Source organism: Staurois parvus, unplaced genomic scaffold, assembly GCF_062004578.1.
Source record: "Staurois parvus isolate SC_StPar_1 unplaced genomic scaffold, SC_StPar_1.0 ptg000226l, whole genome shotgun sequence".
NCBI lineage: Eukaryota > Metazoa > Chordata > Amphibia > Anura > Ranidae > Staurois > Staurois parvus.
Genome location: NW_028318022.1, coordinates 4,654,060 through 4,726,148, shown reverse-complemented (window position 1 = coordinate 4,726,148; position 72,089 = coordinate 4,654,060). Strand labels below are relative to the sequence as shown.

Here is a 72,089-nt window from a genome sequence, read left to right as displayed (position 1 = left end):
TTTTAATTGAGCCTGTTTGAGAGGCCTTTGGCCCTCCTCCTTTTATCACTTTATTTTTCATATTGTTTTTTTCTTTTCCTTCCTTCCTGTCCTCTTTCTTTTTCCGGCACTGGGAGGGATTATAAATTTAAAGTTCCATCTCTCTAGATAAGTGTCCTTTTAAATGTCCTTTTAAATCTTGTTTTCTTTTCCCCCTCTCACCTATCTCTTTCTTTTCCCCATCTCACTCTTTCAGGGTTCAATGTTGGGCCTTATTTTTCTTAAAAGTCCTCCTTCCACTTCTTCTATTGATAAGACCCCCTGAAAGTAGCCCCCTGAGTACCCCTGAGTACCTTCCTCCCCTCAGTTTTATTACACAGTTTAATCCCATCCAGTACTCATGCTGCTCTCACTCCCCCTTTTTGCTCCTTCTTCCTCTGCTCTGGTGAGTCAGCTTCCAATGTCCTCTCCTAGGGGGGGTAGCTGGCTTCAGTGTTCCTCCAGATAACAGCAACCTTCGGGAGGGGGCTCCAAATTACTCCGTAGTGAACCGCAGCAGTCCAGCTCATGAGAGTGGAGAATCAGCTGTTTCCTCAGCTCCTGAACACCAGCTGGCTTCTCTCACCTTCCAGTGATCCTTTGCAACAGGTTACATGACCTTTGTCATCCACTGAGCTCCTTTCCGGCTGTCAGGACACTCTGCTCTCCTCCTGTACCTCATCTCCGTCACCCTCGCCGCTCAGACCACCATGCCTGGGTCCACGGGATACTCGCCCTGCCAAAAGGTAGGTCCCAACGGTAGCTTCTTGGACATTCCCCTCCTTCACTCCTTCTTAGCGGGGCTATGGGTACGCCTGGTGTCAGGAGATCTCACATTGATCTCCCACTCAGCGCCAAGATCAGGCTCCTCCCCCAGACCCATATTTTTTTATATATATATATATATATATATATATATATATTTTTTTTTTTATTTTAAGAAAATTTGCCTGTGCAGGTCACTGAGCAAAATGGAGAGTTTACATGTAGGCAACACTTCCCTGACAGCAAAACTAGTAATTTCATAGCAAAATTGCTTTTACCAAAAACTGCTCTGCACACCCTATATTGTAATTGCACTGGTGATCCCAATACATTTTTTTGCCCACGAACTGTGAGCAAAAGATTTTGACTGCCAAAAAATGTATGTGGGGGGGCGTGTCCAAGATGGCGACCGGACAAGTCGCATGACCTGGAGCTCCGGCGGCTCGATATATGCTCCACTGGCATCCAGGTCGTATGAGAGGGTAGGGTTGAGCGGGTTACTCACCCGTCCCTGCTACGTTGCGGCCGGGCAGCCGGAGGCGCTTTTGGAGCCGTTCTGGGGTGGCGACCTGGTGCGGCCTGTTGCGGCCGAGTGGAGCCGCGGAGCCCTCTGGCGCATGACGGGCCGGTCAGCGGTGGTGTGACGGTGGGTGCAGGATCGGGAAGGGGGAGGACTGATGACCCCCACCTCCCGCTCGTTCTGTGGTCTGCTGCCTGTCATCCCTCCGAGCCATTCTGGGGTGGCGATCTGGTGCGGCCTGTTGCGGCCGAGTGGAGCCGCGGAGCCCTCTGGCGCACGACGGGCCGGTCAGCGGTGGTGTGAAGGTGGGTGCAGGATCAGGAAGGGGGAGGACTGATAACCCCCCCTCCCGCTCGTTCTGTGGTCTGCTGCCTGTCATCCCTCCGTGCCTGTCAGGACGTCCTGGAGGAGCATCCTGATCACCTTCCCTCCCCCCCATATGGGATACAGGGGTGGCGAGGATTAATGCGGCCTAGTGGGCCCAGGACCTTTCCCACCCTACACAGGCTGGCTGCAATCACACCCAAAGGAGGATCACTTGCCTAGCATGCATACCTCATCCCTCAGACAACTACCAGCATTCCAGAGTCCATCGAGACATCCCCCACACAAACCCAGGGAACACCGGCTTATTGCGGAGACCTTGCTACAGCCCATAAAAAAAAAGGAAGCTGTGCTGAGATTAGGCTTACGGTCGTTACATCACCCACAGATTCATATACAGGGAAGGCAGCGATAGTCACTGCATTTCCACAGCAAAATAAGTGTCTTCCTTGTCTCGCCTTTAATCTCAAGCACGCGGAGACGTACAGTACAACCTAGGGCTTGTTTTCCACTATCTATCCCTATTTTCACTTTCTAGTTTTGGGGGACACAGTCTGACCCCAGAGAAAATGGTAATATAATTCCTTGAGCCTTGACACACGTAGGTGGGGCTACGCAATCAGAATCAAGAGTCGCTGCCGACATGGGGAAAGCAGATAAGAAGGCTGTCACTCCTCGCTCCAGATCCCCTCGCCGTACAGGTGGTCCGGCTAATCGCAGCATTCCGGAATTATTTCGATCTCACACTCCGGATCACGTGGATTCATCCGCCCTTGCATCCCCATTGTATTCGCCTGCAAAGGAGTTCTCTTCTCAGCCTTTGAGCATGGCGGCGGCTGCCGCAGCGGGTCGTTCTGAACCTGCTCACCTCACCATAGGAGACTTGAAAGCGGTTGCGTCGGATATCAAAGAGTCTCTTTCCTCGGCAATAGCTGAGCTACACATTGACTTACAGGCAGTAGCCTATAGGCTGGACATGGTAGAAGATAAAGTTAATATGCAAGGCCTTGCTATCCATGATATGCGTAAGCAGGTTGACACACACACCATGCACCTAAGAGAACTCGATCGTCACATCGAAGATTTGGATAATAGGGGAAGAAGACACAATTTAAGGGTGCGCGGTGTACCAGAAGCAATTGAGCCTAGCCACCTTGCCCAAACTCTTCTCTCCATCTTTAATGATCTTTTAGAAAGACCACATGAATCTCCAATTGAGTTTGAACGCCTCCACAGGGCTTTGCGTCCTAAAGGCAGAGATTCTGACCCACCGAGAGATATAGTTTGCTGTCTAGTCGACTTCCGACTTAAAGAGGACATATTACGCAGAGCTCGAGATAAACAACGCTTGTTATACCAGGATTCCGAAATTAAACTATTCCAAGATCTTTCCCATCTTACCCTACAACGCAGGAAAGACCTACGCCCTTTACTAGATCTACTTCGCTCTAAAGGTATCGCCTACCGTTGGAAGTTCCCGTTTGGTCTCTCTGCAACACATTTGGGGAGATCAGCTCTCATGAGGTTTCCGGAGGATCTTGCACCATTCTGTGAAATCTTGAGTATCCCATTACCTGACATTCCAAATTGGTCCACTGAACCTTTTCTACAATCGCAGCCAGATGAAGGCCCTATGGAAGCACAATCTACTGGCCCCTCGAGCGGAGACAGACGACGCAAGTTAACACATCAAGCCTCAACTTCCCCGGTTCGTAGGAGGCTTATTACTGGAGACAGTCTACCAGCATCACCTGCACACCGCAAGGCGCGCCATGAATAACTTCTCCCCGTTACCACCTACTAAGGCGAAGGGGTATAAGCAACCCCGCACTTCGAGACTACTCCTCTAGTGGATCGAGTACCATTCTGTGAAATCTTGAGTATCCCATTACCTGACATTCCAAATTGGTCCACTGAACCTTTTCTACAATCGCAGCCAGATGAAGGCCCTATGGAAGCACAATCTACTGGCCCCTCGAGCGGAGACAGACGACGCAAGTTAACACATCAAGCCTCAACTTCCCCGGTTCGTAGGAGGCTTATTACTGGAGACAGTCTACCAGCATCACCTGCACACCGCAAGGCGCGCCATGAATAACTTCTCCCCGTTACCACCTACTAAGGCGAAGGGGTATAAGCAACCCCGCACTTCGAGACTACTCCTCTAGTGGATCGAGTATGCGCTTCTCTTTGTATTCTAGGTTCCGTTATATGTCATATCTCACTTCTCTGGTATACCTGAAGTCTGGACTTAAGGGTATGTGTATCGTATCACGTTGTTAAAACTTTTACGTATATTATTTCTCAGTGATATATATTTGTCTTGCTGGCATATAATTGTTGTTGTACCCTCGGTTGTGGTATTGATGAGCTAGGTCAGGACAACCCTACTGATATTCTTGTGAATATCCTTACCAGTGCTACAATTTACTAGCGTGGTAAGTAAAGGCCCAACATAATACATGATGAACCCTGTCGGATATAGGAGCGAAAACGCGGTTGGGATCCAGAGATGCGGGCTAAGCCCTTGTTTGGGCTGCGGCCTGCCTCTCTGGATCCCACTATATTGAGAACGTGTTACAGGTGGTTGGGGAGTCTTTATGATCCTACTATTTGAATCTTAATATTATGGTCTTTGAAAGTTATATGTCATGTCTATCTCTCTATAAACTCTGATTCGCCCTGGGCCTAGCCTCTACACATATAGTTACTGTATTGACAAAGGATAGCAGCCCATATGGCTTATTATTGCACGGAGAGGCGTATTTCGCTCCTACTGTATACTAAGACATGATGCTGTAATCTGGATTCCTGGGACTCCGGACCACCTTCATGTACCGTTATACATAAATATCTCTGACCCTTATCTTTTGGTTTGATCATTGTAAACAATATTTTAATAGTATTCTCGCACGTCCCCATCGCTCTCCTTAAATGGTTTGCGTACTACATAGCAATGGGAAATGCCTCAATATGCAATTTGGGCCCTGGCTTATTACATACCTTCTACTTAGATATGATTAGGGTGCTATCTCAGCGATGGGAGTTGGGACCGTCATATTTGATATTTACGTTAACAGTCTATTCCGTGGTCGGGTCTAGTTTGGCCCCAAAAATTTAGCTGCTCTGATCAGTAACGGGATCATTTTGGGCCACGGATTTTTGGACACATCCCCCCCACCATCCTGTATCTGTTCGGTAAGCAACGGGGTGTTCAGCGATATATTACATCCCCGCGTTGGGTCTCATATTTCTATTGTCTCTAGAATACGGTTTAAGTAGAGGTTTGATCTGAGGCCTACACGCCAGTTTACTCATAAGTGATATTGTTGCTACTGTCATGTAATGTTTCATGTGAAGTAGATATCTTTATTCGCAATTGAGATGGCATATGGAAATCTCTCGTTAGTTGACTTGGTTGTTTATTTAGCTTGGTTTACAACATCTTTACGGAAAAGACAGATTATAGATTGCATTATGTTTTACCTGTGATAACAAAACATATTTACAGTTAATTTAAGCTATGCGCAAGTGACTTGCACTTTCTCAGTATCTGTCCAAATTCACATGTAATACTCTCATAACTTATGGGGTTTTTTTTTTTTTTTTTTTTTTTCTCTGGTACACATTCAATTCCACTCATATAGTTACACTTCACTGTTCTTGAGCTTTGATACGGTCCACGTGGATACATACACCATTTTGCTCTATATGCTTTGGCATATAATACTCTAGCCTTTATCCACCCCCTGCTACACGTTATTTATCTCTCGTCTTCAATGAGCCATTTCCCACCTACGTTTATGTGTCAAGGACACCTCATGTTAGATTACTTCCCCTCTACACCTTTTACTCAGGAGAGTTAGGCCTCTTTCAGATTATTCTGTATTTTATCAAATCGGCCGTCTCTGGGTTTGAATACCCTCCGACTCTAATTTCAGACTCCCAGATAACATTTTGCAAATAACCAATTCTTGGGAGCTGTACTATGAGATAGAGTAGCTGGTCTATTCTACCTCTGGAATATAATCTTTATAGGAAGTGGAAGGGAAATAGCCTCATACATACATTTGGGTTTATGGGGCATACACCTAACACTTCCTTTCTTCTTCTTCAAATTTCTTGAATCTTTCCTTTATGATTCCGTCTCTATTTTAACTTTTCTGTTAATTCATACTAGTCTCTTTACAGTCTTTATACTATTCTTTACTCCCCTTTTCATCACCCCTGCCCCCCTCTACCCCTCCCCCCCCCCCTTTTTTTTTTTTTTTTTTTTTTTCCCTACCCGCGTGATACTTTTCTGGTACATATATTGCCCTTAAGCAACCCTTTTGGGTAGATTACACAATGACGAACAACCACACATCGAATCGGTCAATTCGCACACTTTCCGTGGCCTCTCTTAACGCGAGGGGCCTAAACGTACCTGAAAAACGTTCGCAACTTCTTACCTACATGAAAAGCCTTCGTGCAGATGTGCTCTTTATCCAAGAAACTCATTTCCGAGCAGACCAAGTCCCTAGATTCTCCAATGTTCATTATCCCACGGCATACCATTCGGTTAATACGGAGGTGAAAGCCAAGGGGGTATCCATTTTACTTTCCAAAACTCTTCCGTTTGAACTTTCTGAATCGCTCGAGGATCCTGAGGGAAGATTCCTTTTTCTTAAAGGCACCCTCTTTAATAAACCACTTACCTTAGTCAACATTTATAGTCCCAATACAGCACAAGTAGGATTTTTTCGTAACATAGCTAAGTTACTTGCTACATTTCAATCGGGTATTGTGATTCTAGGCGGCGACTTTAATGTAGCATTGAACCCATTGGAAGATACATCTTCGGGGGTCTCATCCATCCCGTTTCAAGCACTTAAGCAAATTAAAATTGAATTGAAAGACCTTCTCCTACATGATGCATGGCGTACTTTGCACCCTTCGGACAAAGATTACACCTTTTACTCTGCGCCTCACAAACGCCATTCAAGAATTGATTATTTCTTTCTTTCGCAACAAGATTTATACGCCTTGAAGTCAGCCTCGATCGAACCGAAGATCCTTTCAGACCATCACCCGATTATGATCACTTTGCAATTCCTGGATACACCAAGTACTTCCAAAATATGGTGACTGGACCCATTTCTCCTAACGGACGCATCAGTTATTCTTCAGATCCGTAGTTCTTTGACGAACTACTTTCAAGAAAATGCATCCTCGGAAACATCCCCTCTCGTACGGTGGGAAGCGCACAAATGTGTGATACGTGGAATTCTAATATCTATCTCGTCTAAACGGAAACGTATGGCGCAAGCATCATTCAACGCATTATTGCACAAAGTCCGCACACTTGAGTGCTCCCATAAACGATCTATGGCATTAAGATCTTTTACTGAACTGGAGCAAGCACGTAAACAACTCAGCGAGGTAGTGGAAAAGAAATCTAAACGTAATTTTATTCTTCAACAAAAACTTTTCTACGAACATGGAAATAAGAGTGGCAAATTTCTTGCTCGGGCTTTACAATCCAAAAAGGCTGCTCGGCACGTATATCAGCTCCATTCCAAAAATGGACGCACACTGAAAACACCGTCGGATATTGCAGCGGAATTTGAGGAGTATTACTTTAATTTATATAATTTATCCCTACCGTCCAAATCGGCAGCTGATACTAGGCCACGTGAGGTCATTATACAGTCATTCCTCACACAATATCTTCCTAAACAGATCTCTAGATCGCAAGCAAAAGATTTAGAGAGTGCTCTGACGTTAGCGGAACTACAACAAGCTATTACGCAGTTGAAACCTGGTAAAAGTCCAGGACCTGACGGTTTTACTAATTCTTATTACAAATCTTTTCTTGACGTATTAGCACTCCCATTTCTCCAGGCTTTCAATTCATTAAACACTCCGGGGCAGTCCATGCGCAATCTTTCCGAGGCTCACATTACGGTTATACCCAAAGAGAATAAGGATCACACGTCCCCAGCGAACTACCGACCAATTTCCCTATTGAATGTTGATCTGAAGATCTTTGCCAAGATTCTGGCTAATCGTCTACTACATGTTATAGAATCCATCATATCTCCGGATCAGGTGGGTTTTGTTCCGGGAAGAGAAGCCAGAGATAACACAATAAGGGCCATAAATATACATCATTGGTTAACCCAAAATCAACAGTCCGGATTCTTTCTCTCTTTAGATGCCGAGAAGGCGTTTGACAGACTAGCTTGGGATTACCTAGAGGCAGTTTTGATTGGCATTGGACTGCCTTTGCGCTTTTTGACCTATATTATGTCTCTATATAAAGCCCCCACAGCGCGAGTGCGAGTGAACGGACACCTATCAGACTCTTTTCTGATCAGCAACGGGACCAGACAGGGATGCCCTCTGTCACCTCTCCTATTCATTCTTACACTGGAACCCTTATTGAATTGCATCAAAGATAATGCCAACATTAAAGGGATTTTGATCAATGGCAAAACGCATAAAGTGGCAGCCTTTGCTGACGACATACTGCTTTTCCTGACAGATCCTCATATCACGATACCTAATTTGTTACAGGATTTCAAATTATTTCAGTATTTGGCTAACTTCAAAATTAACTTTTCTAAATCCCAAGCGCTTAATGTATCATTAAAACCGGAGGTGGTTAAACAAGCGACATCAAATTTTCCCTTTACCTGGCAACGAGAAACTATCACTTATTTAGGTATCCAACTACCATCCCATCTTACCGAACTATATGCAACAAATTTTCTACCCCTCTTATGTAACATTTCCAAAGACCTTCAGATGTGGAATAAACCTTGGTTCTCTTGGTTTGGTAGAGCAGCCATACTTAAGATGAACGTGCTCCCCAGAATATTATATTTACTGCAAACAATACCAATTCAATTACCAAATTCATTCTTTCAATCATATAAAACGCTCTGCTCCTCTTTTCTTTGGTATAATAAACGCCCAAGAATCAGCTTCACCCAACTCACTATGTCCAAGAAGAATGGAGGTATTGGATTACCGGATATTTCTCGTTACTACAGGTCTTGCCACCTAGCCAGATTAGTAGACTGGACCACGACTCACATTCATAAGATCTGGGTCGGTTTGGAGGCTGATTTTTCGAAGATACCACTTTCCACCTCCCCATGGCTGAAAACCGCCCATGTCCCTTCTGAATTTCGCATGCACCCACTTATAGGTCCCACTTTACGATGTAGCACGCAAGTGTTTCAGGAAAAAGTACTTTCTTCCTCTCCGAGCCCTTTCACTCCGATCAAATTGAACCCGGACTTTATTCCAGGGATGTCTACGACCTTTCTCGCTGGGTATAGACGGGAAGATAACCTAACAGTACGTCAATTTCTCAAAGATTCTAAGCTCCGATCTAGAGAAGACATTACAAAGGCGTGGCCAGCCCTTACCTTAACGCCTTGGATGTATAGACAAATCCACCATTTTCTACGTAACTCCCCACATCTAAAGGATTATTCAAGACCGCTTACTGCTTTCGAAAAACTCTGCTTTACAGATCTCCCACAGAGGCATGTAATATCCAAATTATATTCCCTATTGGAAAGTTCCAATACATCTCAGTCACTGAAGGCCTGTGCAGCCTGGCAGCATGATCTAGAAATTTCAATCTCACCTGAGGAATGGAACCACATTTACGATCACATGCATAAAGGTTCCATATGTGTTTCTACACAAGAAAGCAACTACAAAGTTTTTTCCAGATGGTATAGAGTTCCATCTGTGATTCATAAATTTGATCCTAAAGTGCCAGATTTATGCTGGCGATGCTCCCAGGCAAATGGTACTCTTCTCCATATATGGTGGGAATGCCCGCTGTTGCAGCCCTTCTGGAGACAAATTTTGGACATCATTAGACAAGTAACCACTTACACCCTAGACTTTACACCAGCACAATGTCTACTCCATCACTCCTCCCTTCCGGTGAGGATTTACCGTAAGTCCCTTGCATTACACATGTTAAATGCGGCAAAGCAGTGTATCCCTGTTCATTGGCGATCAGCCTATATTCCCACCGTACGAGAGTGGATTCTTAGGATCCAGAGGATTGCTGAAATGGAGGAACTGATCTCAGTGGCAAAAGATCACCCCGAGCGATTCAGGAAGACTTGGGCTTGTTGGACCCACTTCCAAACTACTGATACTTACCTTGGCTTGCTGAGGGATTGAACGAGAAAGATTTGGAGACACCGAAGGCCTCTAGAACTTTCACCTCGGCAATAACTCCATTAACGGTCATTCACTGAATTATATCGCTAATTAAAAAGATGAATTAGATACAGCCAGGCTGTTACGAATAGATGTAACTGGTTTGGTTATGCTTATTTAAATATGAACCTCATCATCCAACCACTTCCCCCCCCCCTCTCCTTTTTTTTTTTTTTTTTCTCTCCATCTCTCTCTCCCCATTCCCCCCTTCTATTTGTCATGTGCGTCTCCTCCCACCTCATTTTGATATCTCATCTCATATTCTTCCTCCATCCCCACGCTCCTCTCTTTCTTTTCTTTTCTTTCTCTCATTTACACCCTCTTTTCTCATAGTCTAATTAGCTATTATTCTCATTCGGTACGGAACACCCATAGCTATACAGATGTAACAATATTCTACAACAGTAACCCACATTTTTTTTGAGATGGAAATATATGTCATAGATGCCTTGAGAGGATACTTTTGGCGACCACTTCAGAATCCGCTTATGTATACTTTCCTTACATAGAGCCTAGTGTATACCATAATTATCTAAAGTACATGCTACTGTCAGTATTGCTATGGTTACGTCTATCACTTTTGCCTTACTGTGGAACTCCGTCCTCTGATGTTCTACAAATTAATATATTGTCTTGATCCCGTCTGCGTTACGGGAGAACGTACTAGAAACTTTGCACGGACTGCGATCCGTATCTGTCTATCATTTGTTTACCTTTCATACTTCAATAAAACGTTTTTTTGGAAAAAAAAAAAAAAAAATGTATGTGTTAATTATAAAAAGTCACTTTAATAAGACACATTTAGGCAGTGTAATGAAATCTTGACAGCTGAATAGATTGTCCTTTTTGTCCTGTACGTTTATTCTCACTGGACACTTTTCTCTCTTTTGATCCTCTTCCCTTGTTCCACATCTAAGATCACTGTAACTGAGTTCCTATGTTCTTACTGTTACCTTGGTACAATTACATGATAATCCTTTCTTATGCAACATTTAAAAGTTCTTTTGTAGAAATATACACTTCAAATAATGGCTTTATCATATCTAAATATGCCTAAACTGTATAAATATGTCAGGGTTTGTGTTTACATATTAAAATGTGTGGGAATAGCTTTAACTGGGGGGAGGAAAGTTGTTTCTTGATCATAGACATGATTATGGTAATGACCTCTAGATGGTGGGGTAAGTTATTTGTGAGTATGCTGGTAGCTGAATTTTAACAGATGTTGAAGATATTAACCCATAATATCATGGTTGGCAGTCACGTACTGGTTACTTACAATGGCTATTAGTAGTACTTGTGTATTCAAAGAAGCTACTCCAGGAGGGGACTCTAGAAAAACCAATGAATGTGATTATGAATTCCTTTGGAGTCTAGGAACATATCTAATATAAGCTAATCATTTTGTATGGCAGTCATAATGTGTATAGGGTATTGGCAACCTAGGATGAATAACACTGAGGAATGTCTATTACATTCAGTCAAGCTCAATATTTTCTTATAATATAGAGTATATTGTCTCATCTGTGCAGAGATAGGAATAATGCTGCATGACATATACGTATTCATATAATGAGCCTAATTTATTAAAGTGCGATTAAAGACGAATAACAGTCAAGTGCACCTGTGTTTATGGCAAACAAGCAAAAATGTGTGTTCGAAGTATACTTATTCCCCCATGAATGGATTTCATAGGGAACACACCACCTTTATTTTACTCTGCAATTTAAAATAGCAAGAACTTTTGTAACTGGGCCCAATGTGAACAACATACACATGTAGATGAAATTAGAAGTATAACTAAAGGAATTTTTTTTTAGATTTGGATAGAGGTATTAGCACTACTGTCGGTTTCCATTGCCATCTGTGTGCCCGTTAGGGAGATTCACTCTCTCTATCTACCCTGATCACTATTATCACCAGGAAAAGAGTAATGGTAAATCCAAATGTTTGCATTGTCACCAGAACAGGAATAGAGGGGATGTATTCTGATAGAGAGACTTGTTCCTGTGACAACTGTCTAAAAGAGGATTTCTCTGACATTGGAAAGATACAAGATGCAAAGGAAAATCTTTCTAATGAGATACAGATGGCAAAAAAAAGGGCAATGGTTTTAACCCTTCTCTAGCCAAATAAAAATAACAGGTTTTGGCTTTAGAGGTCATTTAAACCTAAGCCATGCTTAACATTCTAAAAGTCACATTTCCTGAGTACCTGGAAACACCTAAGGGATAATAAGTTCCTTAGGCTTCTCTTCCTGAGCAGCTTGGTGAGTGGTCCTCTACTGTCAGAACTATCATGTGGGCAGCTGGGCAGGAACCTAATAGCATCTTCCCTGGAAGCTACTGTAGGGAGCCCCTCCACAATTGCTCCTCTAATTCCAGTGGAGTTACACTCCTTAATGACTAACATTAAGTAGTTATGAATCTCTGAAATTAAAAATGAATAAAGCATATCTTTCTTTAGTGTGTACGTGCTTTAATCCAAAGCGCCTTGTGTGATTTCTATCTGCTCTATCATTCCTCTGCTATCTGCACGAGTCACATCTGACAGTCTATGCAGACACCAAGCAATGCTGGGAGACAGCCTCCCCTACCCCAGCACACATCAGGTAATTGACAACCTCTGCTGCACGTTTCCCTATAAAACTGTGTAGAGCGGTAGGGGCATTCTCCTTAGTCAAGTCTCAGGTTACAATCAGCTCTGTGTTGTGCAGTGTGTGACATCAGATCTCCACCCCTCCTCCTGTAAACTCATAAATAGCTATGATATGTGAATAGCTGTAGAGGAAATAATGCTACAGATAGACAGGTACAACTTATTTAGGAGGATTTGTTTCATCTCTGTGTATCACTTGAGACTAGTCACTTTGGTGGGTATATGTAAGGGTGTACAATCACTTTAAAGTGATTCTAAAGGTTCATTCTTTTTTTTTAAATAACAAACATGTCTATACTTACCTGCTGTGTGCAGTGGTTTTGCATAGAGCAGCCTGGATCCTCCTCTTCTCAGGTCCCCCACAGGCTCTCCTGGTTCCTCCTGTCTGTCAGGTGCCCCTAAAGCAAGCAGCTTGCTATGGGAGCACTTTACATTGTCCATTCACACATGGGATGGTGGCTTGGCCCCACCCCCTTTCTCTCCTCATTGGCTGACTGGCTGTGATTGACATTAGCTCCCACCTGCTGTCTCAGCCAATGAGGAGGCAGAGACCCGGGACAGCCGAGGCTGTCGTGCACGTCACTGGATCTCGATGGGGCTCAGGTAAGTATTGAGGGGGCTAGGGGCACTGCTGCACACAGGTTTATTACCTTAATGCATTCTATGTATGAAGGTAAAAACCTTCCACTAAAATGCAATATTTCAAGACCTATTATGATCCTTCTTCAGGCTTTATACGATTGATGCAAGCTTTCAGGACCCGTTAAATTCCTATTTCAAGCATTTTATAATTGCCTGAAGAAAGAATCTAACAGGTCTTGCATCTTTAATAATTTAGGTTAGCCATGCTGTCTGCATTAATCGTTGACTAACGGGGTACAGGACTTTTCTACTGCTAAATTACAGTTGCAAGAAAAAGTATGTGAACCCCTTGGGATTACGTGGAGTTTTGCATGAATTGGGCATAAAATGTGCTCTGAACGTCATCTAAGTCACAACAATAGAAGAACACAGTCTGCTGAACATAATACTACACAAACATTAGATGTTGCCATGTTGTCCAATATCATCACACTGATTGGAGTCAAGGTTGGCTCACTCCTGGCTCCAATTAGCTCTGGGAGAAGTCATTAAGCTAGGGCCTCAGATACTTTTTCCTCCCTGCACTGTGAATGTTTACATGTTATGTGCAATTAAACCATGGCAACATCTAATGTTTGTGTAGTATTATGTTCAGCAGACTGTGTTCTTCTATTGTTGTGACTTAGATGATGTTCAGAGCACATTTTATGCCCAATTCATGCAAAACTCCATGTAATCCCAAGGGGTTCACATACCTTTTCTTGCAACTGTATATACTGCAATCTGTGTTCTGTGTCAGGACTCCATGGCTTTGGAGCACAGCCTCCACTCATACATATTATATTTGAATTTGGGCACAAACCCTTTTACTGCTTCAGAAAAAAAGACAATACATTCTTTTAACAGTCATACATTTTCACTGTACTCATTTGAATATTAATTTTTTTTAATATTGTACAATTTATTTATTTATTTTACTCATCAAGAGAAAAAATCAACCCAAAAGAAAAAATGTAAATGTGCAGTTTTTTGTATTTCCATATGGTATTAAACGATACAAAATACAAAAATGAAGACCACAATTCCAATGAAATAACACGTAATAATTTGATTTTCAGGGCCATTAGATGTCACTCTTGTTCTGTTCTCTCATAAGTTATTATTTCTTAATGTTCACAACAATAACCAAATAAATTCCTCTCTATAACTTTTGCTTTCATATCTATTGAGATGCCCATGTGTTGATCTGCTGAGATTTTAATATGCTTAAATTATGTATTTCCATTCTAGACTTTTACATCAGTTGGGAATTACCTACCAAACCACAGTAAACAGGAGCAGTAGGTGACATGCCGGATATCATTAAAGCTTGCACAACAATCAGCCTTTGTCAGTAATAGCAGTTACAAATGATTTCTACCTTACTTTTAAGGCTCATTATTTTTCAAAGCAGTTCTGTAAGCAGAAACAATGGCTGTCAAGAGTGGTCTAGGTTTACTAAGTTTTTCTCTTTATTCCCTTACTCCTAACCTTGATTTTTTCTTTTCCTCCTATGTTTCATTCTTCTTTGTAAAGCAGAAATATAATTGCACCATAAATTCAATATATTTTAATAAGTACATAAAACCGAGGTCTAGATACTTACTGCCTGTTAGTCTATTAAGGCTTTGGTGGCAGTTTATTTGTTAAGGAACCTGCAAAAAAGTAAATAGGTACAGCATATAAAATGTGGCTAAAGCAACACCAAGGTTTATGGAATGGCTACACTGTAGAAAACAAAATTGCCTAGGGAGTAAATATTGAACTCTAGTCCTAGAATAGACAAAAGCAGATGATTGACTTGGCACAGCAATCAATGTCAACCATATTATCAATTAAAATATACTGTGGTATAAATCTCTTAGTGTACTGCATTCTGGGTTACTATATTACAGAGCCTAACAAATCATATCTGGTCTTTGTTTGGCTATGCAATCTGGTGGCTCAGGACTCCTGGTGGGAAGGTGGCAAGAGGAGGGGGTGGCCCTTCCCACTGTTTGTAATAGCAATCGAGTGGCTAGTTAGCCACTTATTGCTATAAAAAGAGAGCTGACCTCGGCTCGAAAAAATGGTACCATAATGATGCCTGCAGCTGCAGACATCATCCTGGTACAACCCATTGAAGTCCCGTGATGTACCAGGTACGTGAGTGGTAGCAAGTGGTTAATATAAGGATGTGGAAAGAATAAATAAATACATACAATAATAAAGTAGTACTAAAGTCAAAATGTTTTTTTCACCTTAATGCATTCTCTGCATTAAGGTAAACAAAAATGTACCATTAACTGTCCTACAACCCCCTGTTCCTAACCACTTACCAGATTCTGTGACACCTCTCCAGTGCTATCCCCAGCTCCAGTGTTGCTCCCCTTGCTTACTATTTCACATGAGAAACTGAAGGCAGAAGAGCCATGGACTCCTTCTGCTGTCATTCAAATTCCTTTGGCTTAATTCCACTGTGTGTGTGTCTATGGATGCACACAGCTCAGCACAGGACCTAAAAGAAGCATGCATGCACAGGTGCCTCCATAGCTCCTGGCTTGCTAGAAAAGGCACCCAAAGGAGAGAAGAAGCCTGCAGCACCAACAGGGGTTGTGAGAAGAGGATGAAAATGACATTTCTGTGCATTATCATTGCACATCGCAGTGTTACCTCTTTTTTAATTAAAAAATAAATATTGAATTTAATGTAACTTCAAGGTTGAATGAAGGTAATACCTTAGCACTATGAGGATGTTACACAAGTCATGTAAGGATAGCATTCCTGTCACATTTGGTTCTGGTAAGGTAAGCAATAGGATTTAATTGTTGGAGGATGGGGTAAGGAGTTAATTGTTAGAAGAAAGGTTATGAATTCTGCAAGGGCGATAAGTAACCATCTTCCATTTTGGCAGTTGCATATTGCAACTCTCAGACCTTGCTTGGTCCCAATGCACTGTGTTGTAGGTAATATTTCAATGGATAAGAAACAAGTCAGTATAAGTCTTGCAGGAGGGTCTGGGGAAATGGCAAGTTACAAAATAAGGGTAACAGCACCTTTGGAGCAGTTATACATTAAGTGTTAAGTCTTTGGCCATAGGAAATGTGAGGAAGGTGTTTTAGTGTAAGGACGCATTTCTATTAATGAGAAAGATCAATGCCTCACTATTTTCAGTAATTTTCAGTGCCAAAACAAACAGCACTGGGCTGATGATGCGGAACACAAATGTACAACCTCTTAGGCCAGCTGCAGCAAGCATCCACCACATTACGCAAGCTGGATTCAGAGGCGGATGAGGACAGTTGTGGCCACCAATGGGATGTTTAACATTATGAAAGGCTTTAGTTCCTTAATGATTAATAAGTTTTTATGGTATCAGAGGGTGGATTTAACTGAAAAAGAGACAGTGGTAATTAACTGTGTTCATTTCTGTGGTTTCTTGTAAATGATGCTGTCATCAGGTATTTATATTATAATTGTTACGAGCAGATGTCAGTGTCTAGACATGTGCAAAATGAAAAAAAATTGTTTAGTTTTGGCTTGATTCGTAAAGTTAATATTTACATTTTGTTGCATTCATAACAAGGTTAGTTTAGTTTAGTTGTGTTTCATTTATTTGTTTTTGACCAGTTTAAAATTCTCCAGTGGATTAAAAATATTCAAATTGAATTTGAATCGATAATATTGAATCGCTCCAAATTCATTGTGAAGAATAGCTGGTTCTATTTTATTCAAAATTAACATTTCAGAAGATGGTTATATTCTTTCTATTTTATTCTATTCTATTTTACTGTTCTATTCTTTTTTTTATTCTAAGCTATTTTATTCCTTTATTTTATATTCTAGTTATTCTACTCTTTAATTTTCTGTTCTATTTTATTCTCTTCTAATCTATTTTTTTTTCTATTCTATTCTTAACTTTTGATTCTCTTCTCTTCTATTGTATTCCTTTTTTCTACTCTACTCAATTCTTTAATTTTCTATTCTCTTCCATTCTGTTCTGTTTTATTTTATTTTGTTCTTTTCTATTCCATTCCTTTATTGTCTATTCTTTATTCTATTCTGTTCTTTTCTAAATTAGATTTTTGGAAGATGGCTATGTTCTTTAAGTTTTATTCTATTCTATTCAAATATGTTCTATTTATTCTGTTCTATTCTTTTCTATTCCTTTCTTATCTATTCTCATCTTTTATTTGATATTAGATTCTTTTATATTCTATTCTGTTGTTCTATTCTATACTAATTCAGAAATTTGGATACATGATTCGAAACGAGCTGTACATGTCTAATTGTGTCAGAGTAATGAAAAGTTTGTGTAAAACTCAACCTAGATTATGCTCAGACTGATCTACTGCATTTGATACAAACCCAGGTGTACTTTTCAGTGGGAAAATCTGTTTATTAAATATTATCAGATGCATCAATAGAGTAAGCAATGAAAACCAGTGCAATCATATTTTAAGATAGATGTTACATCAACAGCCAATACTGTTTGGTTACTGAAAATGTACAGTGGTTTCCTTTAACGTGGTTGTAAACCCTTACATATACCCAGCAAATTGACTGGCTTCAGGTGATACACAGAGATGAAACAAATCCTCCTACATAAGTTGTACCTGTTTATATAACCTAATTTCCACAAGGTTAAAACAAAAATTTTATTGCTCCAAGAAACTCACTTTAGATCTAGTGCTATTCATACCCTAACAGATTCTTCCCAACACTGTATCATTGCCCCAACCCCCATGCAAAATCTAAAGGGGTAAATATTGCCTTCCAGAGATTGTTCAACTTAGACCTGCATTTTTATTGTCACTAGTGTTTACTCTCCCAACCAGGGACAAGGTTTATTTCTATATTTGCTTGTCTCCGTCCTTGCTGGTTTTAGAGCACACATATCTTTTGGAGCAACTCATGTCTTCATTACAAAAGTTGCCATCTACCTAATTGGATCAAAAATATCCCCAAGAGACAATTTTGCCGATTACGGCAAAACTGTACCAATAAAGATTACATCTCACAAAGTTTGATCCTTAAATAAAAATTCAGAGATAAAGGCTATCCATCCAAACTAGTTGAACAAGCTTTCCATCTCTATCTTAGAGAGACATTGGTCAACAATCACAAACAAGAAATAGATCACTCCACCAAATTTATCATCAGTTACCATAACCACTACAAAAGTATGGAGAAAATATTAGCAAAACATTGGAGCATCCTCCAAGCAGATCTACATCTAAAAACCATTATTCCCCAAAAACAATGAGTCATATATAAAAAGGCCCCCAGTTTAAAGAATAAAATAGCCCCCATCAGGTTACCAACTAATCGCGCTCACAGCTTACCCACCTGTTTTTTTCAGCAAGTAGGGATGTACCAATGCCGGAAGCCTTTGTTCAAAACCTGTATTTTCATCACACATGGACAAAAGCAGTTCATTGCCAAATGAAAAACTTTTACATTTGATACAATTTACAACTGTTCCTCAGACGTGATTTATTGCCTGACGTGCCCATGCAAAACACTTGGACGATCAATAAGGCCACTAAAGAAAAGATTTGGAGAACACAGAAGGCTCATTGAAGAAGGCAAGAACAAACACAGTGTCCCACGCCACTTCGCTGACTACCACCAAAAATCTACCACTGGACTGAATGTGTTTGGGTAATAGGACAGATCCCCAAATCATTTCAGAGGCAGAAAGGTTTCATAAATTATGTGCCAGAGAGATGTTCTGGATATACACTCTGGACACATTAGCCCCGAAGGGTTAAACGAAGAATTAGAAATAGCCACCATTATGCAAACCAATGTTTTTGTGTATTCTTTAGTTTAGTCATTAATCTCCCCCTTTTTTTCTCCCTGTTTCTAGGTTTTTATAGGGAATAATTTTTTGGATACAATAAAGGTCGTTCGGGGAGGCTGGTACACATCAAGGGGGTCCTCTGTTCCTGCATGTCCTTTTACATCATTTACCAGTGAGTATAACACGGAATCATAAATTTGATTTTTATTTTACCTGTGAAATTAGGAATACCCCTATCACCAATTTTTGTAGCCTTTACTGTAAATGTTATATTAATCCATTGTGAATTGCGCAATAATACCCATCATCTGATGGTTATTACCCGCTCTATCATTATGTTTTTTAATTAACTATCATCACTACGCCCTCTATAAATTTCTAATAAGATTCATGAACTTGTTTTTATGACTGTATATTCAAAAATGATCCCCCTTCTTAAGTGATTAATTTATAGATCTTTTATTATGTTATATTCATGTGTTTACTTGTATTTAAGAATGTTTAATAAGACCATAACGTTTATTTTATTTGATATTTATTCACAAAATTTCCTTGATCAGTGATTTTTAGTCCAAATGAGTCATAGGGCCCTTTAAATGATAACCACCACTAATTGACTACATGTTATATAGACAAAACCATCTCAACTTTATCAGCTTGACAAAGGAGCATGCTAGGACTGCCATCTCACAGCGCATGCTCAGAAAACGCGTCACTACGAGGCCCTGTGACATCATCGCACACACGCTGCACTCCACGGTGCATTCCAAGCCTCTGTGCCAGACCTCCTTCATTATGCTGGCCACTCATGCCTGACACTGAGAGATGACAGATCATTATCCTAGATTGCACACAATGTCGTCAACTGTGGCTAAAACCCCATTGATGGATATTGAAGTGCCTTTTTTATCTACCCTCCTGTAAATTGCTGTCTTTCATGTGCAATAAATCAAGTTTTTACAGTTCTCCTCTCTTTTCTTACATATATCGTTTTGGAGCACACAACCTAATCATTGGAGGTGATCTCAATGCACACTAGACATATCATCAGGTAAGTTCTCAGTTTGTCTTTCCACCTTAGCTTCCTTTAGATCCACAATACAGCCCAGTTAGTGGATATGTGGTGCATTCTGTACCCCTCTGAGAGGGATTCCAGTTTCTATTCCAGCTAGAATCAGTCTTATAGTCATATTGACTATTTTTTACTCTCCCAAAAAGTATTTGACTTTACACCGACAGCATCTATTGGTCACATCTTCTGGTCTGACCATGCACTAGTACATCTATCTATAGGTTTCTAGACCAGGTTATTCTTGGAGACTAACTGATAACCTTCTTACTGATGTTCCCTGTATGGTGGCCATATCCTAAGCAATTTATTTAATTTCTTGCCATATTTCTGATCAGATGTACATGTTAACTAAGTGGGAGGCACTTAAGTGTGTCCTCTGTGGGGTTTTCATCCAGCATGGGTCTTGCCTCAAAAAAGCCTGAGCATCTGAAATACACCATCTTTTAAATGAGATTTCATATCTGGAGTCCTCCCACATACACTCTTTGGACCCAACCTCATACGTGGACCTATCATCTAACACTAGACTCCTCAATCTTTTAGATGCTTAGCCTTGATTGGGAGAGACATGAGGAAAAAGACCCATTACTCCCCAGGAAATAAATGTGGTCAGCATTTGGTCCAGGGTTCTCCATCCTAGACCCCCCAAACAATCTGTTCTCTATGTCACCACTGCCTAGGGCATTAACACCTATAAAAACTTTAAAATAACCTCTGAATTCTGTAATTATTACTCATCTCTATATAACCTCTTTCCTACTACTTCAAATACCCCTAGCTCAGGTTCATCGAATGATATGTCCTCTTATATCCACGTATTGATCTTGAAACATCTGCCACGTTAGATGATCCTTTTATGGAGATGGAATGCTTCAGGTCCTTAATAGCTTAAAGCCTGGTAAACACCCAGAACTGGATGGTTTTATGATCCACTTCTATACATTTTTTTCACATCACTTATTATGAAAGGCTTTGCTTCCTTTGGTGACCAATCTATTCTCTTGACTAAGCTATCCAAGGCCCACATTGTTGTCATCCCTAATCCTGGCACCATCTCTATGCAATAGTTACCGTCCTGTTTCTTTCCTTAACATTGACTTGAAGGGTGACCCTTGTCTCCATTACTATATGTTATTGTCATAGAACACCTTGCTGAAGCCCATAGATCTAACCAAAAAATCTCAGGCATTCAAACTTCTGCCCATCATTTCCCTGTTTTTAGATGTTTTACTGTATGTGTAACAACCCCATATCTCGGTTCCTTCGATTCTGCAGGAATTCCAAATGTTTGGTGTGTTTAGCAACTTTAAATGAACCATTTCTAAAATTGAGGTCCTGAACATATCGCTCCCCCAGTCCTCCTTTTCCTAACTCGTGCAAAACTTTCCATTTCAATGGCAATCTAGAGGGATCTCTTATTTCAGGACCATTATTCCTTCGAACTTAGCTGACCTATATTTCCTGAGTTATAGTCTCTTATCATCTAATATCTAGAAGGAATTAGATTGCTGGTCCTTGTTATCTTGGTTTGCCAGAATCAACACCCTTACAATGGACATACTTTCCAAGCTACTAAAACTATAACTATTTTATCTCCCTTGTTCATATACTCTGCTCCCTAGCCATTCATTTTGTTTGGAATTGCAAATACTTGCATTTATGATTCTAGTCCCTCTGTCGCTCCAAAATGAATCGGGGAGTAGGCTTACCGAACTTTGAGCTCTACCACTCTTCAGTCTCTTGTGTTTTTGAATGGCTCCTATGTCCTTTTTTTAAAGCCTCAGTCAAGATGGAGCAGGATTTATCACCCTTGGACCACAGAGCTTTTCCTGAAAATCTGGGTCTGAAATCCAAATTTTCTCTAATACAAGAGTCATACCCCCTGACCATGCCATCCTCCTTATACTCTCCTAAGTATCAATGTGCCTTAAAGTGCAGATGATTGTCCTTTTTTTATCATCCTGGCCAATTGCCTGCTTTTGTCCTCTCTCAGACTTGGTTTGCCTAGTTTCCCCTTTTCCTTGGACTCAGGTCCCACTGATTGTCTCATGGGCCTGCACTTACAGGCTTTTTGTAAATGGTTGCATACTTTGAAATTATCCCATCGCTGAGGCTAATTTACATACTCTGTCCACTGTAAACTTGCTTTTAAATTTTTCAGAGAACAGTTCTTTGCCTATCTACACAAGGCTCTGGGCTCGGAACTCTGGCCATGACATTCCCCCCCAAGGTTTGTCGTACGTAATTTTTATTTACTCACAAATCTTCCATTTCCTGCTTTGCTCAGGTAAAAAAAAAATATTTGGCCCTGTACCCTTTGGAACCTGCAAGGTGTTGTAGATGCGAGCATAATAAGGGAACCTACCTGCATATCTGGTGAGAATGCCCCTGGATTCAACCGTTCTGGGACCCAGTATTTGCAATATATAACAGGATCTATAATGACTCCCCCACCCTCCTGAAATTCTGAAATTGCCTTGTTGTCCATTCTACTGGTGTCTGTGAGATCATAGAAGCGAAGCATATCGAGATATTTTCTCTCTGCTGTCCCACCCACTTTAAATTCCACCACTCCCCCAATGGGTATCTATGGTAAATTATATCATGAGAATGGAGGAGATGTTAGCCCTAGATGCTGACACTTTTGACAGATTTAAAATGCTTTGTTATATATATATATATATATATATATATATATATATATATACATATACACATTTTGCTTCTTCAGACACCCTGAAGATCATGATTTCTGCTTATGCTTGTAAGATGTCTTTCCACTGATTTTGTCTCTCTGGGATTGAAAGACGAACACATGAAGGATTTGGATTGCTGAGTAGCTCTTGGCCTTCTGCAATTATTTTTTGTCTATTTCTTGCTTTACCCCCAAGACAACATACAGTCCTTTGGAATTTTACTGGTATACAGTATATGACCAGGTCTTGTGGTTGTTACCCTTGCTTTTTGTCTTATTTTAACCCCTTTTCCCTCCCTCTATTCTTTTCTTTTTCTTTCTCCTCTACTGTCCCTATAGGACCCCAGGAATTTTTCATTCCTTTTAATTATTCACATAGAAAGTGACTAACTAAATAGATGTGGTGTCATGCTAGCATTGTTTATGATAAGCAACCAAATGTTTTATAATTGTGTTTCTAGCATATTCTGCCTGCCTTATGTTTATGACGTACCCATAAAGGTACATTGTTATTGTGCTGTTTTTTCTCAATTTTTCATTGTGGCTTTGCTACTCTGTAACATTACACTGTGACTCATGTTTCCTGACCTCCTTGTATTACTTGGTACCTGACTACCATTGGTTTATACTGTTTCTTCTGAAAATGAATAAATGCAAATTTGCCTATGATAAAAAACCTAAATATTATCTTTTAATTTGACCGTATTACATAGATAATAACGCTGGCACTTTTTTTTGGACTAAAAATCCATGACCCCCCCATACTGAAAACTCCATGCTGTAAGAACTAATAATGATTAAAGGAGGGGAAAACATCTATCTCACTTGACAAACAGGGTGAACCATTTTATCTACTGTATTAAAAAAACAAAGACAACAAAACAACAAAGGCAGAAAGCATTAAAGCAATCATTAGGTAATTTTCTTATATTTATAACTGAAAATAATATCTCTGCATGTTCACTGTCTGGAAAAAATAGTCCCAGCCATTAAATTACAGTATAAATGCAGTTTCACTTAGCAGCTCTCTTAAATCTGCCACAGGGCTCAAAGAAACTCCAATGATGCACAAATCAATTAAAATTTAGAAACAAATGACTAACCTTTCAGCAGATTGTGTTGTACTCTAATTTTGCAGGGACTGCTTGTGTGAAATCAGTGGTTGTGCTACATTTTCTTTCTGTTGTAAGGCAAGTTTAGTTTTTTTTTTTTAGATTGTAATTTTTTCAATATTTTTAGGCATGCCTGAATCTCTTGAGGCTGTTGCTAAAATACAGGATTCCAATACTGAATTTTTTTACACATTAAAAGTAGATATAATTGGTCATATTTTTGGATGATTTTTCTCATTTGGGTATTGAATTCATTTGAAAAACAAAACCACTATTATTGTTAATTTTATACATATTTCTGTTTTGGTTATGAAATATTTGTTTGACTATGTATTTTATATTCACATTTGACATTAAATTATAGGTATCTGCATAATAAACAAATACCATTTTTAATGGGTGTGTTTACCTTTTTTGCCACTTTTATGTCTTAGGGGGGATTTACTAAAACTGGGGAGTGTAAAATCTGGTGCATCTGTACATAGAAACCAAGCAGCTTTCAGGTTTTATTTCCAAAGCTTAATTGAACAACGTGAAGTTAGAAGCTGATTGGCTAACATGCACAGCTGCACCAGATTCTGAGTGCACCAGTTTTAGTAAATTAGTGCTGCTGTTTTTCATCAACCTCTTTCAGTCATTTCCTGTCTACATACTTCAGTGTTCCCTGGACATTATTACTCTGGACTGGATTCCTGACAGTGCCCATGTCTGTGTAATACAGTGTGTATCAGCACAGACAGCTGCTTGTATTTTCCACCGGATGCACATGTGACAACACCAGAACACAACTAGGAGACCGTTGTCATCCCATAGCAGGAAGTTCCCAAATATAATAAAAATAAAAGCTATAGATTCACAAAGATTTGTTTTGAAATTACATTGCTTTTTTAAAGCATATACTGTATGAGATTATAGATGTTGAGCTTAGTAATATACTAGTTCTTTTTTTTTTACCGTGAGAGTTGGAAAGTAAACAAAAATAAATCTTACTAATTTCTCCTATTGCGAAACTGATAATGAACAGAGTGAGAAAACAATAGGAAGGAAAACCTTACATATAAAAGAGAAGTGAAGTCCTATAAAATGCATTAATCGGCCAGTAATGTTGGAAAAAAGAATGAATGAACATATGATGGATTAACAAGAGTGGGGTGTACTAATTACAACATATATAGAAAACTCTGCTGATAAATGAAAACGTATGTTTGCTCTACAAGATTTTTTAAAGCTTTTAAAACCCATTTCCACCTTGAACCCTACTAGACATGTGCAATTCATTTCATTATGAATGGAAATTCAGACAAAATTTTTGTTATTTGAGATTTAGATTTATCTGAATTTCCAAATTACAATAGTAACGAATTTCAACAAATCCAAAACAAATTATAACGAAACGAATTATCCAGATTTGAATGTAAAATTTGTATTCATATTCAAAAATGAATTTGAAATGGAAACATATTGCAATAACTACAGTAAGGTATACAAGTGAAATAAGATGATGATTCCTACTTAGGCTGCTTTATAGAATAGAATATAATGGATAATAAAAGAATAGAATAAAATAGAATACAAAAGAAAATAGAATAAAACAGAAAATAATTTAATAGAATTGGTTGGTAGAGTTGGTTCTGGCCAGCTCAGTGGATTGCTTTAAAAAAGGCCTGGATTCTTTCTTAGATACACAGAATATCTGTAATGAACCGCCTGGCGGTACCTCTAGCAACCCACGGAATAGGATTCCCCAGAGCACGGAGTCTAAGTCCCAGTTTGCTTGTTCACCAGGTCCCCTGATGGTGGGGATGGACTTGGAGCAGACAGAGACCAGATCGCGGCCCCTGAGTACACCCACCCGTGGTAGAGGGACCCGCCAGAGGTATCTGCAGGATGAGAGCCTGATGTGAAGAGGCGGATGGGTCCGAGCAGGATGGATGGATGGCTGAGCAGAAGCGTGGTCAGACAGGCCGAGTCCGTAACCGTGGGAACAGCGCGGTACAAGGCAGCAGGCAGAGAATAGTCGGGTAACTTGCCGGGTCAACAACGGGAGGTCAGATCCAATGAGGGGCATCCAAAAGAGAGGTCAGGCAAGCCAGGGGTCAGAGCAGGAGAGTACAGCATGGTCAGGAACAATCAGGGTTGGCAACAATCAACCAGCACGGATACAGGAGCAGGAACAAACAAAAGAGACCATACGGCAACCAGTGTCAGCACAGAGCGGATTTAAATACCGCGCCCTGCGCTGTCATTAGTGCCAGGCATGCGCGAGTTCTGTCATCTCCGCGGCCGGCCAGGACCTAGTGCCCGCACACAAGTGCAAGTCGGCACACTGCGCCTGCGCCGAGCCACATGCCGCGGCGACTCCTGACAATATCTGTAGGCAGCACAGTGGCTAAATGGTTAGCACTTCCGCCTGGCAGTACTAGGGTCATTGGTTCGTATCCCAGCCACAGCACCTCTGCCTGGAGTTTGCATGTTCTCCCTGTGTCTGCGTGGGTTTCCTCCAGGTACTCTGGTTTCCTCGCACACTCCAATGACATGCTGGTAGGTTAATTGGATCTTGTCTAAATTGGCCTTTGATATGAATGTGAGTTAGGGACCTTAGGTTGTACACCCTTTGAGGGTTAGGGACTGATGTGAATGTACACTATATGTGTAAATTGACGGCGCTATATAAGTACCTGTAATAAAAATAAAATATAACTGGATACTAACATTTATAGGTAAAATTGATCCAGGGAATATCTGATTGCATCTCAGGGGATCAAGAAGCATTTTTTTTCCCTGCTGGAGCAAATTGGATCAGGCTTTCCTGGGTTTTTTTGCCTTCCTCTGGATCAACTGTGAGTATAGCATTATAACTTTTTTTTTTTTTTTTAATGGTTGAACTGGATGGACTTGTGTCTTTTTTCAGCCAGACTAACTATGTAAGAATAAAACAGATAGAATAGAACAGAACAGAAAATAATAAAATAGAATAGAAAATAATTGAATAGAAAATAAAAGAATAGAAGAGAATAGAAAAGAATAGTCAGTGTGTTTTAGGTATGATAAAAAAAAACTTATTTTACAATTTAGTAAGAGTTTCAGTTATTGTCAATTTGTGTATTAGATAGGATACAAATGTGCACTATTGCACATATGTGGCATCACTGTTGTCATTAGTTAAATATCATGTCATTTGGGTTGGTCTTAGGTGCCATTGAAACCAGAATGCAGCAGTGTGCGTTTCATGCACAGCACATAAGTGTGCTGCCCTTGCAAAACGGCAAATGCTTTTACCATGATCTACCACCAAAGTAAGCTCACACATGCAGTAAAATTCATAAACATTTTCAAAAAAGGGATGAGGGTTGCCTTCCATTGACATGCATTTTATTCCTTGCCAAACTGAACTCCCTTGGCATCAGGGACGCTGCTCTCTCCTGGTTCTCCTCCTACCTTTCCCAACGCTCCTTCAGCGTCACCTACAACACTACCACCTCTCCCTCTCTCCCCCTCTCTGTCGGGGTCCCCCAAGGCTCTGTCCTCGGGCCCCTCCTCTTCTCCATCTATACCTCCTCCCTTGGCAAACTTATTCACTCTCATGGCTTCAATTACCACCTCTATGCCGACGACACCCAAATTTACCTCTCCACCCCCCACCTCACCCCCTCACTCTCTGCCCGCATCGCCCACCTCCTAAACGACATATCAGACTGGATGTCGCTCCACTTCCTCAAACTTAACCTATCCAAAACCGAGCTCCTGGTCTTCCCCCCCCCGTGCCCCCCCCATCCTCTCCATCACTACAAACAACGCCACCATCTCTCCCACCCCACACGCCAAAGTCCTGGGTGTCACCCTGGACTCCCACCTCTCCTTCCTACCCCACATCCAACTGCTATCTAGATCTTGCAGGCTCCACCTCCACAACATCTCCAAGATACGTACTACATTCCTCACCCCAGACACCACCAAACAACTCGTACACTCCCTCATCATCTCACGCCTGGACTATTGCAATTCCCTTCTCACTGGCCTACCAAAACGAACGCTATCCCCACTCTATCCTAAACTCAGCGGCTAGACTCATCCACCTCACCAAGCGCTCCACATCTGCCTCCCCCCTCTGTCAATCCCTTCATTGGCTCCTGATTGCCCAACGCATCAAATTCAAACTGCTAACTCTGACCTATAAAGCCATTCACAACACCGCCCCAAACTACATAACCGACCTGATACCCAAATACTACCCTACCCGTGCCCTCCGCTCGTAACAGGACCTCCTACTCTCTAGCTCCCTGGTCTCCTCCTCCCACGCCCGATTGCAGGACTTCTTTAGGACTTCCCCCATCCTCTGGAACTCCCTACCCCAATCCATCACCTACCCTCCTCACCTTCAGGCGCACCCTGAAAACCCTCCTCTTCCGGAAAGCCTACCCCAACCTCACCTAACACCTGATATCACCTAACAACCTCCTCCACTCCTCCCACCACTCCATCCCCCACAGCCATCTCCTCCTGTACCACCTTCCCCATCCTCCTAGATTGTAAGCTCGAAAGAGCAGGGCCCTCGAACCCCTCGTGTACTGTTTTGTTACTGTCTTGTCTCATGTTCTGTCCCCCTTGCTACTGTACAGGGCTGAGCATACCCTTTGGCGCTATATAAATACTGTATAATAATAATAATAATGAGTGTTGACACACATTTTAATGTGCATTGATGTGCATTGACATGTGTTTTATGCACAGTATATTGCTATGCATTTTTGCAGATTAGTTCCTCTGACAGATACAAACACAACCTTATTCCAGGATTTACTAGGTCATTCAGCTATTTCATCTTGCTAGCCAGCTTTCCACTACACACTTTCTACTTCCCCTGTACAATGGCTGCCTAGTGGATGCTTGTAAGGGACAAAATAATAAAACGTTGCTATTTTTCTTGACAGACTTGAATTCCATTGTGTTGCTGTGCATTTACCTGCATTTATATGCATTGTGTTGCATGAAAATGCATACATGTAGCATTTTAACTCAATGCTCCACACTGTGAACAGGACTCAAGTGTTACACTTAAACATTACTTAGCATGGATTCACTTAACAGGACTATTTTGAGTGAATAGAACTGCGCAATTAGCCTTCTTAGTGCAATCAGAAGTATGTTGTAGAATTTATCACACTAACACCATTTTCCAAATGATGAGGGTAAAGTGCAGGATACGTGCCTACTGGTCTTTCAGTCTTGGTGATTGAGAACTGTTATGGGGCAAGTAGACGTTAGGGGTTATTTACTAAATCTAGAGAGTGCAAAATCTGGTGCATAGAAACCAATCAGTTTCCAGGTTTTATTGCAAAGCTTGATTGAACAAGCTAATGTTAGAAGCTGAATGGATACCATGAACAGCTGTACCAGATTCTGAGTTCGCCAGTTTTAGTAAATCTATTCCAAGGTGTTCAAATGGTCAATAACAGTCTGCCAAAATGTTGTGCTTGTACCCACTAGCCACAGACATTTAAACTTTTGTATCCTATCAGTGTCCGTGCATTTGTGAAATTAACACATAGGTGCATACTAATCAAGCAATGAGCGGTGAATCTGACATTCATCAAACATTTAGTGCAAGTGAATCTTCTTTTGTGGAAGTTGTGAAAAACAGTGAGAGATTCGCCAACCAGTGAATGTTTGGTGAACGTCACATTTGACGTCACGCTTTGATATTATATTACACAGATAATGTGTGGAAATCAGGAAAATGACAAGAGCTGCAACGTAGTACAATGCCAAAATGCCAGAATTCCTTAAAGTGTTCAATGCTACAATATGTTTTGTCTGAAATTGTCCTTTAAGACATTGCTAAACCCAAAACAGTAAAATCAGTCTGTATATGCAGTAAAGCATGACTACTCTCCTAGAGCAAAATTAAAACTCCTCCTACAAGCCTTAACCAGTGCCCTGCTGAAGTCACAAGACTGCTCTAACTGCTGATGAGAAAAGGTATTTAGCAGTTTATATTTACTAAAATAATTGCACTTCCATGTTCTGTGTACTGTGGGAAACCAGATATAGTGAATGCAGAGTCCTGGGTTTAGTAACACTTTACTTTTTCACTGTTCTGTAAGCAATTTACATCTGATAATGTATTGCAATTGTGGGCTATTGGAATAAGAAAAACATATTGTTATCCAGGCATCCAGGTATGCTTGTTTCTTTGGACAAATAATTCATTTACCAACATTCTTATTTTTCCATTTCACGTTAGAATGGAAGGGAGGAGAGAATTATGTTTTGGATTATAAAATACCAAAGAGGTAGCACTGAAAACTCTGACATTTATGAAGATATAAATTAGATAAACTTTCATTTAGTGTCATGTAGACACTGGAAATTGAGGCTAAAAATTTCTTCCGTTCTTAGTTAAAAGGTTACTATAGCTTGCCAAGGCATGACATTTGATTTGTCTGTACTATTTTTCATTTTGAGGAACCTTTATTATGTTTAAGCATGTACTAGAAATGTCAAACAAAAGTGCTTAGAACACAGCTCTATACAATACAACTTTGCGTCAGCAGCTTAGCTTGGTAGCTGGCAGGGGAATGTAGCAGATAGCAACAGCTCAGTGAAATAAAGCCTATTTAAAATGAGGGGGCTAAATTCATAAACTGCACAGAACTAAAAATGCAGCCTATGTGTGATTCTTGCCTAAAGGAACCTCTTAGAACCATAACATCAAATATTTCCATTTGTCCCTTTACTCCTAAAATATAGCTCCACCTGCACACAGATTCCTGGCTTATTTGATATCAGTTGTGTAAGTAGTGTTGGATGCAGTGTATTGCATTACACACTGTATGTATTACCCGTCCTGTTGCTTTATGCTTGAAAATGTTTTTGAATTATTCCCTAAGGGGGCGATTGGTATTTTGCATGCTGACATATGAGAACTGCAGAGATGTGGTAAGCTATGGAGAAATAAAAGGTCAGGAAACAATTCTATGATTATTCAAAAACCTGTGTAGGCATGCCAGAGAAAGATTATTATGATTATTACGATAGATTACTATTTACAACGTTTATTATTTCACTGCTCTACACTGCTATACTACATGCAGCGTTATCCTTGAAAACAATATATAAAGGTTTTGTTTGTTGTTTAATGTAGTATGATCTCTTTTTTCATTAACCAGTTGCCCTCTGCCCTATAGCAGAAATGCTGTGCAAAATCAAGTATATATATGTGATTTGCATTTCTAGCGTGCCACCCTACCCGCGCCCCCATTGGTGGCTACAGATGTCGATCACCAGGTCCAGAGATTACCCGCTGGCACCCAGCAATTGGCGAGAAACAGTGACAAGGGAAAGACCTGTGTATAAACAACACAGGTCTCTCTCCTGCCAGCAGTAACATTATTATTTATTACAGATACTTATATACACAGCAGAGAAATACACAGCAGAGTAAAACACACACAGCACACAGTTAACCCTTTGATTGCTCAGATGTTGACCCCTTCCTGCCCAGTGTCATTAGTACAGTGTCAGCACTGATCACTGTATTAGTGTCATCGGGATGTCAGGGCAGTTAGTCAGTTCCCCTTTAGTGTCAGAATGCTTGCTGCAGTCCCGTTATAAGTTGCTGATTGCCGCTATTACTAGTATGAAAAAAAAAATAATTACAGTATATATACCGCCATTTATAGACGCTTTCACGTAAACCAATTAATTTACATGTATTGGAATTTGTTTTAGCAAAGACATGTATCAGAATACATTTTGGCCTACATTTATGACAAAATTAGATTTTTCATTTATTTTTACTGTATATGTTTTATAGCAAAACATTAAAAAAATATTTTTTTTTTCAAAATTGTCAGTCTTTTTTGTTTATAGCGCAAAAAATAAAAAACACACAGGTGATCAAATACCACCAAAAGAAAGCTCTATTTGTGTGAAAAAAGGACATACTGTACATTTCATTTGTGTACAGAGTTGCATGACTGCGCAATTGTCAGTTAAAGTAACGCAGCACCGTATCGCACAAAATGGCCAGGTTAGGAGGGGGGGAAATCCTCTGGAGGGCAAGTGGTTAAAATACAAAACATTTAATATAAATATTATAAAGTCTTCTATCCAAACAGCAGTTAGAGTTTTAGGCTGGTTTTCACGTTGCCCTCATTATCTTTTGATCCTTTGTAGTAGAATGTATGCTGTATATAGAGCTCAGTAGTGTAAGCTGAAAAAAACACACATGCAATTGTGTGAGGCTCCTGTTGGATTACTCCATCAAAGATTTCAAGCTAAAATCCAAGTGGTGACATTGCCTACTTTTCACTGCTGTCTAAGCTTGAAGTGTTACTAAACCCAGTTCCCTGCATTCACTTTATCTGGTCTCCCACAGTACACACAACATGGAAGTGTAATTATTTTAGTAAATATAAACTGCTAAATACCAGCAGTTGGAGCAGTCTTGTGACTTCTATCAGTGTTTATCAGAGCACTGGTTAAAGTTGTAGGAGGATTTTTCTTTCTGCTCTAGGATGTTGCAGGACCCCTGACCTGTGTCTGGACAGTGCTGTCCCAAAAAACATCTCTTGCAAGACAAACCAAGCCGAGCATGTGCAGAGTGACTCCAAACCTCTGTTCTATCAGGAGATATTTATGGGGCAATGGAAGAAGGGGAGGATCATAGAAGAGAAGATCAAACATCCTTTTTACACAATGTGTAGGATTAACCCCTTAGGTTCCACAGTGAGTATAACAAGCATGCTTTACTGCATATACAGACTGAATTCACTGTTGTGGGTTTAACATTGACTTAAAGGACAATTTTAGACAAAACATATTGTAGCATTCAACAGTGGGGATGGTTAACCATCAACAGACTTTTATTATTTTCTGTTCACTCCCCCCCCCCCCACTCCCTGTCCTGGTTGCCACTTTCTGTCACTGGGACAGAGAGTTAGGAGAATCCCACAGGTCATATACATCAATAAAAATCTTATGGAAGTTCTAAGTATTTCACATTATATCCAAAACTAAATAAAGCTTTGGTTAAAGTCACTTAAAAGGTGCTGGACATGCCCTTATATAGCACATATGGTTGGGGTTTGGGCAGAAGGATTTAGAAGATTAAATTTCCAAATCGTGGCCAATATGTACAATGAAACCTTAAGCGCTGATTCACACGTGTGCAGTGCAAATTGAAGCTCAGGTTTCACAGCTAATTGATACAGTAGCTGTTCACCGCTTCATGTCAGGTTCACTGTACATCAGGTTCGGGACAGGATTAGCTCTCAGGATTATCCCATTTACACAGATGCGGTTCAGAAACGGTTCCCATAGAAATCAATAGCCTGTAATCTGCACCTGAACCTGAAGGCACTACTCAGAAATCAGACATGACTCTTTTTCAAACCGCACTGAATCCGCACCGCCAGTCCACTGGACATATATGAACAGGCACCATAGGAAGCAATGTATTTTCACATGTCATGCAAATTGGATGTGGTTCACACCGCATCCAATCTGCATATATGTGGACCAGCACTCACACTTAAAGTGTCACTAAACCCACAACAGTAAAATCAGTCTGTATACAGTATGCAGTAAAGCATGCTAGTTATGCTCACTGTGTAACCTAAGGAATTAATCCTTGGCATTGTGTAAAAAGGCTGTTTGATCCTTTCTTCTCTGCCCTTCCTCTTTTTGAAATGTCCACCTGATACAAACTGAATCCGTAGGTACATGCACATGTTCAGTTTGGTAATGTAACGGAACCGTCCCCAGACTGCACTTGGGTAGTTCCGTTAGGATACTGCTTCCCTGTCCGAACACCAACCACAGACACCACAGCAGACCATAAAAGACTAGACGACACCAGTCTTGAAGTAAACCAGGAAATAGACTACTTTATTTTACCACAGATACAAGATATATACATTCAAGGGAACAACCCCCCTCCCTGCACAATAACACAGGGCGGGGTAATCTACCTTTAGCAACAAGAGATACACCAACAGACAGTCCCATCAGGAGGGAGGGCTGCTGGAAACACCCCCCACCAAGCCAATACACAAACACATACATCCCATAATAGTTTGCTCCCAAGCAAGACACATGATAGAACAATGGGACGCAACCACATGGCATTAAACAATCAACAACCCCTCACCCCAATATTAGGACAGATCACCCTGTACCTCTACCAGGCACAGGGTGACTTACACATATTAGGGATATGGGGAGCTGAGGCAGGGGTCTCCCCACCTCTCCAAACTGAGCTGTGTTCCATGGGCCCCCCACCCAAAGTGACTCCCGTCACAGGTGTATATTGCTAGAGAGGTTTTTTTTGTTCTTGGGAGGGTGCATGTGATCAGCACAGGGCCAATCAGAACTGTCCAGACAGAGGGTCAGGGTTTTCTCATCCTCCTAGAGCAGAAAGAAAACTCCTCCTACAAGCTTTAACCAGTGCTCTGCTGAAGTCACAAGACACTGATAGAAGTCACAAGGCTCTAACTGCTGATGAGAAAAGGTATTTAGCAGTTTATATTTACTAAATTAATTGCATTTCCATGTTGTGTATACTGTGCGAGACCAGATATAGTGAATGCAGGGAACTGGCTTTAGTAACACTTTCAACTAATTGTTGCAGTGGAATTCTAAAATCACCACAGCAAATTTTCCCAGAAAATGCAGACAGGATATTAAAAAGGTAGACTTCACCATTTACCCATCATTCCTTTGCATGTGTCATTGAAAACGAAAACCCATGATAAATGTATCAGTTTGGCCCACTGGAAAAGCAAGTGATTTTTAGCTCCTCTGACCCTAACACTATGATAAATTGTTCATCGTCTTCATTAAAATCACTTATTTGGTTACTGAAATACTACATATATAACATATGTAAAGTCAACCAGAGGCAGAAATCCAGCCTAATGTAATCAGTCTTCATTCAGCGGCATCTTTTTGTGCAGCTGTGAGCATTCATTTAAATGATGATTCATCTGTAATGATATTATTTGTGAAAGAATTTGTTTGCCAAAAACTGTTCATGCTGTCATCTAACACATGCTACTTCTTACTAGTGAAGTGTATATTCCTAATTATAGAAGATACTGTGCAGAGTGTCAGATCCTGGTGAGAAACATGACATTCCACAGTCTGTTACAGTGAATAAGAGATGCCCTTTAACGTGACAGTAACTTGAGATTGGGCATCTGGGTATTTTCAGAATGCTAAATGGAGATCTGCTATATTTGTGATACCTACAATATTAAACATTGGCAGTAGGGCTCATGATATGATTTAGATTCCATTTGAATGCATAGTGCCATAAGTCAGTCAACGCATGGTGTGATGACAGATGTATTATTGTCATTTTAGAGGTATTGTGCATAGATTTGATTTTCCACTCAACTTGATCAACACAGCATGCTTCCACTACAGATTCCATTAGTAACCTCTTTGTTGTTGATAAATATGCATCATTCTGCATGGCTGGAAATGTTTATTCAAACTAGACAGCTATTGTTTGTGTGATACTTTTTGCTAGGGAAAATGAGATTCTAGGTATTCAGGCAATGCAAACAAGGATGTAATGGCAACATCCTGACACTTAGCACTAGAATGTCCACTATTATTCCTAGTATACCATATTTTCAAAAGGGGAATTTTGAGCTGTAATATGTTCTCAATATGCTCAATGCTAAAGTCAAGCCATAGAGCTAAATACAAAGATCAAACAAAATATATAGAAAATGTTTGCCTACCCATGATTTGTATGTCTGTGCAGGCAGTTTTGTAATACGGGGACAACCAGATCTTCTTCTTCCTCTGCAGTATCTCATCTTAGTCCAGTAACCCAATGAAAGCTCATCTTTAGCTTGCTGCGCTGAAGAAGAAGCAGTACATGTGTATTTCAGCTAAAGTAAAAACCCTTGCCCAGTCTTCCTGCTGTTGAGCGGAGGTGCTCATTTCAAAACAGCATTTTATATTTCTATGAGATAAATAAAAATATATATTACACCTTTTTATGTTTTAATGAATGCACGACTACAGTAAACGATTGTCTGGTAATGGTAACATTTCACTTAAAAAAATACCAGTTGAAGGATATCTAAAAGGCATAAACAATGCAAGAATCCCTCTGATGAAGTCACGTGGGCGTGATGTAATGAGTAAGGGGCATGGCTCTGAGCAGACGAGATTACTGAAACCAGCTGATGCGATTCATAGCCTGCATTTGGTGATTTTACGCTCTAAGGCGTTTTTATCTTTGAATACATATGAGTGTAACACTGTTTTTTAATAAATATTACTGACAGTATGTACTGCACCATGGGAGTTTTTCTTGTTCCTTTTAAGATGGATATGAGACCTCCATTGCTCTTAAAGGGATCGATCCCTAGCTCTGATCTGACAGTCAAATGCACACTCAAAATGTCTGATTACTACCATATAGCTATGGATTAAGAAAGTGGAAAATCTTTCTGTCTATTCGTTATCAAAGCGCATTTTCATGTGCTCTAAGGTGAGAGTTCTTTGAGCACGGAGGTGGCACCATTTTTTGATTTTGCATAATCTCACTTGATGGGCTTTGGGACATTTATATAAGAAGAAACCACAAGATTTATTGAAGAATTGTTAATTTATCAAGGTGGTTTGATCTCACAATGTATGATCTAAATTTGGGACATTTTATTTAGTTAGGCTTTTTTTGTAGTGTGTCAGCAGCGCAGCACCACTTGTTTGTCTATTTGTCATTTTTGTGGGAACACATTTTGATGTTAGCAGCAGCTATCTCATTTCAGTTTATCTAATTTTCACTTTGTTATTTGTTGGATAGCACAGGGGTCCACACACTTTTTTAAATGCAAGAAAAATCTCTTCTTAGACAGGTGATGTAGGAACAAGTGCCCTCATTGGAAGACCCCCCTGCCTGTTATTGTGTTAACTCAAAATGTTGGATTTACCCTTCCTGATGATCAGGACAGTCAGAGAGAGTGTTTCTCCCTAAGGCTAGGTACGCACCAATGCAGTTTACGTTTGATCCGTTTCTGCAGTGAATTTTGCATTGCGTTTTTGATGTGTTTTTGATGCGTTTTGCGGTTTTTAATTTTTTTTTATTTTTCTTGTTGCTAGGCAGATTTAAAATGCAAAACGCAGCAAAAAAGCAGCAAAAATGAACCAACAATGCAACCTTTTGCATTCAAAAAAGTAATTGACCCTTTCCAAAAAACACACCCATTCCAAAAATGCACTGCAGAAAACGCTTTTTTTTATCTAGGCAAGAATGACATTTGTGCCCCCCACCGGATTGCGCACGTGAGCAGATGTTCCCTAGGACTTCGAGGCCCAAGTAAGCCCTGCAGCACATATGCACACAAGCAAATTTCCCAGAAGACCTGCACCATGCACAGCTTTTCTAGTCCATGTGCAGAAATGGCTATTACGAAAATCCCAAACCTTTGCATGCACATACACTGGAAATCTCCTGCATGTGAACCGACATGATCGTCTTCTCATCACCACAAAGATGGCATCAGGAAGGGGGGTTCAGAGCTACTAAACTGTATACAGAAGTTCCTCTTTATAAGAGATTTGCTAAAATTTGTAAACTTAGCAAAGGAACATGTTTAGATTACAACCCAAGTGTCAGTCCATCCTCTGCTAACCTTTCTGTTTGATGGCTTTACATCTGCTTTGACTTATCTTTTAGCAAACATCATCAATACGGTTTATGGTGCAATACGCTATCCCCTACATGCAAAGAAAATGTAAAAAAAAAAAAATATTCCAAATACCTATTTTCACACTGCCTTTTTTTTAATCTCCTTTTGCTTTGCATAGTTGAGGGTGGTTGGTCATTTCCATTATGATTTTACAATACAAAGTTTCCCACTGCTGTAGGTGGGAGCTGCCATCAGTCGAGCTTCTGGAGTCAAGGAGGGGGCATGTAAGTAAAAGATAGGCTGGGCTTGCAGTGACAAAGGTAGTACGCGCTGACGCTGTGTGCATCACTACAAAAAGCCAGTCTTACTAAGCAGCAAAGGCTGACAGCGCTCAGATACACTGAAAAGAGCTAGTTAAGCATTGTCAGCATAAAACAAGACATGCTATTTACACAGCTATAGCTGGTGTAATCACCTGGTACTGTTTATTGAATTTCAAAGTAGGACAAGCAAACCCGTGCTTGACATGTTTAAATGAACATGACCTTCATTAATATGTGATTTTTAAAACTTTCATATTATGGTTATTGCAAATAATAATAGCTTTCAGATTTAAATATAAATATTGGTAAGACCCCGGTCGCACTGGGTGCGGCTTTGCATGCGGTTTACATGCCATTCGACTTCTAAATTTCATGCCAAATAGAACCCTATTGTCCGCAATTACAACGGTCATATCGGTGCAGTTCCGACTTGGCCGGAGCCGCACCGATTTCTAAAGTAGTGCATGCACTACTTTTGGTGCGATCTGTGTGAGAAGTCTTGCAAATCGCACCTCAAATTGCAATGACATCCCGACTTTGAAATCGCGTCACTTACAGTGAAATTGCACGATTTCAAAGTCAGGATCGATGTGACCAGAGTGTAAATGAGCAATACTCACCCCTGTGATGCTCAATGTCAGGGCACTCTTCAAAAAAAAAATTTTATTTTATAAAATGAGAATTGATACTATAAAACAAATGGTTTAGACAGTAATACTGACAAAAAATAAACAGAAAGTACATCTCTCTGAGTACTTTAACCTCCTCGGCGGTATGATTCTTTCAGATTTTTTGTGCTGAAAGCGGTACCATTTTTTTGCATGGAAATATGTAGTTTTTTTATTGTAGTCTGTAATTTTTAGGAATAACTCACTGAAATCTGTACGAACAAGAGTCTATTAAACATCCCGGGTATGATAAAATTTGAAACAAGGAATCATAAATTATAATTTAATAAATAATCATAAAAAATAATAATATAATAATAAATTTAATTCAATAATATAATCAAACAAAAAACACTGAAATTTGAAATACAGAGGCAAATTCGCACATCGCTGAGCAAAGTCGCAAAATCGTTTTCATTGTCTGATGACAAATTTCCCCACGAGTCATCATCACTCAATTCTGCAAGTGGTTCTGATTTACTATCGCTGTTCAAAACCGCTTTTGACGTAAAGGGACGCTTTTTGGACGCCATAGACTTTTCTAAGTTTCCAGACAGAAAGAACATTCAAAATGCAGGTAGGGCACAGGACAAAGCACTCGAGACAAAATATATGTGAAATGCATTGAAACATCAATGACATTTTTTAAAAATTTCAAATTTCCCGCTGGTTACGACGCCCGTACGTCCCGACGTCACAGGGACCAGAAAACAGAAGCCGGATGCCGGCATCGGCTGGAGGAGATGGCCGGGGACACTGCAGGGGACACATCGTGGGAGCGGTAAGGACAAGGTAAGTGCTGCAGGGACCCTCTGAGCAACGCCGCATGGTAAGCCCGAGTGTAGCTCGGTGTTACCGCTCTTGGTATAGAAATTTTACCCCGAGCTACACTCGGGATTACCGCTAAGGAGGTTAAAGAATAACTCCACTTTTGTTGAGAAAAAATCATTCCACTTTGCTTGGTCTATGTATATAGCAAAAATGTTAACAAACCTTGTTGCAGATTCCTACCTTTTGTTATTATGAAAGATTAGCTGTTTGTTTGTCTGTGTCCATGTTCAGTGGCTTCATAATTATCCATCATAATTATCCATCAGCTGCTGCACCTGCAGGGTTCTAATGAGGAAAATGGCAGGGTCTACATCCCTTTAGACATGATTTCTTTGGAAGTATCACACTAAAAATGACATTTTTGTTGCCCAAAATTTGACTTGCATCTTACATTATTATTATTATTACTGTTATTATACAGGATTTACATACCGCTAGGATAAGGGGGTACCACCAGTCCTCCTGTACCGGGCCCAGGCCAGCAGGGGGGCCCAGGCAGTTGGGTGAATCAGATGTGGACAGAGAGGGTGATTGGGACATGGAGGGCAATTAATGGAATCAATCCCCTATATGGCTCTTTCTGCAGCAGCTGAAAGCTGGCTTCTTCTTCTCTCCCTCCCACTGGCTCTCAGCGGATCAGTTCCAGTAATCCCCCCCCCCACCATACCCATCACCCTCCCTGTGCACCATACGTTTCCCCCTGCCACCCTGTGTGGCCCTGCTCCCACAGTGCTGCCAGCTTCCCACCGGCAGCTTCAAGCACTCAATATGATTCATCAGGATGGAGAGTGGGGGAAGGGTCTGGTAAATATGTCACATTTACTTCTTTTCCTGAATGAAGACAATGAGTAATCAGTACTGATAACTCAATGTGTTCTTTCACAACTAAAGCATAATGAACTGTAATTGTTTTTTTTGGGGGGGGGCTGTCAGGTTGGGTTGGCTGTATGGGGCCCAGTGGTTTCTGACAGCAACCCTGTATTCCGCCAACAGTTTGCGCAGAGCTTTACAATATAAAGGAAGACAATACAATTACAATATATTCCAGTACAGAAGGAATAGGAGGGTCATGCTTGTGGAGTTTACAATCTATAGTTACATAGTTAGTCTGCCTGAAAAAAGACAAAAGTCTATCCAGTTCAACCAGTAAAAAAAAAAAGTTATAATCCTACACCCACAGTTGATACAGAGGAAGGCACAAAACCCAGCAAAGCCTGATCCACTTTGCTACTGCAGGGGAAAAAACTTCCTTCCTGATCCCCCTAGAGGTAATTGGATATTCCCTGGATCAACTTTACCTATAAATGTTAGTATCCAGTTATATTCTGTGTATCTAGGGAAAAATCTAAGCCTTTCTTTAAAGCAATTTCCTGAGCTGTAGAAAATTGAATACAGGCGGTGACAGATCGCGCTGCTGCGCGGCCCCACGAGCGGCTCTTTTTGACAGGATGTCATATGACACCCAGTCACAAGGAGGAGTGTCCAGCCTGGCTGTCAATCTGCTATAGGAAGGTGTTAAGTTTATAATCTACCAAAACTCCCAGATCCTCCTCCACCAATGATTCCTCCAGTTGTACGTCCCCTAGTATGTATGATGTATGCATATTCTTAGCCCCCAAGTGCATGTAACTTTAAATTACATGCAGACTTCTGGGAATGCTTGGCATTCAGACCAAAAAGTTCAATCTTTGTTTCATCAGACCAGAGAGTTTTGTTTCTCATGGTCTGAGAGTCCCCCAGGTGCCTTTTGGCAAACTCCAGGCGGGCTGCCATTTGCCTTTTACTCAGGAGTGGCTTCCGTCTGGCCACTCTACAATACAGGCCTGATTGGCGGAGTGCTGCAGAGATGATTGTTCTTCTGGAAGGTTCTCCTCTCTCCACAGAGAAATGCTAGAGCTCTTTCAGAGTGACCATCAAGTGCTTGGCTACCTCCCTAGCTAAGGCCCTTCTCCCTTGATTGCTCATTTTGGCAGGGAGCCCGCTTTAGGAAGATTCCTGGTGGTTCCAAACTTCTTCCATTTACGGATGATGGAAGCCACTGTTCTCATTGGGACCTTCAATGCTGCAGAAAATTTTCTGTACCCTTCCCCAGATCTGTGTCTTAATACAATCCTGTCTCGGAGGTCTACAGACAATTACTTGGACTTCATGGCTTAGTTTGTGCTCTGACATGCACTGTTAACTGTGGAACCTTATATAGACAGGTTTATGCCTTTCCTAATCATGTCCAATCAACTGAATTTCATATAGGTGGACTCCAATCAAGTTATGAAAACATCTCAAGGATGATCAGTGTTGAACAGGATGCACCAGAGCTCAATTTTAAGTGCCATGGCAAAGGCTGGGAATACTTATGTACATGTGGTTTTTTCATTTTTTTATTTTTAATAAATTGCAAAGATTTCAAAACAAACTTCTTTCATGTTGTCATTATGGGGTAGAATGTTGAGGGAAAAAATTAATTTAATCCATTGTGGAATAAGGCTGTAACATAACACAATGTGAACACTTTCTGGAGGCACTGTATATATTTATATATATATATATATATATATCAGTAATATGGGTGGAGTGCACAACGATGATCAATCACGGTGCATTGCAATAAGGCCCTCCCAAAGGCCATATATAGAAAAAAGAAAATTGCATTGCTGCACATAAAAAACTTTTATTCTTGAAAAATCACCATACAAAAGGGTGATCCAAAAAATGGACAAAGCCATACAGCATAGTGATCAACAAACAGTTTTGGCTATTATGTTACTATTATAGAAAGCACATTATATATATATATATATATATATATATATATATATATATATAATGAAAAAATAAGAAGAAATGAAAAAGTACATATGTATATATATATATATATACAAACACGTATATACAAAAGCCAAAAAATAAAAAAATAATAAACCACAAAATAATTATTTTAAAGAAATAAATACAGATCAAATTCCGAATTTAACCCTTTAGGGGTTAATGTATACAAATGATGGATCCATTGAACCTCCCGTTGTCTAAGTTGCAATTCCCTGTTACCACCACGTCTATTTCTAGGAATTCCATCAATGACCATAAATCTGAGTTGAGAAACCGTATGACCCTTTTCTACAAAATGTCTCGCTAGTGGTAACTTAATGAGTTTATCTCTAATAGATTATTTATGTCTAGCTATTTGTCAAGGTCCTACCTTTCCACAGACCTTGTGCTGCTCCATGTGCTGGCATCCATCTTAGGTGTCTGCAAAGCATTGTGGGATCCTTTATGCTTTCAGCCCTCTGTGGCTCCTCCCCCAGGAGGTGGCGGCTTATCACATATAAGTCTGCTGTTTGTTGCTGTACATTGCATTCGTGTCCTGTCTGTTGCACAACAGCAAGCTCCTGTTTAGCTACTCATTGCTTTCCTGGATACCGACTCGGCTTTGGCTAAGACTCCTCCTGGCTTCTGACCCTGGCTCTGGCGACCATTCTTCCTGGCTCCTGATCCCGGCTCTGGCGACAATTCTTCCTGGCTCCTGATCCCGGCTCTAGCAACGATTCTTCCTAGCTCTTGACCCCGGCTTTGGCTACGATTTTCGCTGTTGGACTTGCATAGACTCTTGTCTTATTTTTATATTAATAAACCTACCTTTAATTGCACCTCCTTGTGTGTCTGACTCCTCGCTCCCTGACACTATTCTATCCTTTACCTTTTGGCTGGTGTCGCCAATATATAACAAACCACATGGACATTTTATCATATAAATCACAAATGATGACTGACAAGTATAGTGTTCCTTGATGGATATATTGTAACCTAAATGAGGATGAGAGAAAGATTTTCCCTTTATCATATTGTTACATTGTATACAATTGAGGCACGGATAAGAGCCAAAGTTACGAGGACCCAATAAGGTTAAAGGAAATAAAGGTGGATTATATTGATGTGATCTTACTAATTTATCATGTATTGTCCTTCCTCGACGATAAGAAGGTAACGGAGGAAGATTAAATTCTGGTATAGAGGGATAATTAGTATTCAAAATTGACCGATGTTTTTTAATTATATTTAAAACCTGATTTGAGTAGGGATGAAACTGAGAGATGAAAGGCAGTCTGCGGGAATTAAACTATCTGTATTTCTGTCGAAACAAGGTATCCCTTTCTTTTTTAACTGTATCCGTGGGATAACTCATACACAGAGCCTGTCTTCCATCTCGTTGAGTCTAATCTCCCTAACCTGTGGGTCACTGGCAATCCTAGAAACATGGGTTAATTGACTACGGGGTATAGATTTAAAAACCCCAGGGGGATGAAAACTAGAAAACAACAACAACTGGTTACGATCTGTAGGCCTGATGTATAAATCACTAACAATATGCTCATTACATGTTCTCAATAGAGTATCCAAAAAATACATTTCCATTGTGCTCATAGACATATTAAAGTCCAGGTATTAAACAATTCAAATAAGTATTAAACAAGGATAAGGATTCTAAGTCACCTGTCCATACTGCAAAGACACCATCAATAAATCTGAAATAAAATAAACAATGTCTTGTAAAAAAAATCACAATGATATATAAACGCATTCTGTACCATGTCCATAAACACATTCGCATATGGAGGAGCGACATTACAACCCATCACTGCTCCGATGTGCTGTAAATAATAATTATCCTTAAATAAAAAAAAATTATCCTCCAAAACAACTGTCAAAAGTTGCAATAAGAAGGAAATCTACAAAGAATCATAACTTTTGAATGAAACAACAAACATCAGCAGGCTTCTATCCCCAGTTCATGAGGGATTGCTGTATATAAATTTGCTACATCCCAAGTGACCAATATTGAATCAGGGGGTAAAATAAGATGTTGAATTTTATTAAAAAAATCTTGAGTATCTAGTATATAAGAACGGGTGTTCAAGATCAAAGGAATCAAATATTTATCCAAATATTTAGCTAAAAGAGTAGTAGCTGACAGAGTAATAGAAGCAATTGGCCATCCTGGAGGGTTTAAAGAATCCTTATGCATTTTAGGAAGGATAGATATAATAGGTGTTATGGGATATTCCAAAATTAAATACATTTTAGTATCCTTATCAATAATACCTTGTTTATTTGCATGAGTGACAATCTTGTTAATCCTCTCCTGTACACAAAATATAGGATTACTATCCAACCGACAATAAGTATTGGTATCTGCCAACTGTCTAAGAATCTCCTTTTCGTATTTATTAGTGTCCATAATAACAATAGAGCCTCCTTTGTCGGCTGGTTTGATAGTAATAATAATATCTCGCCGAGCCGACAAGGAGGTAATAGAAAGAAAAAGCCTTTAGATGAATCTGTCTATAAAAGCGATATAAATCCTGTTTAAGAACGAAGGTATCCATCTTAGTTTCGGGACAAACATTTAACCCCTTATTCAAGATATGTAATTCAATATCTGAGAGCACAACAGATGAAAGATTATGTACCACATTAGATGATGTAATGAAGTCTTCTGTCTGTTCCTTGTCCGGGTTGCAATTCCCCTTGAAGTTGCACTTTTGTTTCTTTCTCTCTCCTCTCCTTGTCTTCCTGAATCCCCAGGACGATGTTCCAAAAAAGACCCACTAGGAGCATTGGCAGAAGATCCAAAAGAAGCCATAGATGATGATGAGGAAAATAACTGAGGATTACGATGAGCTCGTCTGAATGGTCTAAATCTATACTGACCAGGATCTGTTCAATTATGGATCCGGTTATTGAGATAATCTTCTTGGTCTCTTTCAAGTTTAGACCTCTTTTTTATCTCAATATTTTTCCTGAAAGACACAAGTTTCTCACTGCTCTGTTGTTAAAATTTCAGAAAACCATCTTGGCTCATTAATGCTTTAAGTTGTGTTTCCAAATCTGTGATCCGGTGTGACAAAGAGGTGCGTTCTTGTTGTAAAAATTGAACAGTCAGAGTCATCAAATCAAATGAGCACTTATTAATGATCTTAATTAATTGTTTTTTAAATTCATCATATTGTGCAAAGTAAGTACAATCCTCACCCAAAGTCCTTTGGGAATAAGTTGCTGTTTACAATATTCAGCCAAGGTGACCTCGTGCATTTCCAGAGATGTTAATCTTTGTAAAGATTTGTCTAGTTTCTGCTGTAGGGCTTTGTCCATTTTTTTGGATCACCCTTTTGTATGGTGATTTTTCAAGAATAAAAGTTTTTCATGTGCAGCAATCCAATTTTCTTTTTTCTATATATGGCCTTTGGGAGGGCCTGATTGCAATGCACTGTGATTGATCATCGTTGTGCACTCCACCAATATGACTGCTTTAGTGTTCAACAAACAGTTTCAGGCTATTCTGTTAACGCCCTTCTTCAAATCTGAACACATATTGAAATACAAAATGCTACTTAGATCAATATATACATACATCATAATTGGAATCAATTTTTAAACCATCACCTTTATTAGAAGATGTTCATCTGATGTGAATTCAATTTGTGATTAATTATAAGAGTGAAAATTCTGTCAGGAAGAAACTTCCCCATATTAAAGATGTGGAATGTAGACAGAAATACCTATAAAAAAAGCACATATATATATATATATATATATATATATATATTAAGGAAAAAATAAGAAGAAATGAAAAAGTATATATATATATATATATATATATATATATATATATATATATATATATATATATACACACACACATGTATAAACAAAAGACAAAAAATAAAAAATAATAAACCACAAAATAATTATTTTAAAGAAATAAATACAGATCAAAATCTGAATTTAACCCTTTAGGGGTTAATGTATCCAAACAATGGATCCATTGAACCTCTCTTTGTCTAAGTTGCAATTCCCTGTTACCATAATGTCTATTTCTAGGAATTCCATTAATGACCATAAATGTGAGTTGAGAAACCGTTTCTTCCTGACAAAATTTTCACTCTTAAACCACCACCTTTATTAGAAGATGTTTATCTGATGTGCATTTATTTGTGGTTAATTATATAATTGATTCCAATTATGATGTATGTATATATTGATCTAAGTAGCATTTTTGTATTTCAATATGTGTTCTGATCTGAAGAAGGGAGTTAACATAATAGCCCAAAACTGTTTGTTGAACACTATGCTGTATGGCTTTGTCCATTTTTTGGATCACACTTTTGTATGGTGATTTTTCAAGAATAAAAGTATTTTATGTGCAGCAATCCAATTATATATAGATATATATATCTATCTATCTATAATTTTTTTATTTTTTGCTAATTTTAAAAGATGTGGAGTTCTCATATAAATATCTGTACAAAACAAGTAAGTAAGATCAGCAATGGATGTTTTTTTTTTTCAAGTAAACATTTTTCTACATGCCAAATCAAATTTGTGGGAATGATAGAACTGGATGCACTATACAAATCTCAAATGTCACATTTTAATTAAAACTAAAGGTTCCCCGATGACAGGCTAAACGAGTACCAAATCCAGGCACTATGTACTGCACAAGCCTCAGGGCGTAAACAAAAACTTCCTTTATCTTCCCTGACTGAGCCAAAACCTTCTTCCTTTGTGTATCACATGCTCCCCCTTCCACACACTGCAGCCTACAAGTGGGGTGGTTTCAACAACAGTGTCTTTGCTGTCAATCCAAAAAGCACTGGTCAGGACTAGTGGTGAGTGCGGCCAGGTGGTGAGTGAGTGACAGGCTAGTAAATCAGCAGTGACAAAATCGATAACTACACCCCCTACTACATTTCATTCTACTGTAGTGAAAGCAAGCACAACCTAAATTCCAAATTTCGATCCATGTATGGGCAGGCTGGTTGCACACAACTTTTTCCCAAATGGTCAGTGCCACCATCTTTAGCAGGCAACACTGATCATTGCATTTTTACCATTGTAAAAAAACAAAAAAAAAGAAAAAAAAACAATGAAAGGGTTAATAAAAAAACAACAACATTAAAATGTAATTATTACATTGAAAAAAACCTGAAAATATATTGTACTGCTTACAGAGACGGTATGTAAAACCTTTTAGTAGGCTGCAATTTAGTAAAGTGTTACTAAACCCACATCAGTAAATTCAGTCTGTATATGCAATAAAGCATGCCTACTATACACACTGTGGAACCTAAGGGATTAATCCTCCGCTTTGTGTAAAAAGGCTGTTTGATCCTGTCTTTTCTGATCCTCCCCTTCTTCCAGTGTCCCCCTCTTATCTTCAGATAAGACATATCTGTGTGGAGTCACTCTGCATATGCTCAGTTTGGTTAGTATAATACATTTTCTGGAAAAGCCAGCAAAATATTTTTCTGATTCCATAGACAGTATTAAATACAGTGTATTATTTAAAGTGGTAATAGACCCACAAACAAAAATGTACTACATTGCAGCTTACTAATAAATACATGTGATAGTTACATTATTCCTGCAGATACTCTAAGACAGGAAGTTTCACCAGGTGAAATAAAGGAAAACAAAGGCCTAAAAAAAGAAAATTAATGCAAGTAGTAAAGCAGATCCCTTTGGACAGCAGCATTGTCAGTGTGGGGAGATGCTAGCGTTGAAATTGAAGCTGAACTCCAGCTAACACTTTATAAGCAGTTACAGGAAACGGTGTAATTTTTTTTCCTTTTCGGGTAAAGATTTTGCATAAATGAAAAATCTGAACATTGTAAGCACCCCTGTCAGTGTTAAATGATTTGTCTCAACCCTCTAACTGCCACTTTATCTGCTCTGTTAAAGTACGTAAGTGGGAAAATAGCAGACTTACTGGCCAGATCATCAGGTGAAAATAAAGGGTAAAACCTGAAAAAAAGAAAATTAATTCAGATACCACATTTAAGAATCAGAAAGCTGCAATTTATCAAATTTTTGTTTTTGGGTTTAATACCACTTTAATTGTGAAAATCCAGCAAAATAGTGTACTGACTCCATAAACAGTATTTAAAAACTTTTAGTATCTTGCAATCTGAAAAGGAGTTGCGAGGCAGTTTTTAACCACTTGAACACTGGAAGATTTTACCACTTTCATTGCCAGGCCATTTTTTGCTATTTAGCACTGCTCTACTTTAACTGGTAATTGCGCAGTCATGCAACGCTGTACCCAAACAAGATTTGTTAATTTTTTTTTACACAAATAGAGCTTTCTTTTGGTGATATTTGATCGTCACTGTTTTTTCCAACAAAAAAAAAATCTGATTTCTTCAGAAATTATGGCCAAAATATATTCTGCTACATGTCTTTAATAAACAAAAAAATCAATAAGTGTATATTGATTGGTTTTCAAGAAAGGCATAGCGCCTACAAACTGTGGTATATATACTGGAATTTCGTATTTATTTATTTGGCGGTGATCAGAGACTTATAATGGGACTGCAATAGTGCCAATCTGACACTAACTGACCCTGGGGAGAACTGAGTAACTGCCATTGACATCACTAGTGACATTAATACAGTAATCAGAGATACTATTTTAGATTTGCATTGTACTAATGACACTGGGAAGGGCTGGCTGCCCTCTCTTCCTGTGACAGCAGTACAGTTTCCCATGCTAGCTGTCAGTTTTTGAAAACAGAGTGGCCATGTGAGGCTCCACCCACATGGCTGCATCATTCATTCACAGAGTTCTGTGAATAAATTAACAACAAGTACCAACATCCTTTGTGGATGTCGGCTTGTTGTTGTCAATGAACTACCATGGCACTTTTGAGTGCCGTGGTAGTTCATGCAGTCTTCCTGTCAGTGTGAAACTGCTAGCATGAGGTATGAGCAGACAGCTTACACTCTCAGTCTGTTGGTGTCCGGCATGGCGCCAGTGATCTGCTAATGTTGTAATGCTTTCCAGTTTCCAAAAAAAAAAAACATTTAATTGCAAACATTTTTTTACCTGCAATAAAATAGGCATTTTCTTGTTTTTTTTTTAAGTGAACTTATCCTTTAAACATTTTCAGTAGGCCACATTTTGAATAAAAGGGACACCAAGCAGCTTTTAATCCAGAAATTAACATTACAGTGTATTGTTTAACAGGAAAAGCAAGCAAAATATTGTACTGACTACATGGACAAGCAAATCTAGTGGGCTGAAGTCTCACAAGTAGAGACCAGGCAGATTTTAATCAGGCAGTTTTTATTTAGAAAATCACAGTCTGAGTAAACTATTTAAAAGAAAATAATAGCCAAACACATTTTTGATTGCAGAGCAATGGAAACTAAGAGACTGCCTGTGGCATCTCTACAGATCATGGAATATTCCACAAAGTTTGAGGCCCAATACAGGATTGACCCTGCAGAAAAAATAAAAATTTTGCATCTGGGGCCCAAGCGCAGAAAAATTGTGTGTTGCATCTATGCAGTGTTAGAGCACTGGAACAGGGCAGGAGAGGTCTTAGGAGTTGGAAATGGTGGCAGACCAACAGAAGTAGCAGAAGCTGGTTATGGTGGCAGGCCAGCAACAGTAGCAGAAATGGTAATGGTAGCAGAGGCAGTAGCAGTATAAGGAGCTGATAAGGGTGGCAAAAGATGGTAACAGTGGCAATCCAGCAAAGGTGAAAGGAGATGGTAATGGTGGAAAGCCAGCAGTGGTGGTAGGGGATAGTAATGGTGGAAGACCATCAGCAGTAGAAGGAGCTGGTAATTGTGGCATCCTGGTTGGAGATAGCAATAGTGGCAGGTAAGCAGTTGTGAAAGGACCTGGCAATGGAGGCAAGCCAGCAGAGGTGTAATGAGCTGGTAATGGTGGAAGCCTGGCAGGAGATGATAATTGTGGCTGGAGATGGTAATAGTGGCATTCCAGGAGCGGTGAATAGACATTGCAATGGGGGCAGGCCAGTAGAGGTGGAAGGATCTGAAAAAAGGTGACAGCCCAGCAGCCATAGAAGGAGCTGCTAAAGGTTGTAGGCCAGCAGCGATGGGGGGAACTGGTAATGGTGACTCTCCAGCAGTGGTAGAAGGAGCTGGTGACATTAGCTGGTATTGATGGCAGGCCATCAGCAATGGCAGGAGATGGAAATGGGGTAAACTATATTTTTTAGCCCGATTGCAAGCAAAAATTTAGTTGTGAACATCAGCTGAAGGGGGTTTGCAGTCATTGCTGATCTAGGACTGGATTACGTTTTTGTCTGAGTTGGTCAATTGTGCCAGGAGTGCCTTCTCTGACAACAGAGGATCAACAGCTCCATCATATACCATGCAAGCTCTGGCCAGTAGTCAACCCTGGATCCCAGGTAATTATTTATTTATTTATTACAGGTACTTATATAGCACCGTCAATTGACAATTTGGAAACTCAGGCACTGCCGGAGGGCCTGGGGTCAGTAAGGGGCCCCATGAGATACCCCTAGTACCTTTTTCATAGGCTTTTTTGAGTCTGGGCAAGGACACAGGCGCCCCATGATCCCCTATTGCCCGGGGGCCCCATGAGTTGTCAGTCCGCCCCTGCCGTCAATTTCTACAGCACTTTACATATACATATTACACATTCACATCAGTCCCTAACCCTAAAGGAGCTACCGCCATGTCTTTGGAGTGTGGTAATCTGACATTACATGGTTTAGATGCTGCCTGTGAATTCTGCCAGCAGCTAAGCCTGTCTGATGTGTTCTGAAAAAAGATCTAAAAGCAATGCTTCTCTTTTCAGCTATTTGAGGATCAGAGGCACATTGACAATGAAAGGGCATGCAGTACCCATATGACTAGTACATTTACCATGCTTGATATACTGCAGACAGAGACCACCATAATGCTGTAAGCAGTAGATACGGATTTACCCTGGGGATAGAAGGAGCGTACACTCAAGGGGCCTCTTCCTCAATTTCTCTGCAAGTTGTCCCTGTCCCTGTACAAAATTCTGCCTTGCTGCTATCGTTCTCCTTCATGATTGATGAAAGATTTACATTCTTGGATGAAGTAAATGGTGTGTTTATCTACCCTTTACTTCTTTTGTGAATCCCTCATTCATATATTGGTGGGTGATATCTGTGGCCCCCCTTATTTTTAAAGGGGTCTTACAGATTTTGATAAGCTCCCACCTGAAGATCCCCACAAACACCTGCCAGGGTTTTGGACAAGAGGCCCTTGTTATCAACATTTGTGGATAATTTACATTTCCCTGCCAATGCTTTTTTTTTTTAACCTAAAAATTGCATAGGGATCCTCCAGAAGATCCCCAAATAGATGTGGTGCTTTGGTGCACTTAACAATGTGATGATTTGATGCACAAAACTTTATCACACTAGTAGGCAGTGATGTGCTGCAAACAAAGGTCAACTTTGCTTGTGTCAGGAAAAAGTTTACACAGCTAAATAAAAAGGTTAATAAAACTAAATTTAAATAAAATATATCTCCCTCTAAAGATAAAAAATAAAACAAAAGTAGACATATGAAAATGTGAAACCAAGTAAATTAATAAACCAATTAAATTAAAAAAACCCCACTGAATTTGTTGTGGACACACACACACATTGGTAGTCCTAATGGGTCTATGTACTGTGAACAAAGATATGGATATACAAAAATATGGAACTCTAGCATACTGCAATGCATGGTCATGTACCACAATACACAACATTGTACATGGTGAAGTGGGGGATGGGAAGGGGCAGACCACGTAGCTCAATTCACTGTAATAATGAAGCACAATCGAGTACTTTTTATAGAATTGTATATATCACAGGTTAGCACTGTACTGTATAACAGCATCTATCTCTACCTTCAAACACTCTGCTTGTTGTCCTTATCTACTCCAGGTCTCCACACATGTTTATAAGGAGGCAGCTGATACATAAAAAACTAAAATTATTTGCTGTTCTAAGCCCCCTGTTTAGTGATCAACAAGTGCATTATCTGTGACTGGTTGATTTTGCAGTTAACAGCCACGTTAGTTTGCAGTTTTCCAGACCAGAACTGCAAGTGACTTGTGTTTAACTGACTATACATTAGCAGAATTGCATTAAAAATGTTTTCTTTTAGGAATGTTCATTCAATTTTCTAATCATTATTGACTATTATAGACATTTGCTTTTGACTGCAGTGGCAAGAAAATTCAAAGTTGCAGGACAGAATATTTTCCATGAGTATAGCATATGTGGTTTTTATTCATTCCAGAATCGAATATTAAAAGCAAACCATGTTTTGAAGCACTTTCGAATGACATTCATCAAGTTGTAAAATTGTACTGAGAATTTTTGTATGTGTTTTTGCACGAATGTTAGTTAGAAAATCCACTAGTGTATCAACATCTTAAGGGTTGTTTGACTAGAACTCAAAGCATATCCCCTGGTTTTCATCAATACACAGTTTGTTTGATTCAGACTTAAGAACTGTAATACCCTTAAGCAATAACCATGGGAAGTTATTCTCTTGAAATGAGAAATTCACTTTTTCTTTCGGTGTTGTATAATCTATTATATTTATAACAGAAATATTGAGCTAATAATGATTTGGTATCCTAGGTCACAATTTACACCCACAAACTAGCTATACATATGGTATGTACAGCTTGACTCACTGGACTCTGGAACACTTTCACAAAGTTCCAGCATCATCTTTTTTCACTAATGGTTCTTGATGTACTCTAAAATCAGTATGACTTGAGCACTGCCTGCAAAGTCCTCTATATTCTAATGCCCTTGTCCCTACAGAACAGTGTGGATTCTCCCAGTTCTGTCCTGTATTCTGTCTTTTCAGAGAAATAGGGTGAGGAAAGAACTGGCCTATTGTACTCCCAGTTTATGGAAAAAAATGAAAGTAATTCCTATAGAAAACATTCTATAGCACAGTGGCTTAAAGGTTAGCACTTCTGCCTAGCAGTACTAGGGTTGCTGGTTCAAATCTCAACCACAGCACCACCTGCCTGGAGTTTGCATGCTCTCCCTGTGCCTGCATGGGTTTCCTCCCACACTTCAAAGACAGGCTGGTAGGTTAATTGGCTCCTGTCTAAATTGGTCCTAGTGTGTGTATGTGTAAGTGTGAGTTGGGGACCTTAGGTTGTATGCCCCTTGAGAGTTAGAGACTGATGTGAATGTACAATATACACTGCTCAAAAAAATTAAAGGAACACTCTGAAAACATATCAGATCTCAATGGGGAAAAATATCATCCTGGATATCTATACTGATATGGACTGGGCAATGTGTTAGGAACGTAATAATGCCCTATCATTTGCTGAAAATATAAACCTACGGAGGACTGAATTCAAAGACACCCTGAAAATCAAAGAGAAAAAATGATGCAGCAGGCTAGTCCATTTTGCTGAAATTTTATTGCAGCAACTCAATGGTAGTTTGTATGGCCTGGACAGTCTGAGGTGCAACCTGGCGGCATCGAATGGACTGAAACATGATATCCCAGAGGTGTTCTATTGTATTTAAGTCCATTCAATGGTATCAATTCCTTCATCCTCCAGGAACTGCCTGCATACTCTCGCCACATGAGGCTGGGCATTGTCATGCACCAGGAGGAACCCAGGACCCACTGCACCAGCGTAGGGTCTGACAATAGGTCCAAGGATTTCATCCCAATACCTAATGGCAGTCAGGGTTCCATTGTCTGGACTGTAGAGGTCTGTACGTCCCTCCATGGATATACCTCCCCAGACCATCACTGACCCACCACCAAAACAGTCATATTGAACGATGTTACAGGCAGCATAATGTTCTTCACGGCTTCTTCAGACCCTTTCACGTCTGTCACATGTGCTCAGGGTGAACCTGCTCTCATCTGTGAAAAGCAGAGGGTGCCAGTGGCGGACCTGCCAATTCTGGTGTTCAATTGCAAATGCAAACTGAGCTCTATGGTGCCAGGCAGTGAGCACAATGCCCAATAGAGGACACCAGGCCCTCAGGCCATCCTTATGAAGTCTGTTCCTGATTGTTTGGCCAGAGATATTCACACCAGTGGTCTGCTGGAGGTCATTTTGTAGGGCTCTGGCAGTGCTCATCCTGTTCCTCCTTGCACAAAGGAGCAGATCCGGTCCTGCTGATGGGTTAAGGACCTTCTTCGGCCCTGTCCAGCTCTCCTAGAGTAACTGCCTGTCTCTTGGAATATACTCCATGCTCTTGAGACTGTGCTGGGAGACACCAAACCTTCTGGCAACAGCACTTATTGATGTGCCAACCTGGAGGAGTTGGACTGCCTGTGCAACCTCTATAGGCTCCAGGTATTGCCTCATGCTACCAGTAGTGACACTGACCCTAGCCAAATGCAAAACTAGTGAAAAACAAAAAAAAAGGTGTGTAAGGGAAAAAAATGTTAGTGGCCTCCACCTGTAAAATCATTCCTGTTTTGGGGGTTGTCTCATTGTTGCCCATCGAGTGCACCTGTTGTTAATTTAATTAAAACCAAATCAGCTGAATCTGATTAACAACCCCCTCTGCTACTTAACTGACCAGATCAATATCCCAGGAGTTTAATTGACTTGATGCTATACTCTGATTAAAAAGTGTTCCTTTAATTTTTTTAAGCAGTGTATGTATGTAAAGTGCTGTGTAAATTGATGGTGCTATATAAGTACCTGAAATAAATAAATAATTGCATCAGTTTCTTCGATGATATAATCCCATTCATCACTTTCCGCTAGATAAAGACAATGGAAAATACCCTGTTAGATAGCACAGCTAGTCCTGCGTTGTATATGATGACGTGGAGTGTCTGCTGACATTCAAGGTAGGAGAAAAAGGATCAGAGTGCTGGTTGCCTTACCCTGGAGTAAAATATATATACATCTTTTGGATAATATCCCTTCTTTAAAAAAAAATCAAACATAGTCTGCATAAGCTAGGGGTGTGTGTGTGTGTGTGGGGGGGGTGATCAATGCTTATAATCAAGTGCACAGAGTTCAGCTTTTATTATTATCACACCTAACTCTACCTGGAAACATGGGAATCATGACATGCTAAAGCTAGAGGTATATGATGGACAGTTTGGAAGACTTCTATGCCCCTTGCAACTTAAAACTGGCAGTGGATTCCCAATATGAAATTGAAGAATAAGTCCTAATTGTTTTCCCATTTTCAAATGTACACTATAAATGACACACCATAAAGGAAACTTTTAAATGAGTTATATCTCTTTATTAATTGAAAAAAAAATACCTGACAGTTATGAAAATGTAATTAACTGCATAACACACATTTTTAAAATTAAGTGGGGTGGAAAAAACAAGCTAATTAGATAAGCTACAGAGCAACAAATACACTATAGTTAGATGCTGCCCTGTCTGCCATTGTAAAGGAATCACCAGCCATTAATTCAGCTTTATATGTTAGTGAGAAAACAATAATTGCTTGCTATATTGGTACACAGGGAAGCAGGAATTCATAAAAAAATGGTGAACTTAGCCTTTAAAGTAAAAAAAAAATCCTTAAACTTCCTAACTGGTGTTCATACACATACCTTAGTCCATGAAATGGTAGACACAAGTGAAATTCCAAAAATCCATACAGATGGGTGCCAACCAAAGTCCATACAACAATCTTGGAGGTAAGTGTTAAGAAGTGAGACCATTTTGCAGCCACTCCCCTTCACTGGTGGTGATGAAAAGATATCCCTTTCACAGATAGTGTACTGCACACCCTACAATATGCAAAAAAAAGGCTTACCAGAGAGCTATGACCTTCAAATAATAAATGTTTAAGAAAGCAAACTTTTTCAGGGATGAGCAGCAACGCAGACCTTCTTCCACATTCTCACACACAAGGATGCCAATACAAAATATGCTGCTGTCTGCTGTGACGTCTGTGCTCATTCATTCAGAGTGGTGTCTCACTAATACTGGAGGTGTGTTACTGGCCAGATCACCAGGGGAAAATAGAGGGAAAAAAAACAAAGAAAAGAAAACCGAGGCAGTAACCACATCTAATGATTGATAGAGACCTTCCAGAGGAGTTAAACAGGGGGAAAGCTGTGTATTGGCATCCTGGTGTGTGAAAATCCAAGAGAAGGTCTGGATTACTTGTCATCCCTGGAGAAGTCTGCTTTCTTAAGCATTTGTGCTGCTCTTACATTTTGTGCATTATTTAGGTTGTGCAGCACATGGATTCGTGTAATATGTGGATTTTCACAAAAAAAAGAAACTGTTTTGAATTTGCAGCACAGAGAATTGCTGGGATGCCTCTCAAGGTCTCAAAGACCCTGACTAAGATGATCACAAACCTGTTAACCCCAACCAAACGTCTGCCTTACCAGAGTCTTAGTCCCCTGTGTTTGACAGACAAGTCGTTGGAGGTGCTGCCAGCCATGTCAAACCAATGTGATGGGGAAGTGTATGCCAACAACCTGGTCAGACTCCTAAAAAATCTCCATAATGCTGATATATAAATTTGTTTATTCTCCCTACCCTGCCATATGACTGACTGCTTTGGTAGCTCCTCTATTCACAGCTGCTCCTCATCCCCCTGCCATTCTATATGCCCCCAACATCCCCTTTTTTCCATTTTCACAGGAACACCGATTTACAACATCCATCCCTCACTTAAAGCACCTCAAAATTCTCCCAAAATCAGTAGCAGGGTGTAATACAATGCTGGACTAAAACACCAAGAACAAGTCACATACACCACACAGGTATGATTTAACCAGCAATTACACCACTATTCTAAGCATGTGAGAGACCCACTACCGAACGGACACCTGCCCTGGCACATCATAACATTCACTCGGCAGTCCAAGAAATAACAGAATCCAACTGCAGTATTCTTACACTGTCAAAACCTCCACTTTTATTATCAGACAACACACAGGAGGATATATCTTATAGTCATCACAATCTGCATAATAACACACACCAATAATAATGTGAGCATTACAGCATGAAATAGACACATCATTTGACAGCGTCACAGCATAGAATTAATACATTACCAAAGCTACGGAAAGACGGGAAGGAACAGACTCCATCGGAACCATAATGCACAGTGGGTTGCAGAGAAGCCTTAAACACGACCAATTTGATGAGCCCATATAGCCTTGGCAAAAATCCCAGCGTCGAACGTCCCCTTTCTCATAGGAAGACTCCCAACTTGACCACTTTCAGGCCTCTCATTATATACCCCGTTAAATTCCTCTGGCAACTTTCCCGAAATAGGCGGGCACCACGCCTACTCCAGGAGGAGTTATCAGAAAGGTTCCATTAGTCACACCCAGCCACTTCACTGGCAAACAACGTCTTATCTCGTAATATCACACTTTTCCCACAAAACAGCTTCTTATCTACCCTTAACTTAAACATTTCTAACTTCTCAAACAAGTAAACATTTTTAAATGCACAAACAAGTTCTTATCTAATTTAAGCAGTCTAATGTAACATTTCTAAATGTCACAAACACGTTCAATCTCAAAAACACTTCATATCTGCTTTAAGCAGTCTAATGTCTTGTGACTCTGTTCCTTTAGCCTAGAGAAATGACATCAATGGAATTTCTTGTGCTTCTGGCATATGGGCAGTGATGCTTTATTGTAAAAATTCCCAAAGAAACAAAGGGTCCAAGGCAAAAACATTTCATAGGCATAACACAGAAATTGACATATTTCCCTTTTCCCTTCACTACCACCACCACCGCATCATCCTCCACCTATAAAACCAGGCCTGAGCATGAGCCCTTCTAAGTTGAAAATACCTCCCAGAGCCTGTAATTTCTGCATCAGAATAGGAGATTAAATATTTATTGGTTAATCTTGTTGGTTATTGCATATTACTTTCTTGAATTCCGCGACACATATTCACTATGCCCTGTGCGTATTCACATAGCTTGCCCCTCTGAACTACAGAGGTTCTGAGAGGGGTTTCAGGAGGTGCAGTCAGTACAGGAATCACAGCTTGCAGGCAGCAAGGTACTATGGGATATATTGCCATTAGAAATTGAAAGTAATTCAACAGTAAGTGGCAAAAACCTCTACTGGAAATAATAAAACAATTTCTGCACTATTCATATGTGTACATGTCTTTATTTTGATTGCTAGTGATGTTAGAGAAAAACTTTCTTTGGGTTGTAAAATGTCAGAAAACTCTAAGGGCTCGTTCACACTAGGCTGTTTTGCCAACGCTTGCCAAACGCCCCTATAGCGTTTGGCAAGCGTTGGTCCGGCGTTTGCGGAGCGTTTTTTAACGCTCGGCAAACGCTCCGCAAACGCCGCATGCGCGGTTTAGCGGCAGTTGCTAGGCGTTTGCTGAGCGTTAATAACGCCCCACAAACGCCTATAATGCATTTGAGTGGTGTTACCGCTCCGCAAACACCCCGCAACCGCGTCGCAACCGCACCGCAAACGCCGGCCGGGCGTTTGTGGAGCGGCACCATAGACGAGAATAGGAGGCTTCAAAGCCTCCTGACTCGACCAGAGGCATCCGTTTTGCCGCGACGCGACGCGACGCAAACGCTCCTGTTAGAACAGCACCATGTGCTGTAATGTGCAGAATTGGCAGAGGCGTTTGGGAAGCGGTAAAAACGCTTCCCAAACGCCTCTCTGCCGCCTGCACACAAGGCTAGTGTGAACGTAGCCTAACAGACAAAATGCTTTTTCTGAAGAATGTGTTCTGTCACTCCAACTAGCCGGAAAGTAAACCCAACAGTTCATCAAAACTCTGTGCAAAAGATAAAAAGAGTGATCAATACCTTCAAAAGACAATGTCACCTCACACTTATACCTATTGAGGAATAGAGTCCCAATGTGCATGCAAGATGATAATGTGGATTTTGTAAGGATAACCTCACAAATTCACCTTTTGAATGACATTTGTTCTGAATTCTCATCATTGTGTTAACCCCCCTGGCGGTATTCACGAGTGTAGCTCGGGGTAAACTTTCAGTACCAAAAGTGGTAACCCCGAGCTACACTCGGGCAGGGGCAGACTGACAACTCATGGGGCCCCTGGGCAATAGGGGATCATGGGGCCCTTGTGTCCTTGCCCAAACTCAAAAAAGCCTATGAAAAAGGTACCAGGGGCATCTCATGGGGCCCCCTACTGACCGAGTTTCCAAATGGTCAGTCCACGCCTGCACTTGGGGTTACCCTGCAGCGTTGCTCTTGGATTCCGTTTCACTTGCCTTGTCCTGCGCTCCTGTGATGTCCCCCTGCAGCGTCCTCCGTTTTCCAGGTTCTGGTCCCTGCGAGCGTCGGGACGTACGGGGACCGAAACCAGCGGGAAATTTAAAAATGTTAAAAAGTGACATTCACCAATACACTAAAATCACATTGTAAAACATTACTGTATCAAAGCATTTCACATACATTTTGTCCCTAGTGCTTTGTCCTGTGCCCTGCCTGCATTTTTACTGTTCTTTCTGCCTTTAAACTGAGAAAAGTCCATGGCGTCCAAAAAGCGTCCCTTTAGGTCAAAAGCGGTTTTAGACCAGCTAGAAAACAGCAATAGTAAATCAGAACCACTTGCAGAATTGAGTGATAATGATTCATGGGGAAATTCGTCATCAGACACTGAAAACGATTCTGCGACTAAGCTGAGTGATGTGCGAACTTGGCGCTATATTTCAAATGTCAGTGTTTTTGGTTTGATTATATTATTGAATTAAATTTATTATTATATTATTATTTTTTATGATTATTTATTATATTATAATTTTGTATTTCAAATTTTATCATACCCGGGATGTTTACTAGACTCTTGTTTGGACAGATTTCATTGAGTTTTTCCTAAAAATTACAGGTCTACAATAAACAAATGACATATTTCCATGCAAAAAAAGTACCGCTTTGAGCACAGAAATATTGACATAATCATACCGCTAGGGCAGGGGCGGACTGATCATTTGGAAATTCGGGCAGTGCCCAAGGGCCCGGGGTCAGTAGGGGGCCCCATGAGATGTCCCTGGTACCTTTTTCATAGGCTTTTTTGAGTTTGGGCAAGGACACAGGGGCCCCATGATCCCCTATTGCCCAGGGGCCCCATGAGTTGTCAGTCTGCCCCTGTGCTAGGGAGGTTAAGTAGGGAGCCATCTATTTGGCATTCACTACAACTGCACTCGATTCTTTTCTGAAACAGGAAGTTTCACTCACACATCAGGCCGGTTCCAGTTTAGCTTCAAGGAGAACACACCAGTGAAAGCTTCTACCTTTGATACACACATGCCTGTAAGTTCTTTCATTGTGTTTGCAAAAGTCATATATACAGTATATCTAGATCGCATTTCAATATATTTAATGTGATTTGTAGGTAGCTGTTTGTAAGATATATGATCATTGTAGGCATTTGTAAGAGACATTTGTACAATCATATTGTAACTTCAGTTTATGTGATTGTATTGCAATTTTACAGAACTATTCACAGAAGTAAATTCAGTTTCAGAATGAAACACAACTCTGTTTCTGTCAGTTTTATTAGGTGGCTAACCGATAGTAGGACAGCATAGTAAAAAGGTATCTGTATACAGGCAAAGATAGAGAATCTTCAAAATTAAAAAACATACATATACTGGCAAAGATAAATAACTTCATTTGAAAGTGAAAGATTCCACACGAAAACTGTACTTGGGACTATACTCTACCTTAATTTATACATCATGGATCCAGATAGGAGTGTGGACATTCAGCATTAAACTTCAGAGACCAGGTCTTAATGTCTTGCTCTAGAAATTCAGTGCATTCCAGCAGATCATCAGTCAGTTCTGTAGGCCTTGAATGAGAGCAAAGGCAGAAGCAGCGTGAAAAGAGGCCTTATACACTCAAAAAGAAGCTGACTTGATGAGGCAGAAAGCAGAAGAGTTAGAACCTCCTTAAGGCAGAAAACTAAGTTAGAAGCCTCCTCCTTGAGGCAGAAAACTGAGTTAGAAGCCACCTCCTTGAGGCAGAAAACTGAGTTAGAAGCCACCTCCTTGAGGCAGAAAACTGAGTTAGAAGCTACCTCCTTGAGGCAGAAAACTGAGTTAGAAGCCACCTCCTTGAGGCAGAAAACTGAGTTAGAAGCTACCTCCTTGAGGCAGAAAACTGAGTTAGAAGCCACCTCCTTGAGGCAGAAAACTGAGTTAGAAGCCTCCTCCTTGAGGCAGAAAACTGAGTTAGAAGCCACCTTCTTGAGGCAGAAAACTGAGTTAGAAGCCACCTTCTTGAGGTAGAAAACCGAATTAGAAGCCAACTCCTTGAGGCAGAAAGCAGAGCTAGAAGCTAGTATGCATGTGTTGCAGACTCAAAGGACAGCAGCAGCAGCATCAGCATCAGCAAAAGCTGTTGTTTACAAAATTGCGATTGGTTCAGAAGGAGATCCAATCCAAGATCTTGAGGAAATAGCAACTCACATTTCAATGCAAAAGACTCATGAATATGTATAGAACCATGCTCTATTGCCATTGGCCAAAACAAAAAAAAAGCATCAAGCATGAAAACAGATAAAAAAAGCATTGAAACACATCAAAAATATGCTAGATGCATGTAAAAATGCACGGAAACACACTGCAAAAACACAACAAAAAACGCATAAGGAAACCAAGGCATAGGTGCGAACCTAGCCTTAATCCAAATCACCTGCAGTGCCGTGCTGTATGGTTTTCAGTCTTGTCCTTGTGATCTATTTCTTGATATGCGTTATGATCCTGGTGCTGACCCTGGTTCCACTTTGACCATGCTCTTGGATTATCTTTTCCTGCTCATGTTTGTTGTCTGCTTCCGCTACCAACCCTGGCTTGTACTACTGACCACACTTCTACTTAGTGAATTTGTACCTCTCTGCCTGATTATTGCAGACTTCCCGGCCACTCCCCCTTATGATGTTTGCTATTATAAAATGTGTTTTGCGGGGCCAGCGGAAGTGATGTCACCACGTACGCTGATTTTGGAAGCGTGTTTACACAGAGCTAGCAGTTGATTGGATGTTCAAAGTATAGTGTGATGTTGCCTGTAGGGCTTTTAGAATATATAATGTGTTTGCATTTTGAAATATTTTAATAAATATTTGATCTACTCTTACTACACTGTGGGAGTTATTTACTGAAATTGAACAGTGCAACAGAAACCAATCAGCTTCCAGGTTTTATTGTCAAAGCTTAATTGAACAAGCTGAAGTTAGATTGGCTACCATGTGCAGCTGCACCAGATTCTGAGTGCAAGAGTTTTAGTAAGTTAACCCCTATGAAAGATTTTCTCCCTTCATGTCATTACTATTGGGGATTGCTGGAGTGCTTTTAACACAGTATATATGATGATCCATGAAAAGTGGGTGGCTGCATATATTTTTAGCACTTTATGATCATATCTTTTGAGGTGGTCATATATATTCGGTAAGGTATTCCTGCATGCAATTAGATGTTTTGAGTGGATTCCTTTCTACAATCGGTGATTTGACATTTTTGGTGTCTTTGTACTTTGATGTCACATTGAGTTCACAATTTGTTATTTATTGTTTTACTCTTTTTTATTGGGACATTCGAGAGGATGGACACTTTTGATTATTATATTCATTATATAATGGTTTTGGTGTCTTTTTGATGCTTTCTTTATATATGGACATTTGATGGGATTTTTGACATGTTCATTTGATGTGATTTTGATATGCTTATTTGCTTTGTAATTTTTTTGTAATACGTTTATAGTTTGAATGTTTATTTAGCACTGCACTTCATGTGCATATAACTGTTGGTTTGATATCACAAATCTTAGTGTTGGCAGCTTGCTTACCTTTATGCCTAAGCACAGAGTTCCCCCTTTAGATATAATGTTGCTGATTTCTGCCTGCTCCTGACTCTGATTCTGCTCACATCTTGGTGTCCGTCCACTCGACTGTCACTTATCAAAAAGTGGGACCTGACTCCACCATCAACTGGACTTGGTTTCTTCCCATGCATCGCCAGCTGTACCTGTGCACGCCAGATACCAGCACTCCCAAGTTCCTACTCACAGTGTGAACACATTGGCACTTGCGCCTTTCCTTCACCCCTACAGTCCCTGTCTCAACAGCCAGAAGTGCTCAGACAGGAACTGTGGAAGAGGCCACCCTTGTCATTTTAAATTCTCCATATAGGGACATGAAATTTAGTACTACAGACATAACTTTTTTTTTAATTCAGATAAAGTAAGGAAGGGTTATAACTATTGGTTTTGCTTAAAATCTATATCAGTTTGCACAGGGTTTGGTGAATTTTAAAGCAGTTTGTAAGCCCATCCGGAATCCACTGAAATAAATGGGAACTGAATCTGTCAAATTAAAATTCCTCATTCTCTAATAGGCAAGGGGGTATAAAAAAAAAGTATCAATGCAAAAAAAGTTTTCAAATTTCCATTTGGGCAGGAACAGTAATTCTTTAAATGCTTAATGGTTTCCCACCCTGCCACTGAACATGTACAGCTGGGCAGGACAAGCGTCATTCTGGGAGGATATATGGGTTCATCCTCCCATTTGTGCACCTCGTGAGCACCCTCACGGTGTGCAGTGGCACGATCTGTGATTATTGTGTCCCGCAGACACAGCAGATCGCAGATCAGGTCACAGGGCTGCTGTGGCTGGTCCTGTACCATGTGATAGCTTGATCAATCACAATGATCACATTAACAGTAGTATGTTTACTACTAAGGCATTCATTCATATAGCTGCTATCCACTACTGTGATCACTGTAATTGGGCACATCAATCACAAGGTACAGGACCAGTCACAGTGGTCCTGTACAATGTGATCGCTGACCAATCACAGTGATTACAGTAGTAAACAGCATGAATGTCAGCCTTTATCCACTTGCCCTCCGTAAGATTTACCCCCCCCCCCCTTTATGACTAGGCCATTTTTTGCTATGCGGAGCTGACCTACTGACAACTGCATGGTCATGCAACGCTGTACCAAATAAAATTTGTATCCTTTTTCACACAAATAGAGCTTTCTTTGGTATTTGATCACCTCTGGGTTTTTTATATGTTACTATTTTGAAAAAAATTGACAATTGTCAAAGCCATGGTATTGCTGGGGGCAACCATGTACCAGTAGACTAGGCATGCTTGGCTTATAGAAACAGGGATTGATATAGGTCAGGCTACACTAAGTTATATGACCACTCATATAGAAGATCCCATTACAGTACATTGGTTTTATTACAATTGGTTGATTTGTGTGACACACGAGATACAATGTCCAGTACATAATCAGTCCAGCCAGAGAAAAAGTCTGATACATGTGGTATCTCCATGCTCTGAAAGAGTAGCAGAATGTGTTTTGGGTAGTAATTCCTCATATGCCTATGCTCTGTATGTGAAATATCATATAAAAGTAACAACTTTGTTTAAAAAATAAATTTCCATTTTCTTTCCACATTTTCTAAAAACTTGTGGCAAAAAATGAAGTTTTCAAAAGACTCAGCATGCCTCTTAAAAAGTATGTTGGGGTGTTTACTCTCCAAAATGTGGCCATTTTGTGGGTGTTTCTACTATCCTGGTGCTCCAGGGCATCCAAAAATGTGATAGTCAGCCAAGAAATTAGATGTATAATTTATGTCCCCAGAATGCCTGAAAGTGCTCCTTGGGTTTTGGGCCCCTCTATGTGGAAGGCTATAAAAACCTCTCATACATGTCATATTGCCATATTTAGGAGGCGTAGCAGAATGTGTTTTGAGTTGTAATTCGAAGTACGCCTATGCTGTGTGTTAGAAATATCTTATTAATTGACACAATTGTGAATTTACATTTAATTTTCTTTCCTACATTTTCAAAAATCTTGTGGCAAAAAAATAAATTTTTAAAAGATTCACTCATGACTCTATGACTATGCCTTTCAGAAAATACCTTGAGGTGTTTGCTTTTACTGCTTCCCGATCGCCCTATATCAGAAGTACTGCTACAGGGTGGCAGGGATGCTCAAAATCACGTATATATACGTGATTTTTATTTCTGGGGGTACCCCCAGCACACTTATTAAAACACATACAGCACACAGTTAACCCTTTTATCACCACAGATGTTAACTCCTTCCTGCCCAGTGTCATTAGTACAGTGTCAGTGCTTTTTATTAGCACTGATCACTGCAGTGGTGTCACCAGGTTGTCAGTGGCAGTTAGTCAGTTCCCCCCTAGTGTCAGAATGCCCACCGCAGTCCCGCAGTACCGCAGTCAGGGCCTCCAATAGGGGGGTACCTCCAGGCCCGGGGGTGCAGGGGGGCCAGGCCAGTCTGAAATTTCAAGTTCTATAACACCCCTTGCATTGCTGTTCACAGTGATACTATCCCGACTAGTCGGTGACACATTGAAAACCCTCCCTGCTCTCCCTGCCTATACAGCAGAGGAGGGGCGGGTTAGACACACTGCTCTAGCCTCACACCCTCAGTGTCTCCAGAAGTCCGAGCTGTCAACCTGACCTCCTATTGTAATCAACGGCTGCATGAATCTTCAGCTGGATCCAGAACTCCAACATCCAGCTCTTCATCTCCACCACTTCATGCTGACACAGGTGGATTTAAAACAGACTGTCTGGAGTTTGCTACAGATCATTGCATGTAAGCAACTTTCTGTCATTTAATAAAGCTGACTTATTTTAAGCTGACCCAGTGGCTCAGCTGCCTGTTTTTATCTTTTTTTTTCTGTGGGGGAGAACAGTGCTGTGTACTGGACAGGGAGGAGAGGGAAGGTCTGGAAGAGGAGGAAATGGGTGCTCTGTACTGGGCAGGGAGGAGAGAGGAGCTCTGTACTGAAGGGGATGGGGCAGAATTTTGGGGGAAGAGCTCTGTACTGGAGGGGGGGGGGTTATAAACTTGCCTATGAGATATTCATACCTGCACTCTCTGCATAGTGCAATCCTTAGCCCTGCACTTTGAAAGTAACGCACTTCTGAACCCTGCACTCTGTACGTAGCACAATCCTGTATGTAGCACAATCCTGAACCCTGCACTCTGTACGTAGCACAATCCTGTATGTAGCACAATCCTGAACCCTGCACTCTGTACGTAGCCAAATCCTGTATGTAGTACAATCCTGAACCATGCACTCTGTACATAGCACAATCCTGTATGTAGCACAATCCTGAACCCTGCACTCTGTACGTAGCACAATCCTGAACCCTGCACTCTGTACGTAGCCAAATCCTGTATGTAGCACAATCCTGAACCCTGCACTCTGTACATACTGCACTCCTCAAACCTGCACTCTGTACATGCACTGCTTGATTCTGCACTTATGTAGTGCCCTCCTCATCCCTGCATTATGTTCACAGAGAACTGCTCAAACCCTGCACTCCCTGTATAACACACTTCTCAACTTTGAACTCTGAATCAGCACGTCATGCAAACATGGTATCCACTACTTATTCATAGGGTAGCCCACCAAATCCTTGAGCTAATTCAGTGCAGGATGGAAAATTTCCTTTTCTACCACACAATTGGAGTCAACATCTTCACAATGATGAGTATGTGTTAATCTCATGCCCCACCCTTATCCTTGATTGGTATACCACCAGGTACTCTGCATTGCAGCTTGCTTTTTACTTCCAGCAGTCAGAACACACAGCTTTGACTCCCACCTTTATTCCAAGAACATGCTGGATCATTCCTTATCACATTTTTTGTTCAGCTAGCCCTGCCAATCCACTTGAAAACCTATGATATTTACCTAGTGAAATTAGGCTATTTTATGTAAGCATCTAGCTGAGTAAACATGAGCATTGGATGCCTAGGGAGATATTGGGCACAAAGAACAGCACAAAAAGAAAAATGGGACTCTTTAGGTTCAAAAAGTCTTCAGAAATGAACCACTCAACATTTAAAATAACATACTTTTATTAAGTTCAATATGTTAAAAACATTTGTATGAAAGACTAAACCAGAGTGTTGAACACAGCCTCTCTCAGGGGTGGCTGTGTTCAACACTATGGCATAGTCATTCATACAAATGTTTTAAAATGTTTTTAACATATTGAACTTCATAAACATGTGTTATTTTAAATGCTGAATGAGTAATTTCTGAAGACTTTTTACACATTTTTCTATTGTGTTATTCTTTGTAATCTCTTTGGGGATGTTGTGCATAGTATGCTTCCTCAGAAATTGTTTGCTAGAGATATTGGGCACAGTTTAAAAAATGGAAAAAATTGCCCATAGCAGACAGTTGGATTTCATGTTTCGACCTTATGCACAATGAAACAAAATGTCTGTTTTGCTGCAACAAGTAACAACACCTATTTTATTGTGGCTTGCCACACATTTCTCTGCCTTTTGTTTTCATGCCTTATGAAGCTCTCCTCTGTATGTCATTTCATTGCCTTCCATTTATCTGTTATGTTGAAAGAGATTTAATTGTTGCATTGAGTATGCTTAATATATCATTACATGTTTATCTATTTAATGAATTAAATGTTATCATATGTAAAACATTGCCAGTGTTAAAGGCAAAAAAGTGCTGGTTAATTATTTAGAGGAATTGTAAGTCAACGACATTAGAAGGTTTATCAATTGTGTATACTGTATACTACCCCCTTGCATAAAAATAATCTTCAATTGCCTAAGATAGAATCACTCAATATATTTAAACATGGGTATGCTGAGTTGAATTGAAGAACTTTTGTGGCTATGAAACGTACATTATTCACCAATACTGACTTGTGAGTCATTGTTACAACTGTATTAGCATTACTTAATGTGAATTATTCCTTGTAGCTTTGCTATATTTCTATGCGCTTCTGTACTCAAAATATTAAATGAAAAACGTATGAAAGAAAAATAACAATTATCAATAAAGGTTTGATAATAAAAATGTATTAAAAGAGATTATCAGAAAACCTACCTCTTATTTTCAGGAAATGGCTGCTTTTCTTCTAAGCATACATCTAATATTATCTGAATTAATTTACGTCAAGTAACATGAAAGTGACCTTTTAACATGCACAGATTCTTAACACGAGCATCACATTGTTTGAACAGATTCTTTCCAGGTTTCAAGGTGAATGAATCACACTCGGTGTTATTGGCTGATGAATCAGTCAGACTTAAAGTATGACTAAAAGTATTAACCTAAAGTCTGAAAAAAAAATACTTAAGTGTTCTATCAAGCAGTTTTAAGCCTATGTCAGTAAAAGTTGGATGAGCATAATAAAATTAGCAATTTCAATGACACAATAAGCATTCTTCAGTTTCAATACATTTTTACTTAAAGAGTTGCTCCACTTTTGTTGAAAAGAAAAAACAACTCCCTATGGATAATCAACAAGGATTTTTAGAAAATGCTGTTGCAGATTATTACCTGTTTGTCCTCTGAAGGAATAGCTCTTCGGTAGACCATGATCTGAGCAGAGCGATTCTGAATGGGAGCTTCTGATTCATTTTAATCGGCTGATGTAATTTCTGTGTTCTGATGAGAAAAGTTGCAGTGTCTGTATCCCTTTAGAAGTTATTTATCCTTAGAAAATATCTCACCAAAATCAATTTTTTTGTTGTAGAGGATACCTAAAACCTGACTTGTATCTTGTTGCAGAGTTCTTCATTCAAGTGGGAAATTACATCTTTGGAGGGTACAGAACACCTCTAGGTTGCCATTTTGCGCTCAGTTTTACAGAAAGTTACATAGTTAGTCTGGCTGAAAAAAGACAAAAGTCCATCCAGTTCAACCATAAAAAAAAGTTATAATCCTACATCCACAGTTGATCCAGAGGAAGGCAAAAAACACAGCAAAGCATGATCCAATTTGCTCCTTCAGGGGAAAAAATTCCTTCCTAATCCCCTGAGGATATTGATATTCCCTGGATCAACTTTACCTATAAATGTTAGTAACCAGTTATATTCTGTGTTACAGTGCTGCATATTGAAAAAGAAAGGTATTTTTTTAATAACATTAAATTACAATATAACCTGTGTATCAATTGTATATTCTATATTATTTTTTTTTATTTGCTATTTTTTTTTTACATAAGGTAGGGGAGACAAAGTAGAGGAAGGGTAGAGATGAGGGAGCCCACTAGGAATGAACATTAGTTGCTCATTCACCAAGCAGGATGGCCTAGCTAGCCAGGTGGGATGGTTAGTAGTGAGTGATCAAAATCCCAAGGTAAGTAACGTTCAATCCAGGGGGTCTAAGCTTGTTCAAACATATCCAGTGTATCATTAAGAATCACTCACAGCTTTTTATTTAGGAGGTAACATGCCATTTTGAACTTATCTGTGCCACCTGGGTGGTGGAGGATCACCAAGCTTTGAATAGGACTTGTTTCACTGCCATAAAAAGTACGAAGGTGGAACTGAGTATTTATACAGTGCATTGGCTTCACATTTAGTAGGGCTTTTACGATTTTTTTTTATAACTCTGGAATGTAGACCATCTGGTATGTCATAGGACAGGTCAATCATATGTGGTAAATGATACCCAGAGCCTGGAAGCCCTTTAAAGCATAATTGTGATGCAAAATGGGTGAATTTTCCAAATCGTTGCAGAACCATATACAAGCACATGCGTAATTTAAGGCTAGATTCTATAGCTAAGGCATTTTTTGAACAATTGGATGGTGGTATACAAGATTGCTCCCTTGTCCTTCTAATCTATTGGTTCACCAAGGTCCTGTTTCCAGCTCTTCACGTATTGTAGGGTTTGAGGGCATGGCTTTTCAGCATAGAATTATAAATTGTTAAAACTTCTGGCAGTTGGGTATTTAAGATATACAGTATACTGTATGTTCTAATAGAATTAGGGTTTTTAGTGAGGACAGTCCCTTAATGGTCTCTGTGTCAAAGGTTTTGATTTGCAGGTACTGAAATATCTCCAAAGCTGGGGTTTGCATGGGAGCTGCATGAAGAAGCAAAGTGGAGAGCCCTCTAACGTTAAGTTAAATTAAAGACTTTGTATAAGCCCTTGGAAATCTACTCTTATTTCCAGATTATGGATGCTATTGGTGCATAGGGAGACATCCATTTGCCTATGTATTTCACACAGTCCCATATTTGTATATTAAATGAGTATGTTTGGTTGCAAATATTAAGAGGAATCCACAGCAGTGTCTCTACTGAGATGAGATCGAGTTCCGCAGCCTCCAAGGAAATCCATGATCCAGTTCCCAAATTTTAAGTCAGCAGTTGGGCAACTTGTGATGCAGTATAACAGTACACTATATGAGGAACTGACAGGCCACTCTTGTAGATAGTGGAAAATCATGAATTGTTGTCTTATTATGGATTTTTCCCAAATAAATGAAGGGACCCTAAAGCTGATGCAATAACTTTAGTAGGAAGGTCATTGTGGCCAAGCTATGAAATCTGGTATTTTATTCAAGATTCCAAGAGGGAGATTTACTAAAACTGGTGAACTAAGAATCTGGTGCAGTTGTGCATAGTAACCAATCAGCTGCTTCATATAACATTTGACAACTAACCTAGATATTTCCAAACTCACAGCGCTGTCCTATGCAATCCACCAATAAATCATTACTTAACCATTTGCCGCCCGGCCAATGGCCGTTTGGCGGCTTGAAAGTTGCTTCTCCACTCCCGCACATGCGCCGTTTGCGCTAATGCAGAGCGGCGCAGCGGCTCGATCTGTCACCGGGCGTGTACCTGGGACACGGCCAATGACAGATCCGAGTACCGGCTCCGTTGCAGGTACCATGTGACCTGCTGTGACCAATCACAGCAGGTCACATGACAGTTGTATACAATGGATGGCTTCATTCATGATGCCATCCATTGTATACTAGTGCCTAGCTGTGAATGGTCACAGCTAATCACATGCACATGTCATGTGATTAGCTGTGACCAAATCACAGCTAAGCACAAAAAGCAAAAAAAGCTGAATGAATCCATTTCATTCAGGTAAATGCTTGCTTATAGCAAAGTATTTCTTTGCTATAAGCAAATTGTGTAAAAAAAAAAAAAAAAATACTGATCACTTCCCCAAAGTAGTACAATGTTACTATGGTAACATTGTACTACTTTGGTCATAGTAAAATATGAAAAAAAAATGTTAAAAAAAATAAAAAAAAGTAATAAAAAATTAAAAATAATAAAAAAAATAAAAAAAAATAAAAAAATATATATATTTTTTTTTTCATACTGTCACCAGTCAGTGTCCCTGTTCACCGCCATGCCAGTTATATGATGACGCTGTACTGCACTGGTGACAGTATGTAAAAAAAAATAGTGAAAATAATTTTTTTAATTTTCCGAAAAATTATGACAAAAAAAATACAACTTCAAAAAACTCGCCATGCCTCTTATGAAGTACGTCGGACTGTCTACTCTGCAAAAAGGGGTCATTTGGGGGATATCTGTACTATTCTGACATTCTTAGACCTCAAGAAATTAGATTGGCCGTCAGTACTTCAGGATTGATCAATAATCAGATCTATACCATAGTTTGTGAACTCTATAACTTTCCTACAAACTAAATAATACATCCTAATTTGGGTTATTTTCACCAAAGACATGTAGCAGAATACATCTCGGCCTAAATTTATGAAGAACAATTATTTATTTGTAAATTTTTATAACGGAAACAAAGAAAAACGTGTATTTTTTTCAACATTTTGCCATTTTTTTGTTAATTTAGCAAAAAATAAAAACCCCAGCATTAAATACCACCAAAAGAAAGCTCTAGTTGTGTGAAGAAAATGATAAAATTTTAGTTTGGGTACAGTGTTGTATGACTGCGCAATTGTCATTCAAAGTGTGAGAGCGCTGAAACGTGAAAAATGGCCTGGGCAGGAAGGTGTAAAATTGCACGGTATTGAAATGGTTAAACATCATAATAAACATTAAAGTGCCTAAATGAAATACAAGTGCTCAGTGTCCAGATTATACATTCTCTTGCAGTAATAGTGTATTCAAAATACTTGTGCTAGTGTGCCAAATCTCCACTGCTTCATGTGCATCAATCTGTTGTGCTGTTGCCCCCTCAAGTGTTTCACCAGATCCTGTGGACTCTCTGCTTAA

General features: G+C 39.9%; 1 protein-coding gene across 1 annotated transcript; it reads right to left on the bottom strand.

The window, feature by feature from the left end:
* Positions 1 to 14,787: 14,787 nt before the first annotated feature.
* Positions 14,788 to 43,692, bottom strand: LOC149460541 (uncharacterized). The gene is made up of 4 exons (XM_089679550.1): positions 43,507 to 43,692; positions 42,945 to 43,342; positions 42,296 to 42,437; positions 14,788 to 14,796 (listed from the first exon to the last, which is right to left on the bottom strand). The coding sequence occupies exons 1-4, from the start codon at positions 43,690 to 43,692 to the stop codon at positions 14,788 to 14,790; spliced, it is 735 nt and encodes a 244-aa protein (XP_089535676.1).
* Between the last annotated feature and the right edge of the window lie 28,397 nt (positions 43,693 to 72,089).

Excerpts from the sequence above, each read along its gene's own strand:
- LOC149460541 (XM_089679550.1), bottom strand. The coding sequence starts at position 43,692 with ATGGAAATGTATTTTTTGGATACTCTATTGAGAACATGTAATGAGCAT. Across the intron at positions 43,343-43,506 it reads GGATTGCCAGTGACCCACAG|GTTTTAAATATAATTAAAAA; the intron begins GTTAGGGAGATT and ends TACTCAAATCAG. Across the intron at positions 42,438-42,944 it reads ATAGTGTCAGGGAGCGAGGA|AGATAAACTCATTAAGTTAC; the intron begins GTCAGACACACA and ends ATAATCTATTAG.